This window comes from Arachis hypogaea, chromosome 19, assembly GCF_003086295.3.
Source record: "Arachis hypogaea cultivar Tifrunner chromosome 19, arahy.Tifrunner.gnm2.J5K5, whole genome shotgun sequence".
Lineage (NCBI taxonomy): Eukaryota > Viridiplantae > Streptophyta > Magnoliopsida > Fabales > Fabaceae > Arachis > Arachis hypogaea.
In genome coordinates this window covers 6,087,296-6,159,384 of record NC_092054.1, presented here as the reverse complement: position 1 = coordinate 6,159,384, position 72,089 = coordinate 6,087,296, and the positions used below count along the sequence as shown (strand labels likewise).

Below are 72,089 nucleotides of genomic sequence, written 5' to 3'. Positions count from 1 at the left end.
TTACACCAACTAAACGACTATCTTCGGAGTCGGAAGATTCGAAGATGGAAGGAGATACCTCAACTTGCAAGAAGATCAAGATTGAGAATGAAACTTGAGAATTTGGATGCACATGTTTTGGAATCCCTTTTAGAGTCTATCTAATAGAATAATGCCAAGCATATGTTTGTTTTGATGGAAACATTATCTTTTCTTGAGTTGTTATTTTTCTTTTGGTTCTTTTCGATTTTTATATTTAGAATTTAAAATTTTTTTAAATATAAATTGAAGTTATTTGATTATTACTTGTGTTTTTATTTTTAATGTGATTCACACCGTTGATATTCTGATAATTTCTAATTTAATAATATTTAATGTCATAAGTTATAAATTTTTTTTGAATTATTGTTGATACAATTAAGTTAGTTATTAATTTTTAATTTGTACTTATTTTAAAAAAAATCTAATTATAATTTTTAATTAAAGTATTATGTTTAGAATTTTAAATTTAAATTCAAATATATATTTTTTTTGAATTTTTGAGTAAGTAATTGGGTTTGAGAATACTTTTTAAAAATTTATATAATTTAAAAGCTACTATGCTAATTACAAAGGATTATAATAAAATAAATAGAATTACCAGTCTTATTAAGATGTGAGGTTCTTTATACTATTTAAAAAAAAATTATCTTTATAGTAATACAAATGGGAAGCTCTTATGATGACATGGCGCTCATACGTTGAATTTGAAAATTTATTTGCTTAAGTGTTGTTACTGAAAATTTTTTAAATTTTATTTATAAATTATAACTTATTATTTGCTTACGTTGTTACCTTTTGAATTTTTAAATACGCTTTCTTAGGTTGTTGGGTATTTAGTTTTAATATTGTTGAAATAATAATTTGCTTAGGTATCATCATTAAAAATTTTTAAAATGTTATTTATAAATTATAATTTATTATTTGCTTAAGTTGTTACTTTTTAAATTTGAAACAATCTTTTCTCCAGATCGAATACAAATGGGGAGACTTTTTGCTGACGTGGCACTCATATGTTGAGTTTCGAGATTATTTGCTTAAATGTCTATTAAAAATTTTTGTAATTTTATTTATAAATTAATAGATTATTTAGTTAGATTGTTAGATAATAATAAGGATTTAGTTTTTGAGTTTATTAACAAGATAGTTAGATATTTAAATCTTAATATTATTGGACTAATTTAAAAAAAATTAATATATAAATTATTCGGTTAGGTTGTTAGATATCAATAAGGATTTAGTTTTAGAGTTTATTAGTAAGGTAGTTAAATATTTAAATCTTAATAATATTAAACTAATTTAAATAAAGTTATTTACAAATTATTTATAAATTATTTTAAAATTAAGACGGTTGTTTAATAATAAAATCAACAATTTAAAAGTAATAACAAAATAATAAGAAGCAAGTAGTAGTAAGAAACAAGTTTGAAAACAAAATAATAAGAGCTTAAATTTGAAAATAGAAACAAAACGTTCTTTTAAAACAAAACAATAAAAAATCAAATTTAAAAGAGATTGTTACTTTTAAATTTAAGTTATTTACTTAAGTTGATTTGTTTAGGTTGTTATTTTTTTAATTTTAAGTTATTTTGCTTAGGTGATTATTTTTTAAATGTTAAGTTATTTATTTAGTTTATTATTTTTTAAATTTTAAGTTATTTACCGATTACTCTTTTAAATTATAAATTATTATTATTTGTTTAAGTTGTTACTTTTTAATTTTAAATTATTTGCACATAAATTAAAATTTTTTTAAAAAATTTTAAAAAATACATGCTTCAGTTAAGAAGACTCTTGTGTCTCGATTCATGAATTTATTAAGAGACGTCGATGATGGATAATCAATTATTATTTTTTAAATATCAACACTACTTACGCATAATAGATGAGTAAAACGAAATCTAAGAATTTTAATATTAACTTCAATGTAAGTTTATTTATTTGGATTTATTTCAAGATTTCATTCTATATATTCTAATTTATTTGTTTTAATATTTTATATTTAAATTGTTATTTTAACTTTATTTTGTTACAAAAATTTTTATAATATTTTTTTTATACTTGAAAGATTTTAATTTGTTAAAAAAAATTGTTTTTGTTGAAAATAAATATTTTTTCTATCTTTTTATTTAAAATATTATTATTGATATGTTAATATTAAAAATATAAAATATAAACATACTTAAAAAAATTGCTTTACGTTGTTTGATCTTTATAAAATTAAAATAATTAATTAATTATTAATTTTTAAATTGTAACTATTTCTTCAGTAAAAAATAATTTATAACCTTTTTTTTTCAAATTTTATGAATTTGTTAATTTTTAAATTTTAAAATATAAAATATATATGTATATAGTTTGGTACAATTTTTGTTGTTAGTTTTAAGTGGTAATTAGTTTTTTTTAATATAAACACTTACACATATTAGATGAGTAAAACAAAATTTAAGAATTTTAATATTGACTTTGATACAAATTTATTTATTTAGATTTATTTTAAGATTTTATTCTATAAATTTAAATTTATTTATTTTAATATTTTTTATTTAGATTGTTATTTTAAGTTTATTTTGTTATAAATATTTTTGTAATATTAAACTTTTTTGTACTTGAAGGATTTTAATTTGTTGAGAAAAAAATTATTTTTGGTGAGTAAATATTTTTCTATCTTTTTATTTAAAATATTATTATTGGTATGTTAGTATTAAAAATATAAAAGATAAAACATACTTAAAAAAATGTATTATAAGATCAAATAATTTTATAATTATGGCACGGAAGGCTGTATAGAAAACTTTAGCTTATGATATTTATCGGAGATGGCCTTTAGTGATGAGATTAAATTTTTATTTACCTGAAAAGTAAAATATCATCTTTAAAGATGATGACAATCTTGAGAAAATCATGGATCAAAAGAATGGAAAAGGTACTATGTTCTTAGCATGGATGGAAACCAACAAAAAATTTGAAGTTGGTCAAGCTTTAATGTATGCTGAGTTTCCAAATCAATTTGTTTATGATAGCGAAGAAAGGGAATGATATCTACGCAAGAGAGAGTATTCTATCGGGAAGTTAAACTATGTTCCACTGGGTACATGTGATGATATCTATTATATGAAAATTTTGTTAATTATTCAAAAATATTGTACAACATATGAGTCTATTAGGACAGTTAATGGGATTACATATCCTAGCTTCTAAGATACTTTCTATTTTATGGGACTACTCTGTGACGATAGAAAATTCATTGTAGTTATTAATGAGATCTGGTCATCAATTGAGAAAACTGTCTGTGATGCTATTGATATCTAATAATGTTAACAAATCAAATCGTATTTAAAATGCAACTTAGACGTTATTGGTACTATATATGAAGAGAAAAATACTGAAAAACTAAGATATTTCACTATGTGGTAAATTATTATCACATGTAGGACTTTACTTGCCAAAATCAGTGTTCACTAATGGCCAACTTTACATTGCTTTGTCAAGAGTTAAGAGTTGCAATGGTCTGAACATTTTAATTCTAGATGAAGATAACAATCCAAACTCATCAACAACAAATGCCGTGTTCAACGAAGTTTTTAATAATATATATTTAGATAAGAAAATAGTATTTTCATTTTAGTAGCATGTTATGATTTACACTTTTGTACAAATATTTGTCGTAGATATAACTAATTTATTAATTATACTTTCAGATTTGAAATAAAATATATATCATAGAACATAACATTATATGCCAATTATTTTTTTAATGAGGTTAGTAAAATACTAGGTTGTCTATAAATTTTTATTAGCATTATGATATAAATTTTAGTGTAAAATTGACATGCTACTATTACAGTTATATATGTTCTTATTTTTTTTTTAAGTTTATTTCTTTATGACTCAAAAATATTATAAACTTCAAACGGTTCCATTTGTATTTTACTTTGAATAAAGATAAAACAACATTTTAAATACGTTTATTATATAATGATGATAGTGTTATACTAAACTTAAAAAATTTATGATTATTAAATATTATTTTTAATTTATCATATCAAATTAAAATATAAATTCCGTGCATCGCACGTGTTCGATACTAGTATTATATAAATTAGTATATATCTACGTTGTAGTAATTTAAGATATAATATAAAAGATTAATTTTTTATAACTATTATATAATTTGAGTAATGTTATATAACTAAAAAAATTTATTATTTTTTACTCAATATTTAATCAATACTCTAAATATTAAATCGTAAATTTTAAATTTTAAATTCTAATAATATAAAAATAAAGTATTGACTAATTCTTTAAAATTTCTCATATAATTTAATATACTAAAAAATAATTCTCAAAGCAAAAATATTTATTATTAAAAAATTATATAATTTCAGGATTATTTCTTTAATTAAAAAATATAGATAATTTTTATTAATTTAAAATATTTATTACCATATTAATTTGTTAATTTCTTGAGTTATATAGTTTTTAAAAAATATTCAATAATTTTTTATTGTATCCAAACTAAATAATTTTTAAGACACAGATTAGGTATCTATATTAAAACTATGTTGGTTTGAATCCCTTCTTGCATGCATTGTCTCTTTTAATGGTAAAGGAACTTATATCTAATATTCAATATTTGCATCATATAATTTCTTTTCTAGAAAGAATGCTTCAATACATTGCTTGACAAGAATATGATTGTTTAAAGTAAATCTATTATATCAGAAGCCAGGATTCGAACTCTCGATACTTGTTTAAGCGGACGAGTGAGTTGACCACTCGATCAATCTAAGTTGGTTAATTAGTCTATTTATTTTATATATTATTATCAATATCAATGATTAATTACTAATTTCACAGTCAAAATGTGCAACATGACATTCTTTAATTGCATTAAAATTAAAATTGAAATTAAAATATAACTATATTATGTATCATATATTACTATCTAATTTAATAATCAAATATCTCACATGACACTCTCTTATTAAAATTGAGAAAAAATATATTTTTTTTCAAAATTAATAAACTCTCTAAATTCTCTCATCTACCTCTTTCTATTCTTCTATTTCTCTCTACCATTTTTACTCTATATATAATTTATATTTTATATTAATAATTTGACAAATCAAAATATGTCATCTGGTATTTTTTTTATAGTTAAAATAAATTTTTTTCTTCTAAAATTAACAAACTCTCACTCTCACTCTCACTCTCATTTTTTATCTTTATCTTTCTCTCTCTTTTCTCTCGTTCTCTATTTTTTCTATCTTTCTTTTTTACAGAAAGAAAAATTAATTAACAAAATAATATAATTCAAATAAAAAATATTATTATTATTATTATTATTATTATTATTATTATTATTATTATTATAATTTTTTTATTTAGTTTTAAATTTTACCACTTATCTTTCTAATCTATATTTTCATTTTCCTTCTTTCAAATTTTTGTTACATATAATTTGGAGAGAATACTAATGTTATAATTAAAAATTAGAATCAAGATTCAATTGTTTTAAAAAAAATTAATTTTGAGTTAAATTTATAACTATCTGTAAATTTTTTATGCTAATATCTAATTATATTTTTATATACACAGAGAAAAAAATATTATTTTTAAATAGCAAGTATAAAAATTAATTATTTCTATTTGTTCAATAGACTTAACACCTAATTAAATGTAAAAATATACACGTTAAATTATTTTAAATTTTAGATAACAAATGTTAAAATTAATTATTAATAAAAAATAGACTTTTTCATATAAAAATAATAACTAAAAATCTTATTATTTGATTTTTTATCTACAGATATCTTGATCTTCTTAGTCAAAGACTTTTATCAATTTACGACTTTTGTCTGTAAAAGTAGTTTGATTTTATAAATCTCTTATGCCATGCATAATCTATACTATCAGAACAAAATAGACCGTACAACAACAACAACAACAACAAAGCCTTGTCCCACTAAGTGGGGTCGGCTACATGAATCAAACGACGCCATTGTGCTCTGTCATGTATCATGTCTACAGAGAGCGTTTACATGTAGATCTCGTTTGACCACCTCATAGATGGTCTTCTTAGGTCTTTCTCTGCCTTTCGCCCCTTGTCCATCTTTCATCTCATCCACCCTCCTGACAGTAAAAAAAATTATATTTTCATAATATTATTATGAGTAAAAATACTAGTATAATTCTAACAATTTAAAAAATATTTTTCGTCACTTATTTAATATTATATAATATCTGACATTTTTCTGTGTTTTGTTTAGAATAAATTGGGAATGGTAGTTAAGAACTAAATTGACTTAATAAATTCTTGATTTATATAGCTTAATTTATTATATTTGTTTGTCATTACTTTTATAAGAAACAAAGTTTATTAAATTAATCAAGTAAATTTATTATTTTTGACATGTGATACAAATTGAAAAAACTATTTAATTTAAAATATTTATAACGTTTTAAAAAACATAACTTCTCATAAAAAGCCATTAAACTATTCTTTTTAATATTATTATCTTTCTTTCTTTCATGTTGCATTGTAACACTATACCACACAAAACTTTACGTTTAAGCCGTAAAACAGAGGTGGTGTGATATTACGACCTCTAAAACAAAATATATAATAATAGTATCTGAAAATGAGTAATATATGAGGAGCCTTGAAAAACGGATAAAACAAAATCTCAAAATAAAAAGCGCAACGCTTAGGAAACGAGATTACTTACGTGCTAAGAAACCTAAAGATCATAGGTGTAACTAAACAAAAGAGAGCATAAAGGGTCAATGATACAGAATAACTAGCTTCTAACTCAGCCTGCGAAGACAAGGCTGGCCGGAGAATATTTACATATATATACATATTCCGAAACCCAAAATACATAGCTGAAAACTTAACTCTCCTCAACCCTCTAGAAAGGACAAAATAAACAAGTTTCTTAGAGAGAAAGCTAAGTACATATATATAAAGCTATACACCAAAATAAACCCAGAGACTACTCCGCTTCAGAAGTCCAGACGCCTAGCGAGGAGCCTTTCGACCTGCATCTGAAAAACAACACAGTATGGGGTGAGAACTGGAGGTTCTCAGCATGGTAAAGGTGCCACACATATAATATATAAGGTCCTGGTGGGAATGCCAGAGGCAATCCTAGAACACCAACACTCAGTTATAAAACTTAAATTCTAAACAGAAGCCATAAAAAGGGTAGGTGTTCTAAGGAATTCTAAACTTACTTACTTAAACCTAACTTTATCACCAAACCGGTCCACCTTTCCTCCGCTCCTCCATCACCAATGATTTAGCAGAGACAGACAACCAAACAATTTCAAGCACAAGTAGAAAACAGGTAGTGCAGGTAGCAAATATAACAAATAGCATCATATATATTCAGTTAGGCAATCCCAAGTAATGCGTAGCAGACAAAACAAATAGAATGCACATGATGTATGCCTGTCCTATGACTGATGAGGCTCATCTGTCGGTTATCTAGCCAACCTGACAAGTCCGAAACCCTTAGACTATCCCTCGTTGCGCATCCCCATGAGTCTATGCATAGTTTTTCTCATTTCATTCATAATTCATTCATTCATTCATATATAACTTACTCAATAGGGGATATCCATTTCCGGGAATTTATACGTGCCCGGTTACCCTTACGACGTAAGGTCAACAGAATATCGAGTTTCAACCTGGAACACGTGGTGGCAAGCCACGGTTCTGTTACCCAAAAAAATTCGTATCTCAAATATCATTAAATTCATAAGCCGCATAATATTCATAACCATTCATATTCATTATATAATCATTCATCATAACCATGGCATCGTAACTTCTTTTAACCTTCACATCATTCTCTTATAATTCATCATGTTTACCCCTTTTCTTCATCCCCAAGTTACCTCAACTTTCTAGCTTCAACTAACTACTAGGCTTAGTATTATAACTTATAACTAAAAAGATGAGAATAGAGGTTTAGAAGTCTTAAATTTGATTTAAAAACACAAAATCCAATTTTGCAGAAAACAGAAGGCCACGCGTACGCATCCCCTGATTACGTGTACACATATGCGCCAGGCAGTAGCGCATGGTCGCGCATGAGGATCTTGCATACGCATAAACCTAAAGTTACGCGCACGGGTCGGCCACGCGTACGCATGGTCGTGCAAACTTAGCCCATTACGCGTACGCATAGGATCGTTCGCGCACGCATGCATAAGAGGCAAAATCTACCATCTGCGAATGAGGGTTACGTGTACGCAAAAGTCTCATGTCACGCGTACACGTGGACCACACGTACTCGTAGGCGTACGTTTTTCCAAAAATTTTACCAAGTCTAGAATCTGCAGATTTTCCATTTTAATTCCTAAACTTTCGACCACATAACTTTTCCGTTTTAAATTATTTTTCCTCCATTTTTCAAACGGCGTAAACTTCACGGACCGAATTTTCATACGAAACAAGTTTGAAACCATTTAGGGGTCTGGAAGCCAAGTTATAGGTCGTCGAAGTTCGACCAAAAACCAAATTTTACAAAAAACTTCAAAACCTCACTTTCTTTTTAAAGCTCATTCCAGCCCAATTCATCGTACCTATAATCATCAATATCACATACTTTTGACAATATCACAATGATCTCTTAAATCTTATCATTTCTCAATTCAATAACATCTCACTTCAACCTAAACTTCACAAGTTTATCATCAAACATCAACAAACCAACCTATATTTACATAATACCAAAATCACAAGTTCTTCAAACATCATCACCTCATCATTCATCATTCCAATACCAACAAAACCAAGTAAATACCACACATACTTAAACCATATCATTATTACTAAACATCCAATACACATAATCACTTCAGCTTATCCTAAGGTTCTCTAGCCTAAGTTTTCACACGACATTATATATTATACACGCGAAACCTAAACCATACCTTGGCCGATTTCAACGTATTAACCAAGACAAACCACAAGGGAAAAAGGAAAATGCTTTAATCACCAAGATTTAACTCTAACTCCACCAAGCTCTCAAATTAAGCTTCCAATGATTCCAAGACCTAACACATATATATACATACATATACCCAACAATTCAATATCCAACATAATTCAAATCAAGAAAAACTAGGGTTTAGGACTCTCACCGTGCCCACGGACTAAACGAACTAAATTCGTCAAGCTCCACAAGCTAAATTAAACCTAGAGTACCAAATTAAACAAAATCTCAACATGGGTTCTCTTAAATTTCAAAAATTGAGGGATAAAGAGGATGAGGTGATATTGAAGCTTACCTATGAAATCGACCCGATAGAATCGTAGAGCTTGATGCGGTGGACACGTGGCCACAAACGATGCCGCGATCGGAGCTCGGATGAAAAAGTTATGGTGGATTGATATTATGGCGAGGGTTTGGTACCCTTCATTCTTCTCCCTTGGCTGTTCAACGTTGGTTTCTGCTGAAATGGAGAAGAAGATGAGCCCTGGACTCATTTATTTGATAGATTCGGTTGGGTCTACGGGTTCGGTTTGGACTCGGTTCAATTGGTTCGATTTAATTTTGGGCCAAATTTTTTAAAATTAGTGTCAAAATTCTTGTTTTACGAAGCTCTATCCTATTTTAATATAAGATTTTTATTTTTAATTTTTCTTATTAAAATTTAATTTATTAATTAATTATTTACTAATTTTAGCAAAATTTACACATGTAAATATAATAATATAATATCATAATAATTCTATCTGTTATTACTAATGATTTAGTTCGTGTGATGTCCTGTGCATAGCCTGGACATGAACACCAGTAGTTAATTAAAAACATGATAAGCATATTCGTAGATACCTCAATAATTGTTATAAAATAAGCAATAAAATCAACTATTCAACCCCGCGTAAAGGAAAAAAGCATATGTCTCCTATCTGGTAAAAAAAGCCAATGAGTTATTTTTTTAAATTCTTGCTAATCGGCTAAGAAAAGTCATGGAAAAATTAGTTGCTCCCACTCAGTGCAGTTTTGTACCCGGGAGGCACAGTATGGATAATATCTTTATTATTCAAGAGATTATTCATTTTATGAGAAGCAAAAAGGGGTCGAAAGGGTGGATGACTATTAAAATTGACCTTGAAAAAGCCTATAACAGACTCAAGTGGAGTTTTATCTATGATACTCTCTCCGACATTGGGTTACCTCAGCATATTATTCATTTGATTTACTGTTGTATTTCCTCTGCTAAGATGAGAGTTTTATGGAATGGAGAAGAGCTAGACGAATTCACGCCCACTAGAGGAATTCGGCAAGGCGATCCCATTTCTCCATATATCTTTGTTTTATGCATTGAGCGCTTGTCTCAGCTCATCGGCGCAGCTGTTCAGCATGGGTTTTGGAAACCCATCTGTCTTAAAAGGGATGCTCCTAATATTTCTCATCTCTGCTTCGCTGATGACCTCATTCTATTTGCAGAAGCGAATTTGGAGCAAGCCGATATTATCAATAGGTGCTTGGAAGCTTTTTGTGTTAGCTCCGGTCAAAAAATCAGCCAAGAGAAAACTAGAATTTTCTTCTCTAGAAATGTGGGTCACAATGTCAGATCTGAAATCAGTAACTTTCTTCATTTTTCCAGAACTGATAACCTTGGGAAGTATTTGGGTGTCCCTCTCCTTCACTCAAAAGTCTCTAATAATACATATGGTGATATTATCAACAAGATCAACTCCAGACTAAATTGCTGGAAAGCTTCCTCTCTCTCCCTGGCAGGGAGATGTATCCTGGTGAAATCTGTTCTATCTTCTATTCCTTATTATACTATGCAATCTGCTTTACTTCCTTCATCTACTTGTAATTTGATTGATCAGAAATGCAGGAACTTTCTTTGGGGGGACTCAGAAAACTCCAGAAAAATCCATCTTATTAACTGGGACAAAGTCTGCTCCCCAAAAAAACTGGGAGGACTCGGGATTCGCCACTCGGAAAAAATGAATTGTGCCTTCATGACTAAAGCTGGATGGGGTCTTATTGAAAAAAGAGACTCTCTGTGGGCCAGAACCCTTCGCTCTAAATATGGTTGTGGTACCGATATTATTCCTAAGGTGGAAAGGAGGAGGAATGAATCAAATCTTTGGAAGGGCATACGCAAGTCTTGGGATAATGTCCAGCAAAACTACATTTGGCGTATTGGGGATGGTTCCAAAATTAATTTTTGGAACGATAATTGGGTGCCAAATATTGGCTCTCTTGCGCCATATGCAAATCAGGTTTGTATGCCTATTAATTTGGAAGACAAACTTATGGATTTTTTAACTATTTCAGGTAGCTGGGATTATGATAGGCTCGCTACTTGGCTGCCTGATGAGATTATCCAGAAGATTGTTCCTATTTCCCCGCCCTCCCCTTGGAAGCAAGAAGACCAAATTGCCTGGAACCCTTCGTCTAACGGCTCTTTCGATCTTAAATCAACATACCAAAAGCTGAATGGAGAAGAAGGCATCGCTAGCAAATTACACAGCGTGATCTGGCACTGGAAAGGACCAGAACGCATTCGGATCTTTCTTTGGCTAGTGTCTCACAATGCTATCCTCACCAACGTGGAAAGAAGGAAAAGACATCTCACCCTTCAGGCAACTTGTCCAAGATGCTCATGTACCGATGAGACTACTCTACACGTCCTCCGAGACTGCCCATTTGCTGTGGGCATCTGGCTCCCGTTCATCCGTGCAGCAGGCATAAACAACTTCTTTCTTCTTGATCTACATGATTGGCTTCTCCAGAACCTTACGTCGAATGATGAGTGGTGCTGCCTTTTTGGTGTTACCATCTCCTCCATTTGGTTCTTCAGAAACAAATTCATCTTCGAGGGCGACATGACATCTCCCCATGTAAGAAGGGATCAAGTTAAAGCTCGGTTTGATGAGATTATCAAAGTCTCGAGGTCTGATCTTCTTAACTGTGCACCTCGGATCACTGAAGAACGTCTCATTACTTGGCAACCTCCGTTGGAAAATTTTACCAAACTCAACGTGGATGGATCTTGCCTTTCTTAGAGTAGCAGTGCGGCTTGTGGAGGTATTTTCAGGAATCATCTCGGTCACTTTATTAAAGGTTTTACCTGTAATCTAGGAAGCTGTTCTATTATGCACGCTGAGCTATGGGGCATTGTTCACGGTCTACAAATTGCTGTGGCCAACAATATTAGTCCCTTAGTTGTTGAGTCTGATTCTATTACTGCTGTTAACTTCATTAAGAAAGGACATAATTCATCCCACCCGTGTGCCCCGCTTCTTGACGACATTGTCGTCCTTGCCAGCCGTGTGCCACATATCTCTTGGTCTCACTGTCTTCGAGAAGCAAATTTTGCTGCCGACAATCTTGCCAAGAAGGGCCATGATCTTCCCTTTGGCCTTCATCTCTTTGACGTAGCTCCCCCAGATACAGCTATGATGATTATGCGTGACTTGTCTGGTTCTCCATTTTTAAGGGATTCTAGTTAGTTTTCTTTTTGGGGTGTTTGCCCCCCTTGTCATCTAAAAAAAAAATTAAAAATTTATAGGTTTAAATTTTTTATCTTTGGTTAAAAAAAAATATATATATATGTGTGAACAAATCAAATACAATTAAATTCCATTTTGTCATTTTTCTTGTATTATTTAATTGTCACTTTGTTATAGCATGTGAAGATTCTCTAATCTCATATTTTTAGTAAATCTCAAAATATTACAATAATCTCATATGTAAGAGAAATATATGTTTATATTAATAATTTCTGTTCTGTAACCTTGAGAAATGATAAAAAGAATTTATCTAAAATTTTTACCAAAAATTACTACTTTCCAACCAAAAAAAAATATAAATAAAAAAAATCAAATATTATTAATTGAGTTTAGATAAAACAATTTATTTAAATGGTGTTCTTTTATTGTTTATTTTGTCCGTGTCATAAATGAGCACATTTAAATTTTCACTTAAAATAGACATTAAACTTTCAATATAATGAATATTTTTCTCACTAATGTTGTAGATTGTTAGAGCACGTCTTATTTTAAATATTCTTGTAATGCTTTGAACCATACTCACAAAATAACTCTTAGAACTTTAAGAGGCTCTGTCAAAAAAAAGCAACTGCACTTTTTTTTAAACTGTAATATAGGCTGAATTCTCGAATGATATAATTTCTATTTTTTTTATTTTTTTTATCATACTATATTAAAGCACCACACTTTTAACAAAGTAAAATTGGATCACCGAAATTAAAATAATTTGCATTATATGACAAAATATTTTTTTTAGAATATACAATACAATATATATATATAGATAAAAAGTAACTTTTTATTTCCATATATAAACTGAAAGTTATTTTTTTTTATAACAATTATCTGTATCATATCAAATATAATATTTTTTAATTAAATAAATTTAACTTCAAAATGAAATAAATGTAAAAGCAGTTAACAAAATGAATATACGTGGAATAATATAATAAACGATTTTATTAGGTAGATAATAACTTTTGTAAACAATATAAATAATGGGCTCTAAAATTGATTCAATAAAGTAAAAAAATACTCCACCTCCAGATTACCACCTAAATCCTAACATTAGGATAACTATCCGCACACCTAGTGAATTGAACATCCATCTATTATTAACTGTGCATGAGTAAATCGAATCAAAACACTACAAGAAAAAGTAATATTTGTAACAAAAAAAATTGTTGCAAAAAATCGATATTTTAAAACAAAAGAATTTTATAACGAAAAAAAGGGCCGTTGCAGTATGTCCCGTTACAAAAAGTTTTTGTAACAAAAAATGAAACTGTTAAAATTCAAAGTAATATTTTGTAACAAATGTTTCTGATAAAAAAAACCAAAAGTCGTTACAAAAATGATAACAAATTTTGATCTTCAAAATATTTTTTGTGACAGTATATTTTTTTCTATGATAAAATTTTGTTACAAAATGTAACTTGATTTTGTAACATTTTTTTCTTTAGTTACAAAATACTATTTATTTTTGTAATAATTTTTTTAATACAAATTACACGGATAATTTGCCAAATTATATTATTTTTTAATTAATTAGTATATTAACTTATTTACTCAGCAAATCAATATTTATATAATATATAAGTGTAATAACCCGTGTCATACACGTGATAAAATTAAAATTATAATTTTAAATTATTCTATTAAAATTAATTTAAATTGTAATAATTTAATTAATAAATAATATGATGTGTATTATTCATATTTTTTAAATATAATATTAAATATATTAACTCGAATGTAGCTGTTAAGTGTATTAAAATTATGTTTGAATTATGAATTCTCTAAATGAAATTATCCCGTTTAAAATATTTAAATTATGGTTTCAATCATAAATTACAATTATGATTTAAAAAAATTTCTTTGATATAATATTACATATTTTCCACTTTACTATTAATATATTGATATTGCAAGTTTAAATTACAGTATTTTACTTAATCTTGACTGAAAAAAAAATAGTTACGTGTTTCTATCATTTAATTTATTTAATACACCATGTGTTAACACTAACAGTATTTTTTTAAAAAATATATTGATAACAATAGATATAATATAATTACAAATATAACATAAATAAATACAAAACCAATATGTTTACCAATGTCTTTGTTAAATTTTATAAATTAGAGAATAAATTATGTATTCGGTTGCTCGGTGATCACATAAATGATCAAATAATTAGATTGTAAATTGATCTCATAGTGTACATCTTATTTTTTTCTCATTTTTGAACGAAAGCGAGAATTAAGAGAATAAGTAGTAATACATAAAGAAAAAAAAATTGCACCACAACACATAATTGTTACCAAAAGAAATATTCATATTAAAATATTAAATTTTTACATATTGCAAATCATGAAGACCAATCATAATATACTGATCATGATATAAGTTTTTCTTTTTCAGTCAAGAGTCCAATAACATCTAATTGAACAAAAAAATTTGAATTAAAAGTACCAAATTAAGGACAAATGAGTGAATAATATAAGAAATTATAACTTCGTACGTGTATAAAATAAAGAGAATTTACTGATTTATTTTATGTTAAACGATAAAATTAACAATAGTATATTAATAAAAGGATATACTTTTAAAAAAAGTCACAATACAATTTCAAATATTTTCATAAATAAACTGTTAAAATTTTTGTTGTCAATAAAATGATGCTATTATACAATTTTTTGGCAAAATTTAAAATCAAAAGGAAAATAATTGTGTGTGAGTTAATATAATTAATTACGTACCAAATAAGTAGAATCATTCATTTGTTTGTTTCAATATATCAGTATGGGCAAGCAAATTAAAATGATTATCTAGAATTTTACGATCATCGACGGTATGTACTATACGTGACTCCTTCTTAAAACTATTAAAAAGAATTATCTTTGACTTGTGAAATTGTGTACTTATAAAATTAACTTAAAATATGAACTACAAATATTTATAAGAATTAATTTTGATGCACTGACAGTGTAAAAGTAGTTTTACACATGCATCTAATTACGTAATGACATATCAATAAAATAAATACCTTTCACATTGACCGCGTGAATGGTCATCCAAAAGAACAGATGTGATTGCACGACTGTGTAAAACGTTTTACACTGTCAGTACATCGAAATTAAATTCTATTTATAAATTGAACTTAGCATTACTTGAAAAAATTTAGTAAATGAATCAACTAATCTTATCATCTATTAGAACTATTTCTATGTAAACCGTATTGCTCTTGTTAAACTTAGATGAGACTTTCTATAACCTTATAATTGTTGTCTTTATTTTTCATATTTTCTCTTCGTATAATCTACTATAGGTGATGCTATTGATAAGATCGTAGTCAATAGTCATTAGGTATGGGAAAAAAATAAAATAAAGATTATATCAAAATTATAAATTTTTTAAATGATAAACATGAAAGAAAATTTACTATTGCTTATTATATATACTAATATGTCAAAAATTTTAAAAATATACTAATAATACTAATAGTTTAAAGATAATTGTACTACAGTTATAATAAATTTAGTTATTACTCTAAATAAATAAAAGAAATAATATATTTAAAAACTAGAGAAAAAAATTAGCGGTAATTACGTTTGAAATATTCCTATAGTTTTTTTTTTGTCATTCTTTCACCGCAATGTTAGATCAAGAAAACTCTAAATTTAAAATATAATAATAAATATGTCATGTGATAGAAAAATAATAAGTTAAAAAGAAAAAAAAAAATATATATATATATATATATATATATATATATATATTATTGCTATATAGGGAGCCGATACACAAAAATATGTTATCATAATAAAATATCACATTATAAATAATTATATTTGTCAAGTAAATTTTTTTATACTCTATATCTATTATATTATTTTATGTAAAATTAAAATCTACTCTTTTAATTTAATATTATATATATTTGCTTTTAATATTGTCCAAAATTAAATTGGGATTATGTCTAAAGTCTTAACACGGTAAATGGAATATAATTAATATATAATATTTTAATAATTAAATACCTAAAATAAGTTAATAAATAACAATAATTAATACCTAAATATATATATATATTGATATTGTCCAAAATTAAATTAAAATTATGTTCAAAGTCTTAATACCGTAATTGAGGTATAATTAATATAATATCTAAAATTTTAATAATTAAATACCTAAAATAAGTTAATTAAATAACAATAATTAATATCTAAAATATTGAAAAGGAATTTTTAATAAATGTGGGAAATAAAAATAAAATAAATTAATAAATAATATTAGTGTTTAAATGAAAGAATTGATAAAGAATAATAATTATAAGTAAAATTAATATTTTTATTTTGAAAAAAAAATACATGAGAAATTGTTTAATAATCTGTGTCATGTACATGATAATAAATTGTTCAATAATTCATACTATGCACGTGATAAGGTTGAAATGATAATTTTAAATTATTTTATTAAAATTAATTTGATTGTAGTAATTTGATTAATAATAAAAAAGTAACATGTTATGCATTCATTTTTTTTATCTAATGTTATGTGTATCAACTCTAATATAGTTATTAATGGTTTTTGTTAATCTACTTTTTTTTCTAAATTTATGATTTAAAATAACAATTATAAATATTAATAATTAAACAAATTATTATATTATAATTATTTACGTTTTATTCCCAAAATTAAAAATATACTATTTATTTTTTATTTAATGGTTTTTTTTATTTATACTACCAGTATATATTCATCGATTAGTCAATAATTTTTTATTCGTAGGATATATTTATTTATTTTGTTTAAATAATTTTAAATCTTTCCTTATTTAAGTATACATATATATTAAGTCATATATATTAATTATTTTTTTAATTTTTTATTATAAATATTTTTTTAGCCTATAATCATTCAATAATTTTGTTATTCCATTAATACCATCATACGCATAATAATATTCATAAATCATACTAATTTCCGTATTTATTTATATGTATATATATCAGTTGTTTAGTTAATATTTTTATTTTTAGAATATATTTATTTTGTTAAATATTCTAAATACCTCTTTATGTAGTTTATATATATATATATATATATATATATATATATATATATATATATATATTTTGATTGTATGTAAATATATTTAAATCGTATATATTAATTATTTTTTGATCATGATTAATTATTTTTAGCCTACAATCATTCGATAATTTTTTTTATTCTTTATTATTAATATCATCATATGTGTAATTTTCGTAAATTATAATAATTGTTAATCACGCATATAAAAAAGGATTGGAGAATATGAATGGATATAAAAAATAAAAAATTATTACTCGATTGTAGAATAAAAAATAATCATATATATATATATATATATAATAATTTTTTATTTTTTATATCCATTCATATTCTCCAATCCTTTTTTATATGCGTGATTAACAATTTTTTCTAAACGGTGATATTTTAAATTTTTTTCACGTATTTTTATATATTAGCAAGAAAGTACTCTTTTTTCTTTTTCACGCCTTAATCTTAATTAATCAATCTTATGTCCACACAATATAATTAAACTTTTAATGATTCTAATCTATTGATGAATTATATTTCTCTTAATAATTGCATTACTAATCTGAAATACAAAAAAAAGGTGATACATATATCTAAAAAAAGAAAACAAACTTAAAATTAAAAAAAATGAAAAAATTTCATATTAAAAATAAAAAAAAAATATCGAAAAGGAATAATCATAATATATAAATTGAGACAACAATTTAAATTTCTCTAAAACTAATTTAATCAAATAATACCAATATTAGAACTAAATTATTTAAATAATATTTAATCTATTCCAATCCTTAGATACGTATAGATTAGAGTCAATCTCGTAACACCCAACCGAAATAACATTATAAGATCGAACATTTAGAATCCGTACAAATTTAGATTATCTTCTTGTTAAAATTGTCAAATTAAATTGACTTTTATTCTCCTCAATGGCATTGCATTAATGCACCAGAAGGCCGGTAGTTTCTGAAAAAAAAAAATCAACATATGTTATAAAATTATTTTTAATACAAAAAGCTTAAGAAAAGAAAATTTAAATATAGTACCAATCTTTGAATTGCATCTTCAAGGTTGACACGAATTTTTCAAAATTGAACCTAAATTAAGGAAATTCAATCTCATTATATGCTCCACTTCGAACTCTACTTCGAATATTTTTGGACAAACATAGAAAACATGGAGGGTATGTGATTTGAACTTGACCTACAAAGCTTTTTAGAAACAATTGCCCAATCAAATAAGAATAACAGATTAGAAAAAAAAATACTTTGATTCTTAAATTTAGACTCACTAACCAAAAAGAAACATTTTATATAGCCATTAGTAGTACAAAAATAATTATAGAAATTAATTATTGCAATATCAATTTACCACTATGAATGTTAGTATCATATTTATGGCAATTAGAATTATAAATTTATGTTTAATTTTTTATATAATTATAATTAAGATATTTTTTTAAATTAGTATAATTATGCATTATTCATTAAATGCTAATTGTAATATAATTCTAATAAAGATATTTTTTATTATATACAGTAATTAGACATCATATATTAATTTTGTTTAAATTATATAATTTTATCATATCATGATTAGAATCATTATCTTCTATCATAATAAGAGAAATGCCGGACAATAAATAAGAATATTATACCTGATATACACATATTAAAATAGAAATATATGTCTTAAAATTTAGAAATATAAATTCTATTATATCTTCCTAAACAAACCTAAACAACTCTACACTAATAGCCCGTGCCATGTCGTATTTTTCAAAACTTATATTTAGGAACATATAGAATTTTAATAATAATACACGGGTAATTGAAATAGTTTATATACGGGTTTTTTAAGTTATTATTATTATCATTATTATTATTATTGGATAATGAATAAGAATTAGAATCATATCAATATTTTTAAAATTAATATAATTAAAATGACTAAAAATATTTAAAATTAATGTGCGTTATTGATATCATAAAATTTGATCATTTTATTATTAGATTCAAATATTCTTATCATGATTATCACGACCGATGCAATTATTATTATTATTATTATTATTATTATTATTATTATTATTATTATTAAAAGTATTTTCAATTGATAAGTAGTTTAATAATGTATTAAATATTGATTTGATATAATTATAATGAAGATATGTTCTTAAATTAGTATAATTATGTATTAAATTAAATATTAATTATAATATAATTATAATAAAGATATTTTTTATAAAATAATTTATAATAGAGAATATGAAAGTTCATTTTGGAGGGAAAATGGAGTTACGAGGGATTGACACCTCACCTTCATTAGTTGGGAAAAAACCCAGTTTTAGTATATTAAGTAAATAATAACATAGATAGTTCAAATATCTTTCATTTAACTAAGATTGTTTTATAAATCTTCAATATATAAACTTTAAAGTATAAACTAACAATACACATTGACGAACCCTAATGAACTAGACATAGGATAAGAAAAATAAGAAATTATAAATCTCAAAAATATAAACTACAAATTACAAACTCTATCATGTTCATACAACTCCTTTCTCATGGAGAAGCTTCTAATAAGTGCCACACACCTGAAAAGACCACCAACCAAAAAACACTAGCTTAAGAAACAAGATTTGTTTTTCCTTTAAAAATGCACAGGAAAAACAAAAAACTATACTCGTATTATTCAACAATGAATACAAACTCTAAAATTCTTACCATATCCTTTTCCATCAAACATATTACATCAAACACATTTAGATATTGACACAAAGTACATGCTAAAGACAAATAGAAAGAAGATAATAAGATACTTTGAAGAAAAGTAAAAACCAAAAATAATAGAATGACTCAAAAGATCTCTAGTATAGAGTACAGTTAAAGGAGTTATAGAAACTAAAAATAACGCTCAAGGCCAAACAATTTACCAAACTCTTTTCAACCTTTCCAGCATCACATCAATTCAGAATCAAACTAATTTCAACATTGAATCTGTCATATAACACTAAGGTTCATCTTTAATTTTATGAACTCAACTGTCACTGAGACATTCTCAACACTCTATCTTCTTTTCTGTTTTTAATATAGCAAATAGACTCGGAATTGTGCAAATTTTATGTCCAGGAGTTCATCTTGAAATAAGTTTTCTAACAAACTAAAGATCATAATTTTCTAATTTCTCTAGCCTTAGGAATAGAGGAAAAATCGTGACTGATCTGCAGTGCGTAAAACCAGAAAATAGCAGCAGCATGTGATATTCAAAATTCAATATAAAATCCAAGTTAAGTCCAATGACCTTAAAAATTAATATGGTTTAACTTCACTTATCCAGATTTATTTCTCAATTAGTTTTGGGTTAATACCATTTTTAATGAAGAAGTTACATAACCTTAAAGTTAAGTAAAAATGAGTCAAAATCTGTTTTAGAAACCAACAAGTTTAGCACCTTTCAATTTGAATAACTTTTATTACAAAACTCCAATTAAGCTAAATTTTAGTTTGGGAACTTCTAGCTCATCCAGAAACAAGTGTTTTGGTTGTAACCCAATTGCTATTCAATTCTAAGAGTTACAAGCATTGGAAATTGATGCATAGCTTGCTGAAATCTGTTTCTTTCCAGCTTTGACCACCAATATTAAAAAATTCACAACTCCCAATCCTTAACTCCTAAAATTCTGAAGTTTTAAATAAAGAAAGTTTATCAAATTTTATAACAAAATTGGTTTCTCTCCAAAACTCAGCTCGTAGAAGTCGCAGCAAGACAAACAAGTTGCTGCCCTGTTTGACCTTTTCTGCTGCAGGACAGATTTAACAACCTAACTTTAAAAATTTGCCATAAATTGTATATTTAACAAAAAGGTCTCAAATTTTCTAGTTTAGTTCTTTATATTCTCAAGTTTAACTCAGACTTAGTCTCATATAATTCCGATCATTACATAATTAGTTATAGCTTTTCAAAGTTTCTAACTCTGTTTGAAAGTAATGCAGAAAATCAGATTTTACATTTCAACTTTGAAAAATCACAACTCTCTAGTTAATACGAAACCTTTAAAATTGAATATTAATAACTATACTTGTTGTAGTTCGCTTAGCTTTTAGTCTCATACTATTCCAATCTCTATTAAGTTGCTGGTGCACTTTCAAAGTTGCCATTTCATTTCAAAACTCTGATTTTCAACATAAAGTTTAGCATTTCAAGTTCAACTTTCAATATTTTTCAAAATCAATTTCAAAACAATCACCAACCAATTCTACCACCATCCCAACATATTTAATAATCAGTCCAATAGTAATCAACCAATACAATCCATCAAGGTTCAGCATTCAATCACTCATCAACAATTCGTAATTCACACGCAATTAATCAATTTAACAAAAACCACAAGCTCAATCACATTTCCAGCCACAATTCGATATCCATATAACCAATCAATTACTCATAAAAAATTAAACCTATTTGCAGTCATTCAATAAACTTTATGGGTATTCTAAAATTAAAATTATTTAAGTTAAACCCCCTACCTCAATGTCGAATTTCGCAGAAATCAAAGACGGAATTGTGGCGTGATGACTAGTTGGGCTGCCCCCAAAATGCAGCAGCTCCTTCATCCCTTATCCACCCATGATAGCAACATTCACAACAGCTTTGAAATTCTGCAAACTTAGTCATTTTTTACTAATCTGCAATGTATGCGTACGCGGACCCCTCCATACGTGGATGGACGTTTCTGTTTGGCATACATGCGTACGCGGACGAGGTAATGCGTACGCAGCATGATGGGCAAATTGCACTCCCACGCGTACGCGTGGTCTCTGCGTACGCGTGACCCCCTGTTTTCAGCAAAGTGAGTTTTGTGTTTTAAAATGTAATTTTGAACCTCTAATCCTATATTTTCACTCTTTTAGCCCCCTAAATCTTAGTTGTATATTAAGTGGTGAGAAGAAGGTAGGGAGGAGTGATAACTTGAAAATGCAAAATGTTTAAAAAATGAATGAATGAACGAGTGAATGTAGGGGAAAATAAAAGAAGAATTATTTCTGAAATCTAATTGATGATTAAATGATCATGATTAATTGAGAAAGCTTGAAAATGTGACGAGTATGCCGGAGATGCATATATGAGTAACGAATGAATGTAGTAAATGAATCATGAATGGGTAATGTTGGATATGAGTATGCTTGTATTTTTTCTCTGGTTGTGAGAGTGACAGGGCACCGATACCCTCTAATGATGACAAGGCACAGATACCCTCTAATGGTGACAGGGCACAAATACCCTCTAATGGTGACAGGACACGTAATCTTTCTAATGGTGACAAGGCACAGATACCTTCTAATGGTGACAGGGCCCATAATTCTTCTAACGGTGACAAGGCACAGATACCCTCTAATGGTGACAAGAAATGTAATCCCTCTAATGGTAACAAACTAACAGGGCACAGATACCCTCTAATGGTGACAGGACACGTAATCCCTTTAATGGTGACAGGGCACGTATTTTCCTCTAATGGTATTAATGTGCAACAGATAAGACTCATCAGTCAATAGGACAGGCATGCATCATATGCATCTATACGTTTGTTTGGTGTGTTTTGTTTGAAATGCCTAATTGCTTGCATAACTACTTGCTACTTGTTTATCTGCTGTAAATGCCTTCTACTTGTGATTTCCTTATATGTAATAAATGTGTTTGTAAAAATTGTTTCCAATGGCGGTTGGAAGTTTTGGAGGAGTTAGATTGGGAAGTATTAGATAGTCTGAAGACCCTTAGCTAGTTGTCTATTTCATTTTCATGGTTTAGTTATGTTTATAAGACTTAATTATATGTAAGAAATTCTAGGATTGCTTTCGACTTTTCCAAGACATTATATGTTAGATATGTGGATATTGTTACCATGCTGAGAACCTCTGATTCTCACCCCATGCGAATTTTGTGGTTTTCAGATACAGGACGTGAGGCTCCTTGCTGAGGCATGCTAGAAGCTTTTGATAGCGAAGATCTTTGTGCTTTTGGGTCTTATTTTGGTTATATGTATATATGTAGCTATTTATTATCTCCTCTCCTTATGTATATTCTATATTAGCTTCCTCTTAGAGGTTATTACGGAGAAACAGGACATGTAATATGTATTTTGGGTTCTTTTGGATTCTCTCATATATATATGTATATATAATTATATATACCTATATACTCGGGTCGGTTTATTTTTGCGAGCCGAGTCTTGAGTTTTGATATTTGTATCTTGAAACTCTTTAGTATATATATATATATTGTCGGCTTACTCTTACCTTGTGTCGCTTGTGTTATCGCTTCGTGAGTGTTGTGCTCTTCGTTTTAACGCTTTTGTTTTAACTTTTCTTCAAAGGCTCCTAGATATAAATCTTTTTCAACTATATTATAAATATAATTTTACTTTTAGAGGTCGTAATACCTCACTACCTCTGTCTTATAACTTAAGCATAAGATTTTGTGTAGTAGGGTATTACAACATAAACCAATGCTCAGTGAGTAAAATTTTTGAAAAACTGCTTGCATATAAAATAGAAAAGTTAAACACTTAACTAACTCAAAGAATGGATAATAATACTAATAGCATAAAAAAAATTAATTTATCATAGCAAACTCACAAGAAATATCATCATAGTTAAAATCATATTCAATTTTAATAGAAACTAATCCATCTTTTAAAATATCAAATTGAGAATCTTGAGAAAATAACTTCATTCCATTGATCACATATCATCTAGAAGATAAACGACAATTTGGATGTGTCATAAATTTCTTTGTATTTGAATAAATTTGACTAGCAGAGACTCCACATTGAAATACATTTGAATTAAAAGATATTTGTGTAAAATCTAGTCTTTCAAGCTCATCAATCAGCATATGTGCGAATAGGTATGAAGTACTTACAATAAATTCGATATCCTTGCAGTTTTTTTTTTTTTTTGAATTCTTGTCAATACCAATAAAAAACTTTTTTTTTTGGCTCTCTATTAATGATATCAGCAAACACTTTTTTTTCCTAAAATTTTCATATTTCTTTCATCAATTTGAGAGTCATCAGTTCTTTTTTATTGTCCTCTTTTTAGTAGTAATATTGATTTTTTTCTTAATTAATCTTTTTACACTCATCTTTAGTAGAAGTTATTCTTTTTCTTCTAATAATAACTGTAAAAATTACAATAAGATAAACTAATAAGCTAATACCAAATTCTAAATCATAATATAATAATTTATAACAAAAAGCAATTCAAATTAAAGATGTCTAATAAAATTTATGCAAACTAATGAATAAGTACTACTAAAAAAATATAATAATTCATAATACAAAGTAGATGTTAAGTTGAGAACACAACTAATTTAAATGATAATGACAAACATTAATTTATTGAGTTAAACACCTAATTAGTTTTGATTGCTTTAGTTAGTGATGCAGGCCAAAAATTAAAGAAGCTGCCGCCCAAAGCAATGAAACCAAGAAACAAAAGTTGTTGGTGAGTTCTTTAATTCACAAACAAAGTCCAAAGAAATGAAACAAATAAATTAATTGGGTTGAATGGAAAGTCAAGCTAATTCAAACCCAAGTTGATTCATCCAAGTTGAAACCAACCAAAGCCAATGTTCACAAAACTTTTTTCGGTCAGATTCAAGAAGAAAGAGAGAGAAAGCTTCCTCATCTTGATTCATTCACCAGAGAAGAATGAAAGAGAAAAATAAATCAAGAAAACAAATGTCTAATCGCCCTAATCAAAGCAAGTTAATATAAGTTAAGTCAGAGGATAAAGGTGATTTATTTTCATTTACATGCAAGTTAATTTCTTCACTTCATATTTCTGCAATGCCATTTTGGGATAAATGGAGAAAGTGGTTTATGAATTTCACTGCTGTCAATCAATGGCCTACAAAGTTACTTGGAGTCAAAGCACATTTTTAATGGTTTGAATTTTGGATTATCACTGAGTAAGCTCACTTTTGCTGTCATGTTATTTTCGGTTAAACAAATGTTTCAAAAATTGAAATCCTTAATTTAGCGATTGATTGAAGAAAGAGAAGGGATGAACCATGTGAGCTCAAGGTCCAAGGAGTTGATTTGAGAGAAATCCTAAGTGTGTCTCAGCACAAGGTACAAAAGAAAAAATATTTTTGGTTGAAGTTCAAGGAAAGAAAACCCGAGAGAAAGAGAGTTGTGTGTGAAACCTCGCTACTGTATTTGAAGTTTTGGAAGTATTACACCTACACTAAAGGGAACACTCCGTCAAGATGAAAAACAAAGTTATGAGTTTAGATGCTGGGTTCAGTGCATAGAGTCAAAGCAGTAATTCGTCAATCTCCTTCATGTTTTACTGTTTTGTATTTCAGTTTCAATGTATATCTTTCTGTATTTTCTTTGAGAGGTAAAAGGCTGAAAGTGAGACATTGAGAAAAATCCTAAGAGTGAAAAAGGTTACGTGAAACACTTGAGAGAAAAGACAAGAGTGATTTCAGATTTCTTTTGTTTGTATTTTCTGTTTTGTGTCTTGTAGTTGAGAGATGCCCCTTGCTAAGTTGGATAAGCACTTAGTGTAAAAGAGTTTAGGTATTAGCATAGTCAAATCAAGTTTAGGTAGAAACTTATGTGTCCAGATAGGATTGGGTGAATCTTAAAAAATTGGAGTATGTAATACTTTGACTATAGTGAAAATTCCAACACAGTTGTCGTGAAGACTGGATGTAGGTTGCATTGCATAAAGTAATTGAATCATGATACATGATTGTGTAACTTCTTCTTTCTTTTACTGTTCTGTTTTTTGAAATTTATAAGACAAAACAAAATTGTCTCTTAAATTTTTTGTTGCACAGTTCAAATAGAAAATTAAATTTAAAGTTTGGTTTTAAATGCTTAATCTTTAAAGTAAAAGAAGATCATAGATTCAATCCCCTTTTCTAAGCCTTCTGTAGTTTTCAACAAATATAAATAGTTACGTGAAAAACAAACAGAGGAGTGCTAGGAGGCCATCAGATTTTGTGATTTATAGCCATCATTAGTATTTTTAATAATGTGAGATTATATCTAATGGTGTGAGATTATTTACTTTTATTTTATTGGTTAAGTACTGGCCAAATTTTAATAAAAATATTGATCGCTTAAACTTTCTCAAACAAGCTCTAATCTGTCATTATTCTACAAAATCACGATCTTCTTCGTTATGTTCTATTCTGCCCCTCTCAAGTTACAATATTAACACGATGTTACTATTACACTACCTTCCCGTCATGAAATATCACTCTTCATTGATCAACAAAGTCTGGGTGTCTGAATTAAACATGACAATTTAGTCACATGCTCAGGCATTAATTACAAATTATAGACCTGACTCAAGGAGTTTAAGGTAAAACTGAATCGAAGAGAAACTAGATGAAGGTGATGTAGTGTTCTATATTAGAATATCATAATTAGGGAATAAAATCAGAAAAATATCAAAGAGGATTAGAAAAAATCAATGTAATTTATTAGGATATTATTCCATAACGAGTGTACTTTAAGCGTACTCTTGGTCTATATATTGGTAAGAACTTTGTAATCACAAAATTAGAAATATGAATAACAAAAATAATACTTTTCTAAATAATTCTTCATTTCTTTTCTAAACTCTTTGTACCATGGTAATATGGTATCAGAGCAGAATTAGGTTCTAAGGACTCAAAATCAACCATTTCTTTATAAATTGCAAATATGCTACCAATAGTTTTGGAATGCGATCATCACAAACCAATTCTGATAATTTGTCAATTGGTTTCAAACTAAACCGATATGATTATCCATTATGGACAACTCTGATGAAAAAAGCAATTGGTAGAAGAAGAAAGAAGAAACACACCAAAGAAAACTGCTTTTGTGGGTTACCCAGATGGGTGGAAAAATAATCCGAAGTCATCAAGAAATCAGAGTAAGGGAGCCACCGCTGTGAGCATCCAGAGGTCACCAGCAGCGGTGGCGAGGCCAGAAGAGAGGAAGCAAGTCACTATGGCAAGGCAGCAGCGGTAATAAGGGCAAGGACTACTGAACTCCTTGCTTGCTCAGCTCAAACCGCGACTCAATATAAAGAGGATACCCAAAATTAGAATCCAATTAAAAAGATAAATGAATGGATTTTCGATTGTGGGGCTACCGATACTATAACTCATGACCTCCATGATTTTAATAGCTTGACTATACCCTCAAAAGCTCATATTGAAACAGCTAGTGGAGAATTAATTGATGTTAAAGGAGGAGGCTCCATTACTTTTTCAGAAAAATTGAAATTAAAAAATTGCCTCTATGTCCCTACACTATCATCAAAATTATTGTCTGTTAGCCAAGTAACAAAGGAACTAAATTGTGTGGTACTCATGTACTCTACCTTTTGTCTTTTACAGGACATTCTTACGAAGGAGATCATTGGGCGTGGTACTGAGCGAGAAGGCCTTTACTACATTGATGAAGTAGCACACCAGGGTCATGCCATGCTTGCTCACGGAACGGTTACTAGGCAACTTTGGTTATGGCACAGGCGTCTCGGACATCCTTCATTTGGGTACCTCAAGTTACTATTTCCTAGTCTTTTTTCAAGTAGTACTGAATCCCTCAAATGTGAAACCCCTCAAATGTGAAACTTGTATTCGTGCAAAAAATCACAGAGTTTCTTTTCCTCCAACCAACACTAGAGTCAATTCTATTTTTTCTCTAATACACTCAGATGTGTGGAGTCCAACTCCTATTTCCTCTGATAATTTTCAATATTTTGTGTTATTTGTGGATGATTTCTCTCGCATGACTTGTGTATATTTCTTAAAATACAAATCTGAAGTACCTGATAAGTTCTTTGCTTTCTACCAAATGATTCAAACTCAATTCAACAAGAAAATCTAAGTACTTCGCTCAGATAATGGTGGAGAATTTATAAACCAGTCAATGCGTAATTTTTTTATGAAAAATTGTCTTATTCATCAAACTTCCTGCCCAAATACACCCTAACAAAATGGTGTGGCTGAGCGGCGAAATCGTAAGTTACTTGAGATGACCCGAGCCATGCTTTTTGATGCACAAGTTCCAAAAAATTTTTGGCCTGAAGCTATAGTGACCTCTGCCTACTTACTAAATCGCCTACCTGCCCAAGTTCTCCACCACAAAACACCCTTACAAGTCTTGGCTACTCAAACTGCAATCCCGCCTATTCTAACCTTACCACCTCGAGTATTTGGATGTTCCGTCTTTGTCCATATTCCCAAAGCCAATAGAACCAAACTTGATCCTTGTGTAGAAAAATGTGTTTTCGTTGGGTATGCTACACACCAAAAGGTGTATAGGTGCTACAATCCAATCACTCGTCGTATTCATGTGACCATGGATTGTGATTTTTTAGAATCCGAATTTTACTTTAGCCGCCAACATGGCATTCAGGGAGAGAACAATAAAGAACCACCAAATTGGCTAAATAACCTTTGTTGCCCAGAAACTGTTCAAACAGAGCAAGTAGATGGAGCCACTGAGCATACTTCACTCAACGTAGAAAACAACTCGGTACATACAACCAGTGAGAGTCCTTTTGAGAATGTCAGACAAGAGGTAAGTAATTGTCAATCTGATAATTTACTCCCTGTTTTTAATGAGGCCACTAACAATAACAGTATAGTACTGGAACATGAAGAACCAGAGCCCAATACCTTTATTCTTCCTCCAAGAAGAAACAGAGGGATGCCTCCTGATCGGTACTTACCAGAACATGTTTCCCGTAACTCAAGATACCCAATAAGAGTGGCTAGAGAAGGAATGGCAGATGTTGCAAAGGCTTTTTCCGCCAGACTCTTAACAGAAGACATTCCAAGAACTGTCCGAGAAGCCAATGCGAAAGCTGAATGGCGAAAAGCCATGAATACAGAAATGAAAGCTCTAGAGAAGAATGAAACTTGGGAAAAGTGTATCCTACCGACAGGAAAAAAGCCAGTCGGGTGCAAATGGGTTTTCACCATTAAACACAAGGCAGATGGCACTATTGAACGGTACAAGGCAAGGTTGGTGGCCAAAGGTTATACACAGATCTATGGTATCGACTACACTGATACTTTTTCACCGGTTGCAAAGATTAATACTATCAGGGTGTTGTTTTTAATAGCAGCAAATGAAGACTGGCCACTCCATCAATTTGACGTCAAGAATGCTTTCTTGCATGGAGAGTTGAAAGAAGAAGTGTACATGGAAGCTCCTCCAGGTTTCTCAACGGGATTTGGAAAACATGAAGTTTGCCGATTAAAGAAAGCTCTTTATGGACTTAAACAATCTCCACGTGCCTGGTTTGGAAGATTTACAGTTGCCATGAAAAGGTATGGGTACAAGCAAAGCAACTCTGATCATACCCTTTTTTTGAAAAAACGGGGAGATTTAATCACTTGCCTAATAATCTATGTGAATGAAATGATCATAACGGGAAGTGATGCTGAAGAAATTGCAAAATTGAGAAGGAACCTATTTACAGACTTCAAAATGAAGGATTTGGGAGGACTAAAATATTTCTTAGGAATAGAGGTTCTACGATCCAGCAAAGGAATCTTTATCTCCCAAAGAAAGTACATTTTGGACCTTCTGGCAGAAACAGGAATGGTGGATTGCAAACCAATAGATACGCCCATGCAAGCTAATCACAAGTTGAAGATGGTAGAAGGTGCCACCCTAGCAGATAAGGAAAGGTACCAGCAACTGGTTGGAAAACTAATTTACTTATCACATACTCAGCCTGACATAGCTTATGCTGTGGGAATAGTAAGTCAGTTTATGCATAAGCCACAAGAAGATCGTATGGAAGCTGCTATGAGGATCGTTCGATATTTGAAGGGAGCTCCAGGAAGTGGAATCATTTTCAAAAGGAATGACCATTTGAAGGTTGAGGCATACACTGACGCAGATTGGGCGGGCAACCCAAATGATAGAAGATCAACAGCTGGTTATTTACACTTGTTGGAGGCAACCTGGTAACTTGGAAAAGCAAGAAGCAGAAAGTTGTAGCTCTTTCAAGTGCTGAGGCATAATTTCGAGGGATCGTTAAAGGCATAACTGAAGTATTGTGGATAAGACAATTGATGACTGAGATTGGATTTCCACCACAATCGCCAAGCCAGTTGAAATGTGACAACAAAGCCGCAATCAGCATTTCAGAGAATCCTGTACAACATGATAGAACAAAACATGTTGAGGTGGATCGATACTTAATCAAAGAAAAAATTGAGAATGAAATTATTGAGCTTCCATTTGTGAGATCAGAAAACCAATTGGCTGATATTCTTACTAAAGCAGTTTCAAGACAAGCCTTGCTAAAGTTCTAATCAAGTTGAGTATTGGTGATCCCACTACTCACCTTGAGGGAGAGTATTAGAATATCATAATTAGGGAATAAAATCAGAAAAATATCAAAAAGGATTAGAAAAAATCAATGTAATTTATTAGGATATTATTCCATAACGAGTGTACTTTTAGCGTACTCTTGGTCTATATATTGGTAAGAACTTTGTAATCATAAAATTAGAAATATGAATAACAAAAATAATACTTTTCTAAATATTCTTCATTTCTTTCTTAAACTCTTTGTAACATGGTAACATTCTAGTGTAACAAAGTGATGAAAATGAACTGATATTAATGATTGCAATTATATCTACAAGTATAGCTATGTGTATATATAACAGAGTACGCACTACTATAGCTAAGAGTTTGTTACACCAGAAAACAGAAATATAATGGGAAGTTTCCTTTACAGAAAGTACCTGAATTCTGTTAAAACTTAAAACTACATCTTCCTCTTACTCTAAGCTATTTATCTATACAATCCTTCACTGACGGACACTTGAAAAGGAAAAGATATATCTGCATGAAATTTCTTATGCGAAAAAGAAAAACTTGATGCAGAAAAAATACATTTGGAGAACATGCAATAACTTTCAGAGAGAATGAAAACATAAGATGAGAAGATACCACATCTAACTCAAAATTTTAAAATAGAAAGTTAATAGGTTTCTCATTTTATAAAGTCTTCACTCTTCTTTTGTTTCTTTGATGTGGGACTAATTTCAACACTTCCTTCTTGAGGATCAAGAAGTTTTCCTTCATTTGATTAAAAGCCACACAATAAAGACGCAGGTGATTTTCTAGTTTGAGACATTTTAGCTAGGTGCAACCAAGCATTGAGTAGCTACCAGTTTTGTCCGCAGCACATAGGCTAGCAGTTTCAATAGTTTCAGGCAAGAAATCACACTGCTTTCAGGGTCTTTTTTGGAAGCTCAATACCTGTACAGGAAACCAAAGTTTTTAATTGTCAAGTTTAGAGAAAAAGCGTAATAATGAGATAGTACCATAATTCTGGCAGAATATAGGAAATAGAACATTTGTTTTACGAAAAATGAAAACATCAACCTATGTTTACTTACATCTGATGTCTTTCAGTAAGCACAACCAAAGACATAATTTAGATCTCCTGAAGTAATATATATGCGTGTGTAGCGTCTAGCTTGTAATTTTAATTTGGATTATGATTAACTTCAGAATATTAAAATCACTCACATATTTTCGATTTTTATTTTTTACTTTTAAATTTAATTTGTTGTAAAATAATCTCGATTAAATCATCAACTTATACTACTATGACTTTAGAATTTTGGTATCCATCTATTATATAAAGGCAACTTAGAACAACTGCACTAACCACAAACCACAACCACGTCCCCTACACTTCAAGCATTCACATCCTTCTCATCTATTCATCATTTCTTTATTATCATCTCATATACAAATGCATAAAATGGAAGGATGGGAAAACAGAAAACAGAAATTTGCAGTACATATGGAAAAACAACAAAATAAGGCAGCATGAAGTGAGGTTGACATGTGGTGGAGTTAGTTAGATTTTTTTGGTCACATCTTTCAATTTTTTTTTAATTAGACTTTCACAGATTACAAAGTTTTAGCTTTGAGGAATAAACATAACGTACAAGATATAAAAATTTGAGCTACATTGAGTTCCGGATTGAACAATACTTTTATAGAAAGGTATAGAAAATAGTTACTGAAAATGATAATTAGTCATGCAGTACTAGGTTCTGGTATAATTTTTCTTCTTTCAACTCAATTATTATATATATTGTTACAATAATCTACCTTGAGAGATATAAGATACAAGACTTATGAGATAATAACTGAATATAACAGTTCTTGTTATAATAAAATTTCTAAGGACTCCATCACATATACTCAATTAAAATGCAGACACATCAAACGACAAAATAGTTTAAGAAGCTAAAATACATTATTACAACAAAATAAACTTAAAATGCACCACAATTTTCAAGCTATTTTATTTCTAGTACAAGTATTAATTATCATAACCTATCTAGCTGATGGAGTCATATCAGTACTAATTAAATTCACACTGAACTGTTCAACTGAATCTTCATTTTGAAGGTCACAAAAATTATGTTTACGGGCTAACTCTGCAGCCAAACAGTCCTTCAAGTGTGTCACTATATCTCTCATGTATGGTCTTTCCGCCGAAGTGACAGACAAAGAGGCCATTGCTATTTCAACCGCTCTCCATGCAGAGTTTCTGTCAAAATCTCCTTGTATCCTTGAATCAACAACTTTTGTTATATCCCCTTCAGCAACCATAGAGTTAACCCGCTGACTTATATGATAAGCTGTATCTTCCCTTACTATTATAACCGATTGACCTGTGATTATCCTTAAAAGAACTACTCCAAAACTATACACATCACTTTTTTCTGTCAACCTGTTTGATGTCGTATATCTAACACAACAAATCCAATAATAAATTGGTTAGTTAATTTTTTGTTATCTCTTATCAAAATTTCTTTCATCAATGATCAAAATAATGGATAATTAATCATATCATTGAAATTAAATACATACTCAAGATCAAGGTAGCCTGGAGTTCCGGCAGCAATTGTTGATACATGTGTATCCCCGTCAGCAGCAAAGCATTTGGATAATCCAAAATCAGCAAGTTTGGCATGCAAGTTTTCATCTAATAGAATATTTGTGCATTTTACATCTCTGTGGACTATGGGTGGCTTACAACCATTATGCAGATATTCCAATCCTGAATTTAAATTTCAATCACGTGCATAGATAGTTAACAACTAAAATTTGACGAAGTAATTTGCATATGCAATTTTTTTCTTTCTAACCTTGGGCTGCATCCAATGCTATTCGAAGTCTATCTTCCCAATTCAAGGACTTTTCCCTGTTGTTTTTTCCTGTAAAAAAAGATAAGAGATTTCACGATATTAGAAGCTTTTGACATGTGTTTGTTTAATAATATGAACAAAAAAAAAATATAATATTGTTAGTTATATATTCTATTTGTTGTGCACATACTCGAAAGATGTTCGTCTAAGTTTCCATTTGCCATGTATTCATAGATGAGTCCTATATTAGTTTCTTCATTGCAGTAACCAATAAGAGAAGTCAGATTTCGGTGATGTACTCTCATTAGAAGCTTAACCTGTCATTCAAAAGCCATTTTTTGTTTTTGTCATGAACTCATGATAGCAACAATTTGTTATATATCGAGATTTCTTTCACTTATTATTTTCTTTTTATGCATATTTTGTGCACTTGCCTCTGCAATAAATTGCTGATATCCTTGCACTGATGATAGGGAAAGCATCTTGACAGCCACGTGAATGTCCTCAATAAAGCCGTGGTAAACTGTTCCGAATCCACCTCTGCCAAGAATCCTATCAAAGTTGTTGGTCATCTTAACAATCTCATTAAATGAGTATTGTCGTTGCTTCGATTCCAATCCTGACCCCTTAATTGAACTACCACGCTTCCCAAGAATAATGTTCCTAGCAGCAGCTGATTTTTATGAAATTTATTTCAGTTATTCAAAGATTATTTCGAGTTATGGAAATCAAAACTTCATTCCTCTGTTTTATAAAAGATTGTATATTTATGACAGTTAGGAGCAGTTACCATATCGCTTTCTTTGGCGAAAGATTATAACTGCTTCTGCAATCACTAAAAGCATCAATATCCCTGCAATTGATGCTAGCACTTTAACAACTGCATTATACTCTTTCAAACTTTTATCATTTGTTTGCCGGTTGCATGAAGTTGACGTACGTAAATTTGGTTTTTGCACCACACTAGAGTAGAATAAGCATTAAGAGGAAAACAAAGTCAGAGCAAGGTTATGTTTGGTTACCCATAACAACTTAGGAAATTGTGCGAACAATTATATTATTAAAAGAACTGAATGAAAGCATAAAAAGGAAAAAGTACATTACATTGATAAAATAAATAAAATTTAAAATTAAGCCAAATTAAAATTAGATACTCGTTCTCAATATTTTTATATAAATAGAATCAAATTGATTCTACTTATGCTCTTTATATGTAAATGAAAATTTTTTTTGTGACTAAATCAAATCAATTTTTTTTACTAAATCAAATCAATTTGTATAAATTATTGACATAACATTTTTTACATTTAAATCAATTTGTAAACCCTGTTAAATTAGTTGATAATTAGTCAATAAATTAGTTTTTAATAAGGAATATTAGAAATGCGAATATAATGTTAAATTATGATAGATCTCATCGAAACGAGAATTTTGATACCAATTTCAAAGAAATCGACCCAAAATTGAGCCGAACCGGTTGAACCGGACCCAAACTGGACCCATGGATCCAACCGGCCAGCATTTAAATGAGCTAAAGCTCACGTTCTTTCTTCAATGATGCAGCAGAAGCAACGCACCAGAGAGGAGAAAAGAAGGGCACGAACCCCTGTGTCAACTCCCAAAAGCCGTAACTTCTCCGTCCGACCTCCGATCGCTGCACCGTTTGTGGTCACGCGTCCACCGCGTCGAGCTCTACATTTCTACCGGAACAATTTCTTTGGTAAGCCATTAATCACTTCCAGCTATTCTTTTTCCCCAATTTTCAAATAATTGGAAGAGATGTTGAATTCCTTTGATTTCTAATGTTTTAGGATCCAATTAACTTGAAGAAAACGTTTACTCTTGCTTATGTGAAACTTGGGTAAGGTGAGGATAATATAAATCCTATTTAATTTGTTGAATTTATGTTTTGGAAATCAAATTGGATATATATGTGTTATGAATGTGTATTAGGTTGAAAATAAATAATTGGAGCCCGAAATTGTGAATACTGGAACTTGAAGGAAGCAGATTAGTTGAGGTTTTGAGGGCTATGTTCTTTTAGAAAAATTGTCTTGAAATAATACTTGGGAATCGACTAAGGTATGGTTTAGGTTTCTTGCATTTAATATATAATGTTCTGTGAAAACTTAGGCTAGATGACCATAGGATAAGTTGGAATGCAGGTGTATGTTTAATGTTTAGTAATTTGTCGATGAATATATTTGGTTGAAGTTTATTGGATAATTAGTTATTACTTTTGGATGGTGAATGTTGTTATGTTAATTTGGAGAGAATTATGGTTGAATGTTATTGTTGATGAACATTGTTGGTTTGGTGCTTGTTGATTAACTAATGATTTGGTGAATTATTGATTTGAGGTATTTTGTGTTAGAAACCTAGGATTAGTGAACTATGATCCTTAGTTGAATTTTGGTTATTGGATTTGAATATTGTATGAGTATAATTGTTGATTTGAGGTAGATTTATTGTGGTGGCTGTTATGATGATGAGGAAGGGTATGTTGAATTGAAAAGAAAACAGGTTTGGACCCAAAAAGGGTAGCAAAGTCCAAGTTTTAGAGGAGATACTGTCGAAATTTTATAAAAATTAGAGATTTTGTTTATATGATTATTTATAAAGATTTAGATTCAAAGGTTATATGGTTTGAGTTTGAGTTATTAAGAAAATGAGCATGTTTTAAGTTTGATTCATTTGGAAAAGAATGAATTATGTTTTGAATTGGAACTATTGATGGACGGAATGGGAGGTGTAATAATGAAGGATAAGGATTGAATATGATTGACGTATAATGATGAATGAGATGCGATTGAGAATTATGTGGATGTTGATGAATTATAATTGAATTATTTATGTGGCTTATGAATTTGAATAATCTAAAATACGAGATTCCCTGGATCAAGTACCGTGACTTGCCACCACGTGTACCAAGTTGAAAACTCGATACTCTGTTGACCCTACGACGTAAGTGTGACCAGGCACTATATAAATTCTCGAGAATGTTACCCCCATTGAGCAATATTGATTATTTGAAAAAAAAGCTATATATAGACTCTTGGGGATGCACGTCGGGGAACAGTCTAAGGACAATTCAGACTTGTTGGGTTGGCTGGATAACCGACAGATGAGCCTCATTAGCCATAGGACAGGCATGCATCATATGCATAATAATTGAATTACTTGCTTGTTCTTTAATTGGGTGTGCCTACATGTACTTGCCATGTTAAATGTGTATTTGTTACCTGCAGTATTTGTAACCTTCTTGTGCTTGCCTTTATCTGTCTATTTGTCTGTGAAAATGCATGATGGAGTTGGAGGTATGGAGGAATGGCAGTATGGGACTTAGATTTAAGGTTAAGTTAAGTTAGGTTTAGATACTCTTAGAAAACCACATTTTTATGACTTCTGTTTAATACTTTAAGTTCTATAATCTGAGTGTCGGCGTTCTAGGATTGCCTCTAGCATTCCCAAGACCTTATATATTATGTGTGTGGCACCTTTACCATATTGAGAACATCTGGTTCTCATTCCATACTATGTTGTTGCTTTTCAGATGCAGGTCGAGAGGCGTCTCGTTAAGCGTCTGGACTCCTGAAGCGAAGTGGTTACTGGGTTATGTTGTTGTATAGTGGTATATATATGTACTTAGCTCTTTTTCTCCGCATAACTTATTCTTTTTGGTCTTCTTAGAGGTTTATGGAGAGGCAGGATTGTGTATATGTACTTTTGGGTTTTGGATATGTATATATGTGTATATTCTCCGGCCAGTCTTGACTTCGCAGGCTGAGTCAGGAGCTCGTTATTTTGTATCATTGACTCTCTGTTCCTGTTTTGGGTTACTTTACACTTGATAGCTGTAGCTTTCTTAGGACGCAAGTTAACTCATTTCTCGAGCGTTGCGCTTTTATTTCGCGATTTTTATTTCCTCTATTCTTCAAGGCTCCTAGCATATTATAATTCTTCTGCTATTATCTATATACATATTTTATTTTAGAGGTCGTAATACCACACCACCTCTATTTTACGACTTAAGCGTAAAGCTCTGTGTGGTAGGGTGTTACATATAGTACTAAATGAATGGAACATTATCCATTATATAAATTCAAATTTGAACATCTTTCTGCATAATAAACCAAATACGTACTCATGGTGAAACAATTGTATAGTACTGAGTGAACGAAACATAATCCATTATATAAAATCAAATTCGAATAGCTTTCTGAATAATGAACCGAAACACGTATTCATGGTGAAACAATTGTATAGTACTGAGTGAACGAAACATAATTCATTATATAAAATCAAATTCGAACAGCATTCTGCATAATGAACCGAACACGTACTCATGGTAAAACAATTGTATAGTACTAAGTGAACGAAACATAATCCATTATATAAAATCAAATTCGAAGAGCTTTTTATATAATGAACCGAACGCGTACTCATGGTGAAACAATTGTATAATACTGAGTGAATGAAACATAATCTATTATATAAAATAAAATTCAAACAGCTGTGTCTACAATTTACAGATTATCAATTTAATTCAATTCAGTACACCTCTGTCCATTCAATTCAAATTCAAATTAGCAATTGCATTCCATTCAATTCGATTCAAAATTGAATAATCCAAACTATGTCAGTTTGATTTGTTTCAGATGAATAATCCAAATCGCTTTCATTTAACTGATTTGAAGTTGAGTCATTCATTGTTTCGATTCAAAAGTGTAAATTGAAGAAGAAAACGAAGAAGAATAGAAAGAAGATAAATGCAACGTAATCAGATCGAAAGAAGAAAACGAGAAGATGAACGCGACCGGAGGAGAACGACGAAGGCAATGCATATCAACAAGGAAAAATGCGAGCAGAGAAGATTTACGTTGCAACAGAAGGCTTACGTTGAGCAAAGTTTTAGGCTGCAACACGTTATATGTAGTGCGTATATGACAAACGAGTGAGGAGGGAAGGGAGCGCGTCTGGCCAATATTGCTTGGATAACTTGGATGCATTTTTTACATGAATGTAGAGCATTATTGAATGTATAGGGAGCCAAGTGTCCACCAGCCAAGAATTGAACAACTCAATTAATAATGATTAATTTTAAATTATTTTTTCAAATTCAAAATTTGATTAATTGACATTAATGGCATTTTTGAATCAAAGTTTATTCTAATTTATTTTCACTTCCACTCACCATTCACCACACAAAACCACAAATCCTAATCCCTCTTCCCAATGCCCCACACTGCCGCAGTTTCGTCCTCGTGCCGCTAGCGTCGCCGCAGCACTGTCCTCGCGCGCCATTGCCGGTCGTCCTTGCATCCTTCTCCGCCATCTCATCTGTCGTTCGCGCAAGAAAGACAGTCACCATCGCGCTTCTACTTCACCTTCCTCACGTCCCATCGCGACTTCTCATCGCTCGCCCGACGCACCCTTGCCACTCACGACTCCCCATCGCTCGCCACTCGCACCCCACGACTCACCATCCGTCGCGACGCAACCACCACCAGGTCTCCATTCGCGACGCGCGATCAACTACTCTGATCCATGGCAACTCCTCAACTCGTCGCAACACGCCACCGCGAGTCCCCACTGTCAACACAATGCCGTCCAAGACATCGTCGCCGGCCAACCTGTGGCTCTTCTTCTCCTCCTCCTATTTGGTTTTGAATGATTTTTTTAACTAGTTTTTTATGTTTTTTTTTCTACATTTCGGATTATTCTTTTTATTAGTTTTGGATGATTCTTTTTCCTATGTTTTGTATGTTTTTTCTTAGGATTTGGATGATTCTTTTTATTAGTTTTGGATGATTCTTTTTCCTATATTTTGTATATTTTTTTCTTAGGATTTGGATGATTCTTTATCTTATGTTTTGGTGCTTTTTTATTTTTTGGAGTTTCGAAGTTTATTTTGGAAAGAGAAATTATTGTTTGCGTAATAAATGGTAAAAGGTGAATTAGAGTAAAAAGAGGCAATTAATAATCATTAATTTTGTATCTTTTAAAAAAATTTAAATAACCACTAATTAATAACAATTAATGTTATTAATTGGTACAGAATATAATTTAAAAATATTTGTTGGCTTATTATTGGCTAGACCCCTCTTGGTTCTCTAGCGGGATTCTTTTATAATAATTTTTTCAAAATCAAAAATTTCTATAATGATTATTTATATGCTAAAGAGTTAAATGATGATTTTTAATAGATTTTTAGAAATTGTTTATTGTTCCATTTTAAATTTATAATTTTGTAAAAATGTATATTTTTTAGAATTTGAACTAAAATACAGAAAATTTGAATATCTATTTTTATTCGTTTTAATTTTTTTATATTTTATTTGAATTCAAATGGAGTAATTTTTTATTGATATTTATGTTTTAAAGTCAATAATATGTACAAGTAGTAAATTGAATCAAAATTATCCGATTTGTTACGTTTGATTTACTAATGATATAGTATGTATATGGTAAATCAAATTAAATTGATTCAATTTACATGTAAATAGCATAAATCAAATAAATTTGATTCGATTTATATAAAAAAGTTTAGAACATAACGTATAATCAATTTTAATTTAGGATATCTGTGTAATTTTAAACTCTATTTATTTTATCGACATAAATTACCTAAAGAAAAGACTAGTTCAAGACGTTATTATTTAATTTTATATATATACAAAATTGATTCTTGGCTTTAAGTATATGTCAAGGAATACATACTTCAAGGATAATCCACCGTCACTTTGTTTTTGAAGGAGTTCTGTTTGAAACTGAACCTGTTAGGTTGTTGTTCGCCAAGTTTCTGCAAAAGTAGAAGACAAATATATGACATCCTTGTAAATTTTATTTAATAACCAATAAATCATCACATGGACTTACAAGTATGTTAGTGATTTCAGTTGTTCCAGAAAATAAGGTATATTCCCACTTAAGTCATTGTCTGATAAATCTCTGAGAAGACAATTCAAATGCACAGATACAACTCAAAAAAAGATACAAATGTAATCAAATTATTGAGGTGCATTATTTATATATTAACCAAATGAGATGAGATAGGTACTCACAAGGACTTTAACATGGTAAGCTTGGATATATCAGCTGGTATGCGTCCAGTCAGTCCACTTGAAGACAAATTCCTTCATATATTCCATTTTCAAAAATATTATTATTTCAATAATAAAGTTGTTAGAATATATTAGGATGAATTAGTTTTTATTAGAATTATTTAACATATCTAAATATTTATTATAACATATTACATTTTTATTATCTTAATTTTCTTAGTACCTATAAATATCTTTTTAGATTGTATTATTCTATATAATTAGAATACACACATTCTTTTTTAATTGCTCTCTCTTACCTTTTTAACAGAATTTACGTATGGTTTTTATAATTAAACGGTTAATAGTTTTCTAATTTATGTGTTATTTAATGAATAACAAGCTTACAAGGATGTGATTCTTTGAAAGCCATCAAAAAAGCTACACTCTACACCGTCCCACTTGTATGCCTTGGGAGCACATGGATCTCCCTGCCAGTTTCTTCTGTCCACCCTATAAGCCCTCTTGATGTTTGTGACTGCATCCACTGGTATATAATAATATTCAAGAAGCAAGCTAAATATGCATAGAAGAATGGAAAGAATCTTAATTAAGTTTAGACAAAATTAAATAGCAGCAGTAGTATACCGTCATCTTTTTTGGTTTCTAACCCTAATGAGAAATCTTTCGCTAAATAAATCTCAAGTGCACTGATAATGGGTGGAAGGGTAGAAGATTCTGTCCGAATAAGTGAAATGCGACACTTTTTGCATCCAGAGGAAAGTCCTCTAACGTGTTTGGTGTATACTTCTCCGTATTTGAGTGATTCAAGTGTATTCCAAGTCTCACCATCCATGTTGATATTGAATGATCTTGTTTGATCTGCACCCAACTGCTGAAGCTCAGTGAGGTGTAGGTAGAAATAGTATTGGTGCTGAGTTTCATTGTCATCATTCTCCCAATGGAAATCTAATGAGGCAGTAGCATTTATTGGTGTAGCTGCAGTCTCTAACACAACTGCCGGTGGTTTAAAGGCTTCCTGATCAAGGGCATGATTGCTATGGTTGCTGCCTATTAGTCTCCATTTGACGTCCCAATAAGGCTCCCATATCCGGTCATATGGATCCTCTTTATATCTAGGGAGTATATGTTAGAAAATTATTAATAACTTTTTAATTTATTTAAACAATACATATATTAAATATAATTATAAATTAATTTATTTCACATTAAATAATAAATATAATAATAATATTATAAATTTAAATGAGAATAAAGAGTAAAATTTCATTTCGATTCTTAAGTATCGTTCAAAAGAACAACTCAATTTCTCTCCATTGAAAAATGATAATACGATTTTTTAGCCTTTCTATTTAACTCTCCAGAATTTTTACATGTCACATTAATTTATTTCGTAGTATCAAGAAATCATTCTAAAAGACAAAATATCCATTGTCACGTCAGTAATACAATATAATAAAGTAGGACAAGTAAATTCTTGAGAAAATTTTTAAGACATTTAAATTTAGTTTGGTAAAATTTTTATTTTTTGAGAATAGTTTATGAAAATTGTCCTTTAAATTAAAAGATAACTTTTTAAAAATTGTAGCACTTACATTTGATAAAATTAAATTAAAAATGACTTTATAAACACCACTGCATCGTAATTGTGTTTGCTAAAACAATTTTTAAAAATAAAAAGACTATAATAATAAACATATCTATAACAAAAAATAATTCTTTTTTTTAACTTTTTAGTATTTCATATAATATAAAAAATAATTTATTTTATCATAATATCATCACGAAAAATACTATATTAACCAAATAAAATAATTTAAAAAATTGATAATAAACATATATATAATAATTTTTTTTTATTTTTTAACTTTAAAATTTTATATAAATATCATAAAAATTTATTTTATCTTAAATATCATTACTAAAAATACTAAACTACCTAATCATTGTAACCTAATTTTTTTTCATTCAAACTTGATGCTATATTATTTCAAACTATTTTTATAGTTTTAAAAAACTCATTCCCAACTTAACTCAATTTTTTATTTTATCTTTTATCGCTATCTTTATCTTTTTCTTCAAACTCAATGTCTATCTAGTCATATTTGTTAAACCTACAATTATTTGTAGAATAATGTCTAATATAATTATGCAACACCATTGTTGTGATAACAATTTGAACTAATAATTTAAATATTTACTCTTTATACTAATATAAATAGAGTTATCATTAGTCAAATAAAATTTGTCTCTAATCCAATATTAATATGGATACGTTCACCACCCACTTATATATAATAGCTTACCTTTAAAGATCATAGAAAATGCAGACACATGTTCTAAGTGAACCACTTTTATTATTATAATTTTTACTAATGTTTAGTGTACGAATTTTATGATGGATTCCCATAAGTCATGTCATGTCTTCCGCTTCACACTCCAAAGAACAAAAAATAATATAACAGATCTACTAGAAAAAATACAAAAATAACACAAAATAATAAAAGCTCATACCTAATGTGTGATGAAGATGCATTTGTATTTGTGTTAAAATTTGTAAAGATTAAAGTAAGAAATTAAAAATATACGAAGACTATGTTAAAATTTGTAAAGTTTAGGGGTGAAAAATTAAAAATATATGAAGATTTTAATGGCCGAAAGTGTGTGTAAAAAAATAAATGAAATTTAGTATTAATAATTAATAAGGATAATTTTATATATTTATTATTATATAAAATTATATTAGACTTTTTAATTTTTATAAGAACAAGTTAACTTTAAAAAGTTTTTTTAGGTGCTTAGTTTTTAAAAGCCATAGGTACAATGCAAACACGTAAACTTTTTAATTTACCAAACGCAAAACAAGGTACTTGTACTTTTAAAAAATATAAACACCTCTTCAAAAAATTTTACCAAACCAGCAAACCTTAATCCCCTAGCTAATTATGAACATAGACATATAAATCCATAAACTTTCTTACTCTTTTTTCGGAAAAAACAACCACACTTTACAGTACCATGACTTTTTTCACTCCACCGCCTAAGTTTCATGAATACAGATATAACTCGAGATAAATCTTAACATAGTCTCTTAAATTATATTCAAGTTTTATAGTAATTTCTAAAATTAATAATTATTTATATGCATTTTTGAAATTATACTCTAGAACTCAAAGTCATCTTTCAAACATTTTCCATCAGCTAAGAACCATAAAAAAGTTAAAGTAGATTCCGTTTTAACATATTGGTAAAATAATAGATAATAAATAATATAAATGAGAAACTATTTTAATAGTAATTCAGTCCCTAAATCAATTTTAAAAATTCTAATTTCTAAAATTAAAAATCATTATCTACATTCTTTTTCTATTCTTTTTCTTTTCTTATCTAACCTCCGCATATCTGCTCCTCTCCATCCTTAAATTTAATTGGTTATGGCCAACCCGAGCAATGTAGTTGGAAACTTAAGCAATTTATGCTCTAATCAAAGTTTTATGTGTTTTACAGATGATTAAATAATACTAGCTTAGAACTGCAAGAGATTTGCAACAACAGCTATATAAGAGGTAGAAGAGGCAATGATACTGGAGTAGAAGCTATGATAAAAGTGGAGAAAACAAACTGATGGCAATAGTAATAATAACAATAATGGAATCTAATGTACCAATTCCACAACAGTCAACCTCTCATCCTAACAATATAATATATATTGAATTCGAAAATTTGCAATGGTAAATATATAGGTGAAGATGCATAGGAAAAATTTCTATCAATATTAAGATGAATTCATAAATCAATTATAAAGATTGAAAATATATAGACACTAACTATAAGCATAGATGCTCTACCTAATTTTTTTTTCACAAATGATGACAACGACGAGAAAGCTAACTGTAGAGATCAGCCAAATTTTAAAGAAAGATGTTGTAGCAATGTTACTCAGAGTAGTGCCATTGAAAAGATAACTTTAAAGTAAGAAGTTTGTGTTTCTGTTTTGAAATTAAAGGGAGAGAAACCGTTAAGTGATTCATAAACTTCTGCCCATGAAATGATGTCGTTTGGCCCAAATTAGGCGCCAAACCAAAATACTGTGTTGTTTTGGATTTGCCAACATGTCAAAATGAAGTCCACCTTAGCTTTCTGATGCAGTCTAGTTGATGAAAAATGTTTGAAGGATGACTTTGAGACTCAGAATGTAACTTCAGAGATGTATAGGAGTAACTATTAATTTTAGGGACTACTGAAACTTGAGTATAATTTAAAGGATTACTTTGAGACTTATCTCGATATAACTCATGGACTTTGTTTAAAAAGGAGAGTAAAATTAAAAGACTGAGACTAGAAGATAAAAATTAAGAAATAGAGATTAATAAATTAAGTTTTTGTATTGTGTTTGGTATAAAACGTACTAGACTGATCAATATTATATTTAGTTTAAGATAAATATAAAAATTGAAAGAATATATTTAAAATTTAAAAAATTAAATGAGAATATTTTTTAAAAAAAATTAAAATTTCAGATTTCATCTCTAACAAATTTAGTCGCTTGTATTTTCATTTTCTATAGATATTGGAAGAACTGAAATTTTATGTTTTGAAACTAAATACCACCAAATTATCAAACACAATACTAAATCTTAGTCTCCTAATTTCAATCTCAATTTTTAAAAACAAATACTAGCATATAGACGAAAACACATTATGAAAGTTAAAAATAAAAAATAAAAAGTAATTCCAGTACCCTTTATGTAAATAATTTTGGAATTTTACAAAAGTTTAAAGACAAATGATAATTTTTAATTAATAAAATATGTTCTATCTCAAATTTAATTGATCTCAAATTAAAAAATTTTCTTGAATTTTTTTTTCGGTGAAGATGGAATTATATACCCCGTCTCTCCAGATTTTTGCCGCGAAAATGTATATTAACATTTTATTGAAGTTGTATATGATTTTTTCAATTACTATTATCATATTTTTAAATAATTTAAAAATTTATTTGCCATTCGTATTAATTAAGATTATTTTTATTAGTATTATGAATATTTTAATATTATTTTAATAATTTATTTTTTATTTTATATTATTAAAAATAAAATTAAATCAAATTAAATATTTTAAATAATCTTAAAATTGTTTACAAATGATAATGACAAAATGCATATATAGTTTAATTTTTTTACAAATGATTGTGACAAAAATGCATATGTAATTTACTTGTATAATATGAGATTGGTACATATTGTATACTAAAGAGTAAACTGCATTGACGAATTTAGAAATTTTAAATTGTAAGAATAAACATGTAGCGTATAAGAATAATATAAAAAGTTATATACAAACATATCTAAGTATATAAAATTAAATAACATAAAAATATTAAATAATTTTTCATTATCAATATTAATATATTAATAGGTAGTAACATGGTTATTAATTTATCTTTTTTTATAAATTAAACACATGTAATAGTAACAAATGAGATTAATTAAGATAGTAGATTGAGGGCTCAGGATTCGGTGGTCCAGAAACTTTTGGACCACTTAGTGGTCCAAGTAAAAAAACATGTTTCTTAACTTTTTTTAACAATTGTTACATAGGCCTTTAACTAATTTTAATTATAAATTGACCCTATATATTTTATATAATTATAAAAACGATTTTTTATTTTATAAATAATTAATTTATCATAAATTTATCATGTTCATTAACAATCAAATACAAAAACAACAACAATTATATCCTCCATGGATCCCAATTTTCTTAAAATATTACATTCGATCCGTGACATTCTTGAGCATTCATGAAATCGTGTTTCGCTGAAATCCAATCGATTGGAATATCAAACCAATCGATTGAAATTTAACCCAATCGATTGGATTTCAGTTTATCACTAAACAATCGATTGTATATTGCTGGTAAGCATGGTTTTGCATAAATCAATCGATTGGTGAAAGTAACCAATCGATTGAACAATGAATTAAATGTGAAATTTATGTAATTCAATCGATTGGTCTCAATATTCAATCGATTGGTTACGGCTAAACAATCGATTGAACTTTGCACGTAACTTCTAATTCAATCGATTGGTTTGAAACTCCAATCGATTGGAAAGTGTCCTAAATGTGTTCTTTTCAGCTTTCAATCGATTGGTATTGTAATCCAATCGATTGAAATTTCAAAATCGCTATATATTAAACCCAAACCATGCGTATTGAATTAGAAGTTAAGTTGTTTATTATTATTATTATTATTATTATTATTATTATTATGATTTTGAATTTCATTTCAGTATTTAGCTAATTAAAGATAATTATAGATAAGATATAATTAGATAAATTGATCAAATTTAATTTCTTAAATTGAAAATATGTTCTTAAGTTGAAATTGAAAAGTATTTGGTTTTAATTAAAAGATAAGATATCTTAAACAGTTTTAAGATTATTCGGCTGTTTTGCAAATTTTTTAAAAGATAGAATTCAAATTTTGTTATCTTTTTTGGGTATATATATGTGTTCAATCCGACTAATTTTGTATACGTTCACAAACTATTTTAACTATTTGCCTTTCAACCAAGTCTACCCCTAATATATTCTTCCGTTGATAATAATCATGGATATTCCTTCTAACGAAGATATAGTGGGGGTCTCAAATGATGCTACCAACACACAGAATATGTCACTGGACTGTGATTTTATCAAAGTTGATTTTGGTGATCAACTTGGAACTACAATTCCTAGTGCAAAGGTAATCCTTAATGGGTATTTAATATCTAGTATAACGTATTACGAGTAATTTAAACTTTAATTTTTTCTTGTTTTCTACAGGATGACCAAGTTATTAATGACGATGTTATTCAAAGCGAGGATCTAAATAAAGTTCAAGAATTGTCTAGTAAAGTGGATAAGGTCCTCTCTAACATGGAGGTAATTTGATGTGACAAACAGTAACTAATATATATTACGTAAAATAATTTAGATATTATAACCTTTTTACCATTCTTTTTTGCAGTTAATGAAAATTGTAAACATGGCTCGGGACGAAATAATTGATAAAATCTTTGAATCTGTAAGTCGCATTGAGACAATGATATCACAACTCAGTCTGAACAATGATTCAGTAACTCCGACCAAGTTCTCTGTACAAAACAGACATCCAATCTCAAGATTGAAGGCTAAGTGTTCGGCTATTGATATTGATACGGCTATATCAGACGATGATGATGATCTTACTGTACTGGATCATACGTCTTTCACCTACGATGATCCGTTCCACATCAAGCTCAATATGGACAAACCAGTATCTCCAACTATAAGATCCGCATCAAAAAAGAAAAATATGTCAAAGGTATAGATATGTGTAGTAAAATTTCATAACTCTTATTATTTGATATTCTTAACATGATAATATTAATATACTGTCTCTGTTTTTTTCCTTAGGGTAAGAGCATTATGGGGACGCAGAAAAAATTACCGTTCACTCACCCAGGCGGAATTAAAAAGCCAAAGATTGAGCCCAAATCAGTCAATAAATCGAAGGCGTCTTATGCACTGAGCCAACCCACAAAAGACTATAGAAGACCTGTTTATTTCTTTTCCATTACCAACGTAATTACCAATTAAATTATCTAGTTACTTATGGGCACGGCTAATTATTATGTTTAGTGATGAATTGCTAATACTTTTGTATTAAAATTTGTAGTCAATGCAGTGTCAATTTAAGCCAACTCCAACCATGCGTCTCTTGGAAGATCAGATAAAGGCCTGTGCATATATATTTTCAGCATCGCTAGATCCATCGTAAGTTAACTCAATATTATCTTTGTTGTCGATGAATGAGGGCCAGTCTAATGAGTTTCGGTTTTTATTTGATACAGTGAAGAGCTTGTCGTAACAGATACAATCAGAGCAACTAGATCAGACTTTGAACATTTCATACCTGGCAGACCCATTACTGATAAGGTACACAAGTAATCTACTAGTTAATCTACGTTTAGTTCTGGGCATAATCTCGTAATATATTTGGATTGTGATCCAGATTTTTGAATTAGCGGCATTGAACTGCACTGATAATCAATCTGATGTAAGTTTCAAGACAACATGGCAACTTCCACCGAGATTTGCGGTATGTTCTATAACCCCTGAAAAGATAAGTTCATTTATCTTTCGTAACAAATGTATTGCTAATATAGAACTATACTTCTTTATCATGTACTAAAGACTATATTGGTTTGCATTAATGAACTAGGTGGATGTCTTCAACAAGAAAGATTTAAAGAAGAAGATGGAAGACTACATTTATAAATTTATGCAACCTACTGCTGATTTAAAATTTGTAAGAATTTTTTCGTAAGATTCATTGTTGGATACAGTTTTTCATTATCAGCATACATAACCGAGGGGCAAATTTTTATGGTTTAGATATATGTTCCTATTCAAGAGGATGACCACTGGTATCTAATGGTAATATCGGTTTGCGAGCATACAATCTATCACATGGACACCCATTTTAATGATGACAGAATTCGTCATCGTGAACGTGTTATGAAGACACTAGTAAGTCCGTGGAAAATTTTATATAAGCTTATTAGATCTTATTTTGTTTTTTAAAATTTAACCAGTGAATTGTAATCAGGCACACGTACTGGAGCAAGTCATCACGTCGTACTTTTACAAGGATGATGGCATTCAAGAGTATAATAAACAATTTCATGACTACAGAATTGAAAGACCAGAAGATATACCTCAATGTTCTTCAAGCTTGAACTCTGCAACTTGGGTGATGAAGTGGATGGATATGACTTATGAATTTAAGCCATATGGTAACAATAAGGTGAGCATTTATAAAATAAATCTCTAAATCTTAATCCCTATTTTTTTGTACTAATTCATAATGTATAAAATGTAGCTTGATGATCACGATATTCGCATGATAACCGCGGTGCATATACTCCGGAGTCGGATCAACCATAAGAAGCCACAGATTATAGCATCGGTCGAGGAGTTTTGGAATATGCACAGTTCTTATAATTAATGTAGATAGACTGTAATACTTTGGTTAGTGCGTATTTATTTGTTAGAGTTAGTGGATGTACTTCTTTATATATTTCTTTAAATGACTTCTTAAATAGAAATGTATTGCTTCGTTATCTTTCGCAATTTTACTCTATTTCTATGCACCGTATGGAGTTTTAGTTTAATTTATTTTAAAAACACATATTTTTATCATGAAGTAATGTAATTTCCATTGATTATTTCAACCACCAGCTCATACAAACATTATTTCAACCACCAGCTCATACAAACATTAGATCAACCACCATCCCATACAAATATTATTTCAAATTATAAGTGATAAATCTGTAAATAAATAAAGCAAAATAAAACCATGACGATTTTCTCTTACTTATTAAGAAAATAATATTTGTATGTTACAACTTGTTTCTAAAATTATGAAAAGAAATTAAAGTAGAAAAAATGAAAACACATTTTTTTTCTACTCAAACGTTAAATTTATCCATCTTAATCGTGTTTATGAAAATAAACTCTTGTAATCGTTATTTATATTTGTAACTACTTAATTTTAAAACCCGAATCTTAGTTCGTTACAACCGAATTATAACCGAATTATTTTCATACATAGCTACTTCAATTTAATGAACATTAGTGGATTACAATTGAAATGGAAAAACTAAAGAAGCTAACTACATACTAACAGCTAGGAGTCTAGGATTATTACCTAGCTAGATTGTCATTAATTGTAAGCAACCAATTGCTAATCCCACCAAGAAAGCAAATTCATCTTGTCATATAAGTAGAATGATTAATTCAAGTATATTATTATTGTGAAATATTGTGGAATATGTATGTACAATATTAAAAATATATCATCAGCCGTTTTTCTACCCTTCTTATTATTCATCGAAGATCAACTTACACATAGTATTATTTATTCGAAGGAATTAATGATATAGTATTCTAAAATAATTATTTCTACACATGGCAGTGAAAAAATAATCATTAGTTCCATATATATAAAAAAGACAAAGAAATAAACATATTATAATCTAACGTATTAGGTATATGAATGTATTATGAGCAAGGTTCAGAGAACCGAACCGGTCATCGAACCGACAGAATTACTGATTCACTGGTTGAACCGGTCCAATCGTGGTCTAACCAAAAAAACCATTTTAGAATAAAATAATATATAAAATCTCAGAGTACATAGAAAGCATAAGCACGACTATTGGAAGAATGTATAAAATCTCATTAATATAGTGAAAAAGAAAAAATACAAATACGGAACTGATTTTCTGCCCAAAAACATTAAAGATTATGGAGGTTGCTAACTATCACTATTTAACTCAGCCGTTGCTTCGGTACACATGTCGCCATCGTCCGAACCGATTGCTTCATTTTCTAAAACGTTGTTGTCAATGTCCTTTTGCCAAGGACATGTTGTCTTCTTATGTCCTTCCATTTGACAAACACTACAACGTTGCCGCTTCTTCCTCTTAGATGGCTGTCCTGAGCCTCCAGTGGTTGGATGCACATACGGATTGATACTTCTAGCAACACCTGAGTGAGGTTGATTATCTCCTTCGTCTGCAGCCTTGTAAGATGAGTACAATTCCATAATTAAATCACGTGTCTCTTCATATCTCTCTGGTATTTTAGCAGCAACAGCAGCCAGTTGTTTAGAAAATTCCACCAAAGCACTTTGACGACTAATAACAACAGCATCCCTGGTGAATCCATTTGGATCATTGAGTGCTGATTTAACCTTTTTTGTCCATCTATCCAATACCAATGACCGGGGAATCTCACGGATGTCTCTGTCAACCAGAACTTTCACAATATGTTCGCACGGAATACCAAATGACTCCATTCGTAAACAGGTACACATGAAGATCATTTCTTCTTGACGAAAATCAACGGTCCACGTAAAATCGGGCCTCCCATGCTTACACACAATGTATTTTATGCAATCATCGTTATTATCTATGTTCAGAACTCGCATTGATCCAGCTCTGGAGAGAAATGGCCGAAAGAAAAGAAATATCTCATGAGTGTATAACTCAGCAGCATATCTCTCTAGCAGCTCTATACAAGTTTGCATGACGGGCACCCCACGTGTAGATTCATAATCAGCACTAAATTTGTTAAAGCGCATGTGTGCTACACACCTTTGAAAATGCTCTACAAAACTTGTCAAATCATACCGCGACCCCACATACCTTCCCACAACTGAGTGTAAACCTTCACATCTTGATGTAGTTCTAAAGCCAGCAAAGAATTTTCCTCTTAGATATGCAGTAGCCCACATATGCTTCTCTTCGTACATCTTGATCACCCACGGCTTATCCTCAATGCCAAATTCTTCAATAAGCTGAACCCACTTACGCTTAAACACGGGAATCTCGTAGTCTCCTGTCATGATTTTTCTAAATTTAGATGTAAACGATGGATTTCCAACATTGCTAGTTGCATTTCGAATAAGGTGCCAAGCGCATAATCTATGTCTGACTTCGGGAAATACATCTCTCACTGCATTCCTAATCGCCATGGCCCCATCAGTTATGATTGAGGTCGGGGTCTTGCCCCTCATTGCAAACATGAGCTGACGCAGGAGCCAAACATATGTATCAGTAGTTTCGTCTGCGATTAACGCAGCAGCAAAAACAGTTGTTTGGTTGTGGTGGTTAACCCCGCTGAATATTACTAACGGACAACTATACTTGTTCTTCTTGTACGTAGCATCAAAAGCAATAACATCCCCGAAGAGTCGGTAGTCTAGTTGGCTAATCCCATCAGACCAGAACAAATTACGTAACAGACCTCTTGAATCGTGACATGCCTTGAAATATAATTGTGGATCCTTCAACCGCATATCCTCCAACTTCTTCAACACTCGTGCTGCATCACCAGGAATTTGACGCCTCTCCCGAGCAATCTTATTGTACATATCTCGGGGACCATAGCCAACAAATTCGTATCCGCCTGCTTGGCTAGCTAGAAGACTAAATATCTGCGAGGTGCTGATCCCTGACTTTAGCATGTTCATCATTTGCATAATATCTGCCTCTGACATTTTTCTGTGGGCAGGCAACATAGCACTGAATTGTGTATCCAATAGATCATGGTTGTGTTCGTCAGAGAAATAAAAGATATGCCACCTTCCACTTTCTGGTACAAATTTAACATCCATTCGGGCTTCACATCCAGTTCTTGTTTCCAACCTAGGCTCCTTCTTCCTTTTTTCCATCGTGTAATATTTCTCCATCCTGAATCCTTGCCTGTGGCATACAAACAGTTGTCTGTAAATATCGCCACTACTATTCTTGAAGGTCTTGCTCTTCCTTGCACTAAAGCCCTTCGACTTTGAGTACTTCATATAAAAATCAAATGCAAGCTGCAAAGTAGAAAAGTGGTATTTGCCAATGTCCTCCGCAAAATTCTCACTAAATTTCACAGATGTAATGTCTTGCACGGAGTCAACCGCATAAGCGGCTTCAACGATATAATCTAACGTATCAGATTCAGAAAAAAACGCTCCCTCGGTTATGATATCTCTGAAATCTTGTTCGAATTCACTCTGTTCATCCATCATATCTTGGTCAGTTACTAGCTCTTCTTGTTGGTTAAAGTCATCGTCCTCCTGGTATTGCTCATTCATCTCAGTGTCCGTAAATATACCTGACATCTTAAAATGTCCAATGAAAAAAAAAATCAATACACTCCATCTTATAACATTATATACAATAGATAGATTCGTATATTGCTAGTAGGGACGGATCCAGAGATTTTAATATTGAGGTGCCAATTTTTATATAATTTTTTTTAACCTATAAAAATAATAAACATATAGTTATTGGAGTTAGTTTCTTAATGGATTTATTAAGATACATATAATTATAACTTTTTCCAACAAATTTATTTTTAATATGATAATTACATAAATAAAATATAACTTTAACAATTGTACATTACAAATTTATAAAATACCATATAATTTATAACGGGGTTTGTTAAAAATGATCACATACCTTATTAACTAAAATTCATTCTTTCAAAAGTTTTAAAAAAATTTGAAAATAAATTATAAATTATTAATTAATTGAAAGACACGGTACCATTGTAGAATACAATATATAAGATATCTTTATAAAATTTTCTTTTACCAATGTGAATTTAGAAGAAGAATTAATATTTTTTACAAGAAAATATTATCTACAGTACATAATGTGATTACCAAAACATAACTACTTAAGTTGTTATTAATATAAAAAATATGAATGTTAAATATATTAATATAAAAAAACAAATGATTTTAAAAAAAATAAATATAGAAATTATTATATAAAAACTAATTTGAAAGGTACAAAGACTTGAGGGTATGATATTAAATTAGTTAGGTAAAGATATTAGTGAATTAACAATTAAGACATAAATCTATTACATAGTGAAAAATAATACATATAAAACTATTAAATTACCTAATATTTGTTTTTATTTTTTAAACACAAATTTTATATATAAGTATAATTTCTTAAAATTTTGGGGGGTTCAGGCCACTACTCGCCCCCTCTAGGTCCGTCCCTGATTGCTAGCCAATTAGTAATAAAAAATAATAACATCTATTTACTTTTTAGTAATTCTCAATGTCTTCTCAGTTAATAAAAGATAAAAAAATATTTTTTCATTACACAATCAATTTTACGAATAAAGTATCGAAACGAATAATAGGAAAATTAGATATTCTATCCACTTACCTCGATTTTGTAATCAAAACGATGGATTGTTTTCTGAACACTACAATGAAAAAAATTGATTGGACCTTTGCTGATTGGTGCAACGGTGATTGTCGATTAACGATGAACAAAAGGTGGATATTAAATAGACTGATAAAAAATAAAAAAAATTGGATATTTAGTAGATGGATGGATGTTCGAAAGAAAAACAATGAGATTTTTTATAAAGAGAGTGATACACGATTTTAATGGTGGGATTGAATAATTGGTGATGGATTATTCACCAATTTATAATGTTAATATTAAGGAAAAGATAAGATTAGAGTATCTAAATCAAAATAAAACTTTACAAAAGCAAGATAGAATTTTAGGTCTATCTTCCAAGCTGCCACGCCCTTCATAATCCGCTATAGGGTCTCGCGGAATACATTTTAGGTCTATCTCTTCATAAACCGCTGCAGGGTGTAGCGGTTTATGTGTTTCAGTGTTTGAATGTAAGCCGCGACAGGGTCTAGCGGATTACGTGTAATTAGAAACCGCGTTAAGGTGCTGCGAATTACATATAAATAGGTTTGTTGCATTTTGCGTCTGGTTTTTTATATTGTTGTATTTGCGTAACATTTTCTCTCATTTATTTTATTTATGTAAATTGTCCAATATTAAAAATTATAATATTTATTGAATATTTGAATATATTTTTTTAGAGAAAATTCAATTAAAAAATTAATAAAATATAAAAAAAATACTAAATTCAATATATAAAATTCTCTATTAGTTTATACAAATACAATTGAACTAATATTTATTTATTTATTTTTTATATTTTGTCTAATGTAAAAAAAATTAAATTTAAAAAAACCAATAAAATCTAAAATAACACCACTAACTTTGTGTTTGTATAAAATATGAGTTTGTTAAGTTATCAAGCCCCATAAATGATAAATATATATAAGAGTTGAACACAAATCATTGTAGCTAGAAAAATATAATATTAACCAATTAAACTAATTTTATATTTTTTATCTATATACAACTCATGCTTTTATAAAATATTTGGAGAATCATGATCTCCTATTGTCTTAGAAAAGTTGTGCCACTGATCAAAATTGATTTCAAATAATAATAATAATAATAATAATAATAATAATAATAATAATAATAATAATAATAAAAGTTATTTAGTTAGATTGATATATAAATAAATAGATAAAAGCATAACATGTTTTATTATTTCAATGAATTTTTATATAATTTTTAATTCAATTTATATTTAAAAATTAATCATCAAAATGCATATGTAGTTTACTCGTAAATATTAAAGTTAAATAAAAAAAATAAAAAATATAAACTTTAACTAAATAAATTCACTCAGTATATAATATCACAATATTTTATTTTTTTATTAAATTGATTTAATATATAAGATTCTACTAATTTCTGTTTTGAGAATACATATTAAAAATACTATAAAAGATATTTTATTAAAAATAATCAAAAAATATTTTTATATTTTTAATTCATTGAATACATCAAAAATTAAAAAAAATTATTATACATTCAAGATATATATACTTTTTAGCATACAAAATAACTAAATCTATTTAATAAAATATTTATTTTGCACAAAATTTAATGAAATAATTTTTATTCTAATACAAGGTCAAACACAAATTTTCAATTGGAATATATATATATATATATATATATATATATATATATATATATATATATATATATACTCTTGCGTGCACTTTTTGGAAATTACGATGGCTGTGTATCCGTTCCTGGTCATATGTATATAGATACATATATTTTTGTGTTTTATAATCTTTTACTTTGTGAAGATAAAATGAATTCAACTACTAAAAAATTTTTAGTAATGTTAGGAAAATATTAAAAAAGGTCAATTTATTTTATTTAATATTATAATAATTAATGAATACTAAATAAAATAAATTCTTATTATTAATTATTTTGTCATCAAACATTTTCGAAAAACTCTATTACTATTAGGTATCAAAATATCAATCAGATATATTAATAAAAAAAGGGGACTCACCTGTATGTTAAGTTGGTGATAGAACTAAAATACAACCTTCGGAATCGTGCCAATGATGTAGATGACTCTATAGTGACATAACTCCTCTCGACATTGCCCAAAATCCTCATTTCTATAACTGAAATGAATGGTGTCCCTGTGCCTTTGTTAACCAAGCAAATAGGATATAATCCAGCGATAGAGTGTGGATGATCTCATAGTTTATGCTGACTGAAGAATTTGTGAATTTTACCATGTCCCAAAACTGAACTCCAAGATAAAGATCAAACTCTGGAAGCTTATTAAGACCATCATAGTTTCCATACAAAAAACTAGCTCTGATTAAATATCTAGTAACACTTGTTACATTTATTCTGTAACAATTTCTTATTCCATTAGGAAAACTCCGAAGGTAATTAAAATATTGTGGATGAGTCGTCTTATCTTGGGATGACACAGTTTTACTCACACCAGAATCAATGAAATTAGCATCTGAAATGTAATTGATTCCCGTGTTCTTCTCAGTGTAATTGGAATTTTCAGGTAATCCACAATCTATGCTAATAAATCCTGATAATCGAAACCATTAATTAAACTATATATATTGAATTAAAGAAATTGTAAAACTTAAAATGACTCCTCTTCAAATTTTAGTAAGTAACCGAACCTGATTGATCCTGGCCTTGGACCGTTGCTATGAAAGAAAGAGCTCCAAGCAATAGAAAAAGAGAATTTGCGATCATCTTTGCCATTGCATGCATATCCTATTTTCTTTGGGGTGACAAATTGCGAGGGTTCAGTGCTTCTATTTAACTAAAGCTCAAGATTTTTAATATACAAATTATGTAATATTATAAAGTTGACCCGTAAGGAGAGGGAAAATTAAAAAGTCCTGAGTCAGCTTTTATTATTTCTTCCTAGGATATTCTTTTTTTTTTGGTACTAGTTTATCACTTTCATTTAAAGATTTGTGGTTAGCCAATGAGTTTCTGCATTCTGCATGCACAAGACGGAATTTGAATTCTCAACACTTATTTAAGCGTACAAGTGATGAGTTGACCACTCGACGAATCCAAGTTAGTTATATAAATTAATATCTAGTAATTTAAGATATAAGTATAAAAGATTTATTTTCTTATAACTATTATATAATTTGAGTAATGCTATATAACTAAAAAATTTTATTTTTTTTAGTTAATATTTAGTCAATACTCTAAATATTAAATATTAAATTTTAAATAATAAATTCTATATTTTAAATTCTAATAATATCTTTTCATATTTAGACAAAAAAATTTCTAATAATATAAAAATAAAGTATTGACTAATCCCTTAAATTTTCTGATATAATTTAATAAACTAAAAAATAAGTCTCAAAGCAAAAATATTTACATAGCTTAAATACTAAATTGATTTAATAAATTCTTGATTTATATAGCTTAATTTATTATATTTGTTTGTCATTACTTTTATAAGAAACAGAGCGAATTAAATTAATCAAGTAAATTTATTATTTTTGACATGTAATATATATTAAAAAAAAGTTTAATTTTGATATATTAAGTATAAAATACAGTCGTGCAATTACATCTATTTTTTTTATGATTATTCACGTGGTTAATGTAAAATATAATTATTTTAGCTGATATAGCGTTAGTTTGTTACGTAATTAGATGTACGTGTAAAACTATTTTATACTAAAAGTGCATCAAAATTAAATTCTATTAAAAAACCTATTTAATTTGAAATATTTGTATATAACGTTTTGAAAAAAAAAAACCATAACTTCTCATAAAAAACCATTAAACTATTCTTTACAAATATTATTATCGTTCTTTCTTTCTTTCATGTAAATATAATAATATAATATCATAATAATTCTGTGTTATTACAAATGATTTAGTTCGTGTGATGTCCTGTGCATTGCCTGGATCGGACATGAACACCGGTGATTAATTAAAAACATGATAAGCATATTCGTAGATACCTCAATAATGAAAAGCAACGATTCAACCCCGCGTAAAGTATATGTGTGAACAAATTAAATACAATTAAAATTCCATTTTATTTATTTCTTGTGTCATTTTATAAGATTTCACTTTGATTTTTTTAATTTTAATTCTCAACATAATAATAAGAAATTGTTTCTTTTAAAGATTTATCATTTTTTCTGTCTCGAAAAACTGAAAACAATAATGTTATATTAGATTTTTATAAATATATTTGTTCAAGATACTCTTTAGGTACTCTGTTCATGAGAGAACAAGAAAGAATGGGATGGGAAAACACAGGTTGGAGTAGGTCTAGGTAGTCACGATCCAAAGTCAAGGATCCAATGATTTGGAACTGAGAAGAGTACATCCGTTTAGAGAAGGCAGCGAAGCAGAGGACTTGGAAGACGCAAGAATATCTGAAGGCAGCGAAGCTAAGACTGAATCTTCTGAAACCAAATGGGATGATGAAATACAGAAAAACAGGAAGACATGGGAGTTGGCAGTGGAATCTGGAGCAGTTTAGTATAATGAAGAAGATGATATTATGACTATACTCCAAGCATAGAATGAGGCAATTGCGCAGAAGAAAAAGCAAGCTAAACAGAAGAAAAAGGCAAGAAGAAGTTCGACCGAAAAATCGCAAAAAGATGTGTACAATTGGTTTAAAATGGTTTTTGGTTCTTGGAATGTTAGGGGTTTGGGGAAGTTGGAAAATTGAGTATGGTGAAGAGTTTTAGGAGAAAATTTCAGTTGAATATGTTAGGTTTAATAGAGACAAAGAAAGAGGTAGTAACCAAATATGATGTAGTACAACTATGGAAAAATAATGTGGTAGGATGGGAGTACGTGGGGTCGAAAAGTGCATTCGGTGAGCTGTTGTTGATGTGGGATGAAACGATTTTTCAGAGGAGCAATTGTTATAAAGGAGAGAGATGGTTGTATGTGGATGGCGTGGTGGTAAAAAATAATTTTAAGTGTGCTTTCTGTTTAGTGTATGGTGCGCACCAAAGGGAAGAAAAGCTTGTCGTGTGGGAAGAGCTGAGCTTTTTATCTGGACTTTGTCAAGTACATTTTTGTTATTTGGGGGACTTTAATGAGGTTGTTCAAGTAGAAGAGAGGAAAGCAGCTACCACTTTGACAGTGACTGCAGCTGAGTTTAAATCTTGGATTCAGGATATGGAGCTTTTGGACCTTGCACTTGCTGATCGTATGTTCACATGGTTTAGGAGTCAGCCGTATAGTCGCATTGATAGAGTTCTAGTTAGTTTGGAGTGGTTGGAAGAGTTTCCTGAAACAAGGCTTAGAGGAGGTCCAAGAGGTTTATTTTTCATTCAGCTATTTTCCTATGATGTCATCGCAGCTTGGCTCCAATGGTAGTAACTAACACAGAATAAATATGTTTTACAGAATCTGATGGCACAATCAAACAGGTCAAATTGAGTGTGAAGGAAGCTATGAAGCCACCTAACGGAAGAAAGATCGTACTCAGGTTTAATAGTGCACTGCAACCAGTTGGGGATGAAGCAGGTCTACTGAGTGGCGTTATGGGACTGCTAAAATCTGACTACACCAAATTTTCAATCTGCGAGAGGGACTGGAGAAAGGTTCGCACCAGGGACAAGGTCTATAATGAATGTATAAAGGTAAAATGTTATTTTTTTCGTAACATTCCAGACTCATAATTTGAACCTTACTGACAATTTAATTTTACTATTGCAGGAAATGTTCCATTTTGAAGAAGATAGTAGAGGAATTATCAAGCATATAATATTCAAAATGCTAGGAAGGGCTTGGAAGAAAACGAGGAACAGATTATACCATCACTGCTATGACTCAGAACTTTCTCTTGAAGAAAATATTGAAAACCGCCCACCGGGATTACTACGGACCATTTGAGATTATTTCTCGATTATCGGAATAGTGAAGAAACACATGTAATATAGTTTTGTTTCATAACAGAAAAAGTCTATTTATGTCACATTGAGTTAGTCAGAACTAGTGTCTAGTAACTCTTAATTTGATGGCATGACAGGAGAAGTGTAAGAAAAATGCTAAGAATCGATCAAAGCAGCTTTACACTCACACTAGCGGATCGAAAAGCTTGGCAAGGCTTGGAGAAGAAGAGGTAATCTATTTTTGAAAATGTTTTTGGACCATCTCTTCTTCTACTTATTCACTTTGTCATCATTATTGGTATAGTCGGAACGACAAGGGAGGAGAGTTAGTAGAGGAGAGCTGTATCTCTTAACGCACAAAAGAGCTAATAGCTCCTATGTCCATGATGCAGCTCGGGCTATTGGAGTAAGTAATGTGTTGAAAATCGGGAAGTAGTTTCTCGTTTGTTTTAGTTTTTAAAGTTTTATTGGAAGTATGTGCGGTTAGCGACTATCTAATAAATGCTTATAATTGCTTATGTATGTGTGTAGGAAAGAATTGAGGCTATTAAGCAACGTGATGAATCCTCTAGACTGTTGTCTCAGAATGATTCGCTTGCTCAAGCTCTCGGAAAGGAGCACTCGGGTAGGGTGCGTGGCATGGGTTTGGGGCTGACTTCTAGTCAAGTCTTCGGTATGAATTTCCATCAGCTGAGCAATGGTTTTGAAAGGGAGGAGGCCCAAATGGTGCTGCTTGAACTACAAGCAGAGTTGGCAACCGAGAAATTAAAAAGGAAGGCAGTGGAGGATGAAGTAGCAGCCGAGAAGACAAAAAGACAGGCAGTAGAGGATGAAGTAGCAGCCGAGAAGACAAAAAGACAGACAGTGAAGGATGAAGTAGCAGCTGGGAAGGTTAGGATGCAGGCAGTGGAGAGTGCTTTGATATGTCTACTTCAAGAGCAAGGTGGGAAGCTGCCATCAGACGTCGCCACATCGATGAGTGCGTTGGAGGGACATATTAGAAAGTAGATCTTAGGATTATGGAATCTTTCTTTCTTTCAGATATGCACCTTTTTGGTGTTGATTATGCAAGTCTTAGTAAGGAGTACACTTTATTGATATTCGGATAATTATATCAATTAAATTAATTGTTTGTTATTATCGTTTACCTTGCAATTTATTTTTCGGGATATAAAATATTTTAACTTACTAATATTAAGAAGGATTAAAAAAAATTGTATATTAAAATAAATTGTATATTACTAATATGCAAATTATGTTATTTTTGAAGTTGACCCGTAAGTCAGCTTCTGTTGTTCCGTCCTAGAATTTTTTATTTATTTTTTGTGTGGTAATGGTTTATTGATGGTCACCGTCCCATCATTCCTTAAACCATCGAAGCACAATAAAAACAATCAATGACAATGCATACCAATTTGGTCTTTTTGTTATAAAGTACACAGCTAAGTCAAGTCTTCAGCTACAAAGTTAAGGCCCTCAATAATTGTTCTAACCAAGTCTTCGTCTATCTGCTCAATAACACTACATGTGAATTCGTAGCTGTGATTGCATGAGGTGCAGGTACAGGATTGATTCTCTTGATGCATTATTCAATCAGACTTAGTCCATGAGACCATGGGCTTCGGTACTTGTCTTGCATCTTGCATGTAGGGGCCGGGAAAAATCATAACTCTTTAAAACATTATTTTTTTGGTCCAAAATAATGATCTATTCTTTTACTCTACTATATTAATTAATATATATATTTCTTATTAATAAATTTATTAAATGAATAAATATACGAGTATAATAATTAATGAGTATAACTTTATATTCTCTTAAAATATATCTAAGTTCAAGATGTTTTTTAATATTTTTTAATCTTTTTACGTAAGTATAGCTGGTACTTTTGATAAAAAAAAATAGCATTTACCTCTCTTTTGAGCCAATAAAATTAAAAAACAGAAGTAAAATATTTTTTATCTCAAATATTTGAAAAAAATTATTAATGTTGTTTCTATTATTTTTGTTTTATTTGTATTTCAAATGTTTTAAGATTGTCATATCCGTTTAATGAAAGTCAATACTAAACATTTTTGTTGGTCACATTAATCGTTTCGTTAGTAAATTTTTTTTTTCTGTGATTTGGTATTTGTTATATTTTAAAAAATATTTTGAGAAAACCTTTTGTCGATAATAAAGTTAGAAATTTCTAAGCAAATAGATAATGAAAATATTTTTAGTTATTTATTCTAAATATGCCATAAACTACATTCAACGGAAGTTGACTACGTTACCCCCTTAAATTTCTTCAAAATCCTACTTTTGCATTTATATATCATATTATGAGTTTAGCAACGTTCAATCCTAGATTCCTAGTAGTCCAAGTCATAGAGTCAGCTTCACAGAAATTTTAAATAATAACAAATGTTTATTCATATTGATAATACTTGTTCCAATGGAAACAATACGTATAAAGAATACAAATTTACAGTGAGTAAAAGAAAAATCGGTAGATATAATTATGGTAGATATAATCATCTTATCATCTGAACATAAGAAAAATGGGTCTAAAAATTAAAAATAGGTAACATTCTAATAAGAATAATATAATGTAAAATTTGGACTCAATTCCAATTAGATATCAAATTCAAGTTACTCTGCTTGAATACAAGGTTAGGTTGATGAAATCCAAGAGTACCGTAACATCAATAAGTATAATGTCACTTTCAATAAGTTAAAAATAAAACTTCATTTATCAACAAAGTCTGACTGTCTGAATTAAACATCACAATTTACTCACATGCTCAGGCATTAAATTATAAATTATAGACCTGACTCAAGGAGTTTAAGGTAAAACTGAATCGAAGAGAAACTAGATGAAGGTGATGCAGTGTTCTAGTGTAACATAGTGATGAAAATGAACTGATATTAATGATTGCAACTATATTTACAAGAACAGCTATGTGTATATATAGCAGAGTACGCACTACTATAGCTAGCTAAGAGTTTGTTACACCAGAAAACAGAAATAACGGAAAGTTTCCTTACAGAAAGTACCTGAATTCTGTTAAAACTCATCTACCTCATACTCTAAGCTATTAATCTATACACTCCTTCACCGACGAACACTTGAAAAAAAAAATATATCTGCATGAAATTTCTTATACGAAAAAGAAAGACTTATGCAGAAAATATACATTTGGAGAACATGCAATTACTTGCGGAGAGAATGAAAACAAAATACAAGATATTGGAACATCAATTCCATCTGCTATCAACCTCATCAATGACCCATACAAGGGAAATTTTCAATTTTGTACCAAATTTTTGGGTCCTTCATGTGGACAGACTCTTTCCTCCTCATCTTTGCCTTTTATTCATGCAGACCTCATTACTCTTTACATATCCCAAAATCACTTGAATGGTTCAAGATTCACGTGGAAGAAGAAAAGCTCTTCCTTCTTGAGGATTCAAGAAGTTTTCCTTCATTTGATTAAAAGCCACACACTAAAGACGCAGGTGATTTTCTAATTTGAGACATTTTAGCTAGGTGCAACCAAGCATTGGAAGCCCAATACCTGTACAGGAAACCAAAGTTTTTGATTGTCAAATTTACTATAAGAATCATAATGACATAGTACCATAATTCTGGCAAAATATAGGAAATAGAACATCTGTTTTACGAAAAATGAAAACATCAACCTATGGAGCTAGCGCTGTGTTTATATACATATATTTGATGAATTTAATTTTTTTGCCAAAATTACCCACATCTGATGTCTTTCAGTAAGCACAACCAAGATATAATGGCCAACACACAAACAAGATGCTTGAAACTGCGCCTTTCTCAAAGTCAATATACATCAAGGAAGGAAGCCTTTTACAAGAACCATTCATTAGTTTATCATCGAATGCTTGCATTATCATATCCACGAAACGACATGCATCTTCTTGCAATCTTAGACTCTACATTTTAAAACAGAGATAACTATAATTAGACAGGGACAAGGAACAAGTACGAGCAATGATGGAAATTTTAAATAAAGCATAATATCAGCACAAAAAGCTATAAACAGTATGTAACCTTGATTATTTGTTTTCCTTGCAGCAGAAGCAAATTCTTTAATTGACATAGTGGGTGGTTCAAGAGATTCATTGGTATAGAAAGTTGCTCCATTCATAAATAAACCTGAACAAAGCAAGGTAGGATTATTCAGTCAATAAAAATGTAGAGAGACAGTGCAAGAGGTGGCTTTCCAAGACATAGACAATGCAAACTTAGTGCACCCCAATTCTCACCTTGCCTCAGCCATGTATTAATGTTGACTGACTCTTCAATCTTCCCTCTAATAATAAAAACCAACATTTCATTTCTTTTTGCACTCAAAAACTATATAAGACCTTATGAGTATGAGTATATTAGAGATTGTAGATATTGACATACAGAAGTATATTGGGATACTAACATTCAATTTTGGCAAATGAAAAGAGTCAGATGAGCAATACATACAGAATTCCATGAGCGCAAATCTGGAAGACCCAATGCAAGAGTATGCTGAAAAACATAGTACCTTGTCAACAAATAAAATCTAGGTTTAGACCAGCCATTTACACACGGAATTAAGATAAATATAAAATATACTTTCATAAATATTATAGATAGGAAAATAGACAGGAGCACTTTTATCAAGATGACAGAAATAAAAACAAAATAAAAATTAAAATTCGATGGCATAAGAAAAGTAAGCCTTTTTTTCCTAATTGGTATGACTTTTCACTGATAAAGCAAGATAATTCATTTCATGTATTACGTACCCAAAGGTGAAAACTCAGGTGAAGTTGACTTCACGTGAAGTTTATATCCAAGAGCCGTTAGATGAAAATTTAGTCAAACCAATCAAATCATGTAAAGTCGACTGCACCTGAATTTCTACCGTACCCGAATGCCACTTACTCGCGCTCATTGCACACTACATGTTGCAGAATCAGTATCAGAACAAGCATTACACTGACTCAACTGCAATAAATCATACAAATAATGTAAGCAATATAGAAGCGATCATGAAAACGTTTACCTTTTTGTTCTTTTCTAAGCATCTAATTTGTTATCCTAAAAAATTGGAAAAAATGGCACCCATAAGAAATGAAAATATAATAAACATTGACATGGTGTATTAAGAAGGGAATGAAAATGGTTGATGCAAACAATTAGCATTGTAATTTGAGCACACAGAGTTTAGGGAAGATCAGAGCGGAAATACTTACGTGGTGTATAACTATAATAATGAGAAGTAAGAAAAACACCTTGCGCATCTGCAATAAACCATACAAATACTCTAAGCAATACAGAAGCAATGATGAAAAAGTTTACCTTTTTGTTCTTTTCTAAGCATCTAATTTGTTATCCTTAAAAAATTGGAAAAAATGGCACCTATAAGAAATGAAAAGATAATAAATATTGACGTGGTGTATTAACAAGAGAATGAAAATGGTTGATGCAAACAATTATAATTGGAGAGCAGTGAGTGAATGAATTGAATCGGTGGGTGTTCCATCTCTTCCAGCTTACGCCTCAAAGGACATGCTTCCCCTATGTAGATATTTTTTACGAAGGCAAGCCGATGTTTTTCTATGATATTCTCAAGCATTTCACAGTCAGCAATTGCTAAAGTTTTGAGAGGTAAGATGGTGAAGGCCCTTGCAGTCAAGCGTCTCCAGATTTGGAAACATGTGCAATATAAGACACTCAAGAGAAGCAGGAAGGCAACCCTCTCCTGGGAACGACTTTGTATCAAAGCATGAAGCAAGCTTAAGATAGGTAAAGCTTTCACTCTGCAAACTCTTTGATGTAATCCAACTCGCTAGTTTCTATGACTTTTTTCAAACTTGGCGGGAGGAACTCCTCAGCAAAGCACTCGATTTCTGGGCAATCCCATATATGATTATAATTCTTTCGGGTTTAATGCATGAATTTTCAACTCATTTTTATTCATTTTTTTAGTTGGTTGTCCAAATATTTTTTAACTCGACAGGCTAAAAATTAATTTATCACGTATCAGAACTTTATTTAAGGGTTTTTCGCTAGTCAATAATTTTTTTTTTGGATAAATCCCTTGCTTTTTAATATTTATATACTTTTTTGTTTTGGGTTTCAACTCAATATCTAATATCTAAAAGAAATTTTCTAAGACTTACCAAAAAAATTAACTTAATTAATAGGTTACTTTTTTAAATCCAAATTATTCATATAAAATATAATAAATCAAAAGTTGAGAAGTCCATATACTAACAAAAATGATATAATACAATAACTCTCATTATTTTAATTTCAGAGAAAAATTAGAGAGATGCTCTCCATTGTATTTGAGAATTCATAAATCAAGTAATAAGTTGTCACGGCCCAAAATGAGCCATGAACGGCGCTCAGGAATATAATCCCCAAGCAAGCCTAACCGACTCAAATATAAGTTGAATAAGAAAATTACAAATATTTTAAATAAATTTACAATGTCTAAAATGAATAATTACATATTTTTAACAAACAAAAAAAATAAAATAAATATGGGTGGATCCTGCCTGTGACATATGGAGCAGATGACGTCTAAAAACTCAACAACAAATAGATACCCATTGCAGATCATTACTGTTGGATAAAAAGGCTCACATAATCAAATATTTATTCCTGAAAAATATTTTAAGAAAAACGGAGTGAGTTTTGCAATCCAGTGACTAGACAATACATCTATAATACACATGAGACCATATAAACATAATTTTAATTAGAAGATAATAATTTATATAAATGAGTGAATCAATAAGGGAGTTCTCATACAGAAATCAAATCAAAAGTCCACACTTGGGCGGCTCCACCTCTATGGGTAGGCCTTTCCTCTTGTGTGTCCTAACGGAATATCAGATCTAACATGTGGCCTACACGTTAGGCTAGCAACACCCCTGCTAGCTGGAGTCTGAGTTAGATGCATCTAAATTAACGTCATAACCGCCGTTAACTACGGTTTTCTAATACGAGCCTCCCAAACCAATTCAAAACATATAATTTCAAATACAACAAATCTTTGATCTTTCAAATATATAAGGTATCGAATCAAATCGAATCAAATCAGATAATACTTTTTCATCAGAAATATTTTCTCAACTCATAACTTCTTCAATCATAAATAATTTCAAACACATTTCACAATTTCAAAGTCAATAAGTACTAACAAATACTTCAATGTTTCAAAAGTATATTTTCAAGTAAAATAAAATGTTCTAAAATAATATAAAACTTCATCAAATATATATAGTCTCATATAAAATTTCTAAGATATGAACTTCATAAAAATATTTTTTCAATTATAATAAATAAATTATTCTAATCAAATCAAAGTTCTTCAACAATAGTTTTGTAAATATAATTAAAAACTCAGAATAGCATAAACCAAAAAAATGTAACGGTTATAAATGTAAAGTCTACTCACAAATTGGTCCCAAGGTACCGAAGAAACCAAACCAGAGTGCCAAGATAAAAGGTGAGGAAGGTTGAAGTAGAATGGAATGAAAGAGCACGAAATTCGGACCGAGGTAGTAGCAACAACTTCGATTTCTCACTGCAGCAACCTCAACAACAACCCAAAGAAAACGAAAATAAGGGATGGAGCATCAGCAGCTTTGGTGACTGCCCGACGTTGACGGTGAAGGACACAATGGAACAGCGGTAGTGGCAGTTCCTCTCCTCTGACAGCGACTCCCACAACAACACCACAAGCTCTGATGAACAGGGAGAGGCAGGGCTCAGCCCCCGGCGGAGCAAAGAAAGGGCAGAACGTGAAACAGGCAGGCTCAACGGCGAGCTCCGGCGGTGGCAGTTGCTCGACGACAGCGTAACAGCTCCTCCCTCCTCCACATACCTATTTCTCCTTGGTCGACCTTCACGCTTGCCGCCGCAGCGACGACAATGACGGCAACGGCGTGACTCGACGGCAAAGGTTCCAATTGGCTCCAGAGGCAGGACGGTGCATGACGGTAATGGCGGTACATCTCCATTCTTCTCTGTCGCAATCTCGTGTGCGGGCTCATCTCTCTCTCTCTCCCCTGTGACAATGACGCGACAGCGATGCGGCAGCATGACCAAGCCTTGCCGTGCGGTCTCTCTTCTCCCTCCTCTCTTCTCTTCTTCCATCTCCCTCTCCCTCTGTTTCTTTCTATCTCTTCTTTCCTTCTTTGTGGTTTCAGAGAGTGAGACGCGTTGGTGTTAGCGTGTGTGTGTTAGGAGAGGGTTAGGGTTTAGAAAAAGAAGTAAAGGGTAGTTTAGGTATTTTCATAAAATTAGGGAGTATATGTAAAATGTTTCAAAAAAAAAAAAAACTTGAAATGTTACATAAGTAATTAGTGTTCTTGCTTTGTTTCTCGTATTCTTCCTGTTTCGTCTTTTACACCTCACTTCCATATCCTCCTAATAGAACCTATATCTAAACATTTGGCAACTCCAATGAAAAACCAAAGTCAATGTAAAAAATGAAAATAGAAATGAAAAAAAATGCAAAGTAGAGTTATGGCATCACTCCAAGATCGTTGGGGGTAAGTAAAGAATAAAAAGAAATAAAAAAAATACGTTAAAGAGACCAACATTTTAATAAAAAAAATTGACTAATTAGGGGTAGTAATCGGATGGATAGGAGCAGGTTTTTGCTCTACCCGATCCCGTCCCGCCCTACAATAATTCGCATAGAATCTGCCACACTCCTATTTGCGGATAGTAAAATGTTAAATCCTAATTCGCTTCCGTAAGTACCCGCCCTGCTCCTACAATTATTAAAATTTAATAAATAAAATTAAATTTCAAAATTTATATCACCATCATTACATACATAACATAAATTAAAGTAAAATTTTAAATATAATATAATATTATTAATAATTTACTAATTATTTTACATATATTACACATTATATATTAAAATTATATATTATATATATATCGGGACGGGACCGAGAACCCGCCCCGCTAAAAATCCACCTTGGTGTGAAGCGGATAATTACCTGTCCCAAGCGGATAGGGACAGAATAGATACCCACGGATTCGAGTGGTGTTACTATCCTATGACTAATATTAGTTTAAATATAAAATAAATACAAGAGAAAAGTATTGATTATTATCTAACATTTTTCGTTAAAAGAAAATTACGCACCTCGAAAGACTACTATTAGGAGAAAGGCTTAACATAAGATTGTTGTATGAAGGTTTAAAAAAAAGAATTTGGAGGAGGGGCCAATTAATGTTTGCTTCAAAACAACCATAGACCATAGGATTTTTTTTTTTCAAATCCTAGACGTCTAAACCAGCTTTGGAAACCTCTAAAGCCTTGTGGTATATATACCTTCTCTAAATCTTGATCAAGAAAAAGTTGTGTTGATTTTAAATTGCTGTACAAGCCAATTCTTGGCAGTAGCTATGCCAACAATTGTGAACCAGCTTCAGCCCTTCAGATTTCACCATTACACTGACAACGCAACTCTTCCCTCTTCTATCCACGTTCCACACACTTGTATATAACTAACTTGCTGACGTATACAGAGTTAGTTAGATGGTTAGCTTTCTGTTAGTAACTACTTACAGTATTTATGTCAAGTAGGATAGTTAGTTAGTTGTATTCACATTATATATAGCTGGACTTGTGACATCAACAATTTGAAATTCACTAATCAAGTTTTCAGTCTCTACAATTCATATCGAGAATTCAAAATTCAGAAGCTCTCTTCTCTTATTCTTGAATGTTCAATGTTCATCCCTTATTGCTTATAGTTCGAACCAATTTTTCACAACAATAATGAACACTAATATTTAATTTAGTCATGCTACATACTACAATAACCAGTATATATAATTTTCCTTCTTTCAATTCAATTATTAGATAAATTATTATGATAATCTCACTAAACATACAAGACACAAAACTTAATTATTCGATGATAACTGAATATAACAGATCTTGTTATATATAATAAAATACAAAGCAACAAATTAAAAGATAAAATAGCTAACTTGCTAGCTATTATTACAACAAATTGAACTTAAAATGCAACATAATTCCGAAGCTATTTTATTTTACTTTAGTACAGTGGTAATAGTATTAATTAGAAATGAACTATGAACCTACCTAGCTATGGGAGTGATATCAGTACTAATCAAGTTTAGACTCACCTGCCCAACCAAATCTTCATTTTGAAGGTCACAACTAGTATGTTTTCGAGCTAATTCTGCAGCCAAACACTCCTTTAGCTCTTTCACTATATCACTCATGTATGGTCTTTCCACTGAAATGGCAGACACAGAGGTCATTGCTATTTCAACTGCTCTCCATGCAGAGTTGCTGTCGAAATCTTTTTGTAATCTTGAGTCAACAATTTTTGTTATATCCCCTCTAGTAACCATTGTATTAATACGCTGACTTATATGATGAATCATGTCTTCCCTTACCATTACTACTGGCTGACCTGTGATTATCCTTAAAAGAACTACTCCAAAACTATACACATCACTTTTCTCTGTCAATCTGTTTGATGTTGTATACCTAGCACGGCGAATCAAATAATAATGTGCATTTGTTAGTTAATTTTTTTTATCTCTAATCAAATTTCTTTCAATAATCAAAGGTAGGGATATAATTGAAATTAAACACATACTCAGGATCTAGGTAGCCTGGAGTTCCCGCCACAATTGTCGACACATGCGTATCGCCGTCAGCCGCAAAGCATTTGGACAATCCAAAATCAGCGAGTTTGGCATGCAAGTTTTCATTTAATAGAATATTTGTGCATTTTACATCTCTGTGGATTATAGGTGGCTTACAACCATTATGCAGATATTCCAATCCTAGATTTAAGTTTCCACCATGTATAGATAGTTAACAACTAAAATTTGACAAAGAAATAATTAAATTTTCATATAAATTATTTTTCTTGCGCTAACCTTGGGCGGCATCTAATGCTATTCGAAGTCTATCTTCCCAATTCAAGGACCTTCTCCGGTTGTTTTTTCCTTTATAAAAAAACAAGAGATTTCATAGTGTTAGAAGCTTGTGATATGTATTTATTGAATAACATGAATAAAAAATAATATTTTTTGTTATATTCTATTATAAAGTAACATAATATTTCTAATTAAAAAAATTTTAAAAATATAAGTTCAATTATAAATTTTAAAATATAAAAATTTATTTTTAAATTTGATAAAATTATATAGATTTTCTTATTAGTTTAACTATATATACTAAAATAGAAATAGTTGTATGTGATCACACCTGAAAGATGTTCATCTAAATTTCCATTTGCCATATATTCATAGATGAGTCCTATATTAGTTTCTTCATTGCAATAGCCAATAAGAGAAGTCAGATTTCGATGATGTACTCTCATTAGAAGCTTAACCTGTCATTCAAAAGCCATTTTTTGTTCTTGTCAAATATAATTTAGATTGAGATTTCTTTCACTTATGGATATTTTGA

General features: G+C 30.0%; 3 protein-coding genes and 2 long non-coding RNA genes across 5 annotated transcripts in view; 1 reads left to right on the top strand and 4 right to left on the bottom strand.

Moving 5' to 3' along the window:
• Positions 1-32,826: 32,826 nt before the first annotated feature.
• LOC112779965 (receptor-like protein kinase At3g21340) lies at positions 32,827-34,206 on the bottom strand. The gene is made up of 4 exons (XM_025824316.3): positions 34,047-34,206; positions 33,857-33,925; positions 33,579-33,768; positions 32,827-33,456 (listed from the first exon to the last, which is right to left on the bottom strand). The coding sequence occupies exons 1-4, from the start codon at positions 34,159-34,161 to the stop codon at positions 33,039-33,041; spliced, it is 792 nt and encodes a 263-aa protein (XP_025680101.1). The 5' UTR covers positions 34,162-34,206; the 3' UTR covers positions 32,827-33,038.
• A 1,201-nt stretch (positions 34,207-35,407) lies between these two features.
• Positions 35,408-37,695, top strand: LOC112779967 (uncharacterized). The gene is made up of 4 exons (XR_003815774.2): positions 35,408-35,576; positions 35,668-35,722; positions 35,810-35,938; positions 37,410-37,695. It is a non-coding gene; the product is annotated as an uncharacterized lncRNA (long non-coding RNA).
• Positions 37,696-51,267: 13,572 nt separating this feature from the next.
• LOC112777759 (protein FAR1-RELATED SEQUENCE 5-like) lies at positions 51,268-53,625 on the bottom strand. The gene has a single exon (XM_025822149.1). It carries the CDS (start codon positions 53,623-53,625, stop codon positions 51,268-51,270), a length of 2,358 nt encoding a protein of 785 aa, XP_025677934.1.
• A 13,286-nt stretch (positions 53,626-66,911) lies between these two features.
• Positions 66,912-68,843, bottom strand: LOC140181990 (uncharacterized). The gene is made up of 2 exons (XR_011877751.1): positions 68,064-68,843; positions 66,912-67,264 (listed from the first exon to the last, which is right to left on the bottom strand). It is a non-coding gene; the product is annotated as an uncharacterized lncRNA (long non-coding RNA).
• A 1,682-nt stretch (positions 68,844-70,525) lies between these two features.
• Positions 70,526-72,089, bottom strand: part of LOC112777758 (probable LRR receptor-like serine/threonine-protein kinase At1g05700) — an 11,889-nt gene continuing 10,325 nt past the window's right edge. The window contains exons 10-13 of the mRNA XM_072228200.1: positions 71,886-72,012; positions 71,555-71,623; positions 71,269-71,458; positions 70,526-71,156 (exon numbers count right to left, since the gene is read on the bottom strand). Coding sequence (XP_072084301.1) covers positions 70,739-71,156; positions 71,269-71,458; positions 71,555-71,623; positions 71,886-72,012 — 804 coding nt within the window. The 3' untranslated portion in view covers positions 70,526-70,738. The remainder of the gene's footprint in view (positions 71,157-71,268; positions 71,459-71,554; positions 71,624-71,885; positions 72,013-72,089) is intronic.

What these genes read in the sequence shown, in the direction of transcription:
- LOC112777759 (XM_025822149.1), bottom strand. Translation starts at nt 53,625, where the DNA reads ATGTCAGGTATATTTACGGACACTGAGATGAATGAGCAATACCAGGAG.
- LOC112779965 (XM_025824316.3), bottom strand. Translation starts at nt 34,161, where the DNA reads ATGAGAGTACATCACCGAAATCTGACTTCTCTTATTGGTTACTGCAAT. An exon ending in CTTAGACGAACATCTTTCGA is followed by an intron (nt 33,926 to 34,046) that starts GTATGTGCACAA and finishes CTTTTTTTACAG; the next exon opens with GAAAAAACAACAGGGAAAAG. An exon ending in AGCATTGGATGCAGCCCAAG is followed by an intron (nt 33,769 to 33,856) that starts GTTAGAAAGAAA and finishes ATTTAAATTCAG; the next exon opens with GATTGGAATATCTGCATAAT.